The sequence below is a fragment of the Chiloscyllium punctatum genome, unplaced genomic scaffold, assembly GCF_047496795.1.
Source record: "Chiloscyllium punctatum isolate Juve2018m unplaced genomic scaffold, sChiPun1.3 scaffold_101, whole genome shotgun sequence".
Lineage (NCBI taxonomy): Eukaryota > Metazoa > Chordata > Chondrichthyes > Orectolobiformes > Hemiscylliidae > Chiloscyllium > Chiloscyllium punctatum.
Window position 1 is genome coordinate 698963 of NW_027309835.1, and position 72089 is coordinate 771051.

The 72089-nt window shown below is 44.9% G+C and overlaps 1 long non-coding RNA gene across 2 annotated transcripts; it reads right to left on the minus strand.

Moving 5' to 3' along the window:
• Positions 1 to 10713: 10713 nt before the first annotated feature.
• LOC140471537 (uncharacterized) lies at positions 10714 to 60362 on the minus strand. 2 transcript variants are annotated; one of them, XR_011957075.1, is made up of 8 exons: positions 60283 to 60362; positions 51993 to 52099; positions 49490 to 49589; positions 46511 to 46615; positions 29371 to 29943; positions 24367 to 24473; positions 18424 to 18541; positions 10714 to 11319 (listed from the first exon to the last, which is right to left on the minus strand). It is a non-coding gene; the product is annotated as an uncharacterized lncRNA (long non-coding RNA). The 2 variants fall into 2 exon arrangements; XR_011957074.1 differs by having other exon boundaries at positions 18357 to 18541.
• Between the last annotated feature and the right edge of the window lie 11727 nt (positions 60363 to 72089).

The following is a 72089-nucleotide window of genomic DNA, read 5'->3' on the forward strand; positions in this document are numbered from 1 at the left end:
AAAGTGGGAACGTACAATGACAAATGTGCAATTAATACCACCCACAACTCCTCAGTTTAAATTTAACATAGCACAATCCATTAGAGATTGGGCAACTTTAGATTTAGTCCTAGCAATGAGAAATTCTAATTGCCAGGCCCCAAGGGATCTTTCCATATCGCCACAAATTCACCTGCACTCCACACATATCATTTACTGCATCCGCTGCACCCGATGTGGCCTCCTCTATATTGGGGAGACAGGCCGCCTACTTGACGAACGTTTCAGAGAACACCTCTGGGACACCCGGATCAACCAACCCAACCACCCCGTGGCAAAACACTTCAAATACCCCGCCCCCAACTCCACCAATGACATGCAGGTCCTTGGACTCCTCCATCGCCAGACCATAGCAACATGACGGCTGGAGGAAGAGCGCCTCACCTTCCACATAGGAACCCTCCAACCACAAGGGATGAACTCAGATTTCTCCAGTTTCCTCATTTCTCCTCACCCCACCTTGTTTCAGTCCCAACCCTCGAACTCAGCACCACCTTCCTAACCTGCAATCTTCTTCCTGTCCTCTCCGCCCCCACCCCCACTCTGGCTTATCACCCTCACCTTAACCTCGTTCCACCTATCGCATTTCCAACGCCCCTCCGGCAAGTCCCTCCTTCCTACTTTTTATCTGAGCCTGCTTGGCACACTTTCCTCATTCCTGAAGAAGGGTTTATGCCCGAAACGTCGATTCTCCTGCTCCTTGGATGCTGCCTGACCTGCTGCGCTTTTTCAGCAACACATTTTCATCCTAAATTATTCACAAGGTTTATAAATAAAACATGCAGAGCTGGCAGAGCGTACGTAAAACGAAAGTTCAGCTCTGTGTTCAAAATGCTACTTCAGGCTCCCTCAGAAATGACCTTAACTCCATTACTCTGTACATTCCCCCCAAAATAAGAACAGCAAGAGATTGTCCCACTATTTCCATCGCTGTGAGCATCATGTGGTGAGGAATACAATCTCCAAGGTTACACAGCATCCTGGCTTGAATCAATATCATTGTCCCTTAAATGTCACTTGTTTAGAATTCTGTGGCTCTCTTTGAAACATATCAGTTAGTGCCCCTGCACCACGAGGATCACTGGGGTTCACCACCATATTCTGAATGGAAATTAGACATGGGCAATAAATGCTGGTCTTGCTAATGGAATTCACCTTACAAGAACAACTGACAGGAATCTGCTCAATTAACGGCATCCATTCTAACCTGTCTGATTTTTAACGCAGTTTTAATGAGGCTTTTACTTTGACCTAAGCATCTGATCTTTCTGTAACTCCATGAAACTTCCACGAGCGCTTTTGCAGTGCTGATTAAAAATCACATTTGCAAGTTGTGCTCATCATTCTGAAAGGGAGAGCCTTTTTGCACTTGAGAATGCTTTCATTATTTGTCAGTATCTAAAGGCAATAGCTACAAAGAAACTAAGATCAGGAGTAAGTGATTGGACAACTTGAACCAAGTCTGCCATGTAATAAGATCATGGATGATCTGATTGTGGCTATGCCCTATAACTTTAATTCATAATTCATAGCCGATAAACTGTCTGACTGTGTCTTAGAATATTCATTGTCTTACGTTTCATCACTCTCTGGGAGGGATGTTCCCACAGACGCAGAACCCTTTGAGATGGTTAAAACAATCACAAACTCCTTCACTGGGATATTCTCCAGTTTCCAGGAGTCCATCCATTTCTGGAAATCTCTCGCACAAATTGAAATATTGTTTCAGCATTCAACTTGAATAGACTACTCAGAATATTATGGGTTTAAAAGGGATCATGCGTCATTTGCCTATACCCTAACTGATCCAAAGCCAATCTGACAACGTTCTTTCAGAGATAAATGCTCCTCACAGGAATCAGTTGAGTGAATCTTCTCTGGACTGCTTTTCATGTCATTGGGCCCTCAGCTCTCCTAATGTGGTCTCACCGTACCCTACAAAAGTGTAGGATATCTTCCCTACTCCTGAATGTATTCTCTTTCAAAAGGTTTGAAAATTTATATCGCCTCCCTATGATGTGCACGCAACGTGTTTTTTTTTGTTATCCAGGTGTCTGATTCCTCTGTGCCTCAGCTTTGCAATCTCTCCATTGGATTAATGCACCGTTTTTCATTCAAATCACCAATCTATTCAAACACAGACACATATTTCCTGCTATGCCCCATATACCAATATATCATTCACTTGACCCACTTCGAACTCTCTATAATATAATGAAGTGGAGGTCAACATCCATCTGATAATTAAAAGCAATGCACCCAGCGAAGAGAGTGTGACAAGTGATGTAACCCACTTCCTTTTTGACAACCCAGTTTGTTATAAAGGAATGGTTCAATGAAATGGAATCCTTTCACGCATTTTGTAATTAACAAGTACTATTTGATTGTCTAAGGGTGACACCGTGGCTCAGGGGCTAGCACTGCTGCCTCATAGTGCCAAAGACCCAGGCTTGATTCCAACCTCGGGCAACTGTCTATGTGTAGTTATCACATTCTACTCGTGTCTGCGTGGGGTCAAACACGTGCTCCTGTTTCCTCTCACAATCAATGATGTGCAGGTTACTTGAATTGGGCATGCCAAATTGCCCATAGTATTCACGGATGTGGAGGTTAGGTGCGTTAGTCAGGGGTAAATATAGTCAATAGTGTAGAGGATTGCATCTGAGTGGTTTACTCTTTGGAGGGCCTGTTCGTCCGAAGGGCCTGTTTCCCTACTCTATGTATTCTATGATTCTAACTTGAACAGTGAACAAATCACTAACAAACTGAACGAGCAGTCTGTAACTAATTACGTTTTCCGGAAAAAAAAACAAGATTTTCATGATATGCAGTTTCATTAATGCGGATTCCACTCATAAATCCAGTAGTACTGAGTAAAATTAAAACTTAGTTTCTCAAAGTTCATCCAGAATGGAATCTCTTGAAATTTCTGTATCTTATTCCGTCGTCTTTCTCTGCCTGAAATGCCTTCTCAGTTGTTTTCTGGTTTCAAGAATATTTGCTCAGCGTGTTGTGTACCTTTATTGATGGATAGAGGTTTTTAGGCAGGGCATGGAGATTTTTTGTGAGACCCCAATATTTCTTTCACAGATGACACTTCCCTGTCATCGTTTTTTTCAGCTAGCAGTGGACTCCCCCCCTCTGTCCAATTGCCTCTCTGTTATATATATCTCCTTGACACAATAAATTCTTAGTATATGATTAGTTTCATATTGTTAACGCAAAAATGGTTCCTAATCTCCAAGTGCCGTTTGAAGTTAATTGGCAGCATTCGAACTGTTGCCTGGATAAAAATGCTGCTTGGGCCTGCTAACTGAACGGGTTTGATCCATTCTTTCAATTTGGGCACCTGTAAACTGCTTACCACAGACATTTGTTCTTCTGTTGAATCACCAAAAAGCACCTTACCTTGTTAAAAGTCATCATGGTATTGCCAAAAATTTTGCAAGTTCGCCGCTTTCACTAACCAATAGACTGATATGCACACTGATACCTCCACCTCTATAATAATAGCCCGATCAAAAAATCCTGATGAAGATTTTTTTTAAAACTCTTATTTCAAAACCAGGCAGCTGTCGAATCTTCTCGATATTCCTTTCTTATTATTGGGGATTCTGCTTCCCAGGTCTTTGGTTGATAAAGGTCCCTGTCAGATTAGATTAGATTACTTACAGTATGGAAACAGGCCCTTCGGCCCAACAAGTCCACACCGCCCCGCCGAAGCGAAACTCACCCATACCCCTACATTTACCCCAGCACCTAACACCTGACCTGCACATCTTTGGACTATGGGAGGAAACCCACGCAGACACGGGGAGAATATGCAAACTCCACACAGTCAGTCGCCTGAGGCGGGAATTGAACCCAGGTCTCTGGCGCTGTGAGGCAGCAGTGCTAACCACTGTGCCACCGTGCCGCCCTTGAGAGCAGATCTTTCTGCTGCCAGGCTGGACTTGTTAGCGGCTTGCTGCTCTTTGCAGCTCTGGCCAACTGTTCAAAATGTTTGATATTTATACCTTCAAAAATTGGATTGTTTTATTGGTTTTATTATTGTACAAACACTAAATACAAACTTGATTAGCATTTGGCGTCTTGGCACATTATTTAAACTGATTGGCTGAATTTAAATTTGAATTTGTTTCATAGCAACCCAGATAATGCTAGCTGTTTGACCAAATATTACATTTTTAATTTTTCCACTACTCTGGCCAGCCTTTCAAATCTCTTGAAGGTATATACACTTAAAGATTCATAACACTATCCACCCTATCTAACCCTCTGATTATCTTTTCTAGATCAATTCAGACAGCTCTCATCCTTCTTCTCTCGAATGAAAACAGCGACAACTACCTCAGACTTTCCTTATAAGACCTTCTCTCAAAAACAGGCAACATCCTTGTAAATCTCTTTTGCACCCTTTCCAAACGTTCCACGTCCTTCCTGTAATGTAGCAAGCAGAAATATACAGTACTCCAAGTGCGGCCACATCGGAGTTTTGTGCCCCTGCAGTATGATCATGTGGCTCCAAAATTCTATCCCTCTTACAATAAAAGCTAACATACTCTACGCCTTCTTAACAAGCCTATTAGACAGATTGGCAACTTTCAGTGATCTACGTACATTGACACCGAGATCTCTCTGCTCGTGGACACTGCCAAGAATCTTACCATTGGCCCAGTACTCTTTATTCATTTTGCTACTTCCAAAATGAATCACCTCACACTCTTGCACATTAACCTGAAGTTGCCACCTCTCAGCCCAGCTCTGTAGCTTATCTATGTCCCTCTGTAACCTGCAACATCGTTCAGCACTATCCACACTTCACCAACCTTAGTATCATCATTAAATTTACTACCACATCATTTTATGCCCTCATCTAGGTAATTTATTAAAATGACAAACAGCAGTAATCCCAACAAGGTCCTCTGTAGGAACTATAGTTTTTAGTGTAGTCTGTGAAAACAGAAAACATTGCTTTTGTGCCTTTGCCATTTTTGAGTTTTTCATCGTTATTTTGTCAGTTTCATCCTGCAAAGAGCCATCACTTAGTTTCACTCTGCGATTCTTTTTTATGTACTAGTGAAAGCTACAGGTATCAGTATTTATATTTCCGTTCATTTCTTGTCATAGCTTCTTTTAATGTTGTGTGTTAACCCTTTGCTGATTTTTTTTTGTTTGTTTTCATCAATTCACAGGAAGTGGGCATTGCTGCGTAGGCCAGCATTTATTGCTCATCCTTGATTTCCCAGAGGGCAGTTAGGAGTTATCTACATTGATGTGGGTCCAGAGTCACATATCGGTCAGACCAGGTAAGGATGGCAGTTTCCTTCCACATAGGACATTAGTGAAACAGGTGAGCTTCTTCTGACAATCTACTCATGTTCACCATCAGTTTGGTAAAAACAATGACTGCAGATGCTGAAAAATACATACTGGATTAGTGGTGCTGGAAGAGCCCAGCAGTTCAGGCAGCATCCAACGAGCAGGGAAATCGACGTTTCGGGCAAAAGCCCTTCATCAGGAATAAAGGCAGCGAGCCTGAAGCATGGAGAGATAAGCTAGAGGAGGGTGGGGGTGGGGAGAGAGTAGCATAGAGTATAAAGGGTGAGTGGGGGAACGAGATGAAGGTGATAGGTCAAGGAGGAGAGGGTGGAGCGGATAGGTGGAAACGAAGATAGGCAGGTCGGACTAGTCAAGGAGACAGTAAGTGAGCTGGAAGTTTGAAATTAGGATGAGGTGGGGGAAGGGGAAATGAGGAAACTGTTGAAGTCCACATTGATGCCCTGGGGTTGAAGTGTTCCGAGGTGGAAGATGAGGCGTTCTTCCTCCAGGCGTCTGGTGGTGAAGGAGGCCCAGGACCTCCATGTCCTCGGCAGTGTGGGAGGGGGAGTTGAAATGTTGGGCCACGGGGCGGTTTGGTTGATTGGTGCGGGTGTCTCGGAGATGTTCCCTAAATCGCTCTGCTAGGAGGCGCCCAGTCTCCCCAATGTAGAGGAGACCACATCGGGAGCAACGGATACAATAAATGATATTAGTGGATGTGCAGGTGAAACTTTGATGGATCTGGAAGGCTCCTTTAGGGCCTTGGATAGAGGTGAGTGAGGAGGTGTGGGTACAGGTTTTACAGTTCCTGCGGTGGCAGGGGTAAGTGCCAGAATGGGAGGGTGGGTCGTAGGGGGGTGTGGACCTGACCAGGTAGTCACGGAGTGAACGGTCTTTGTGGAAGGTGGAAAGGAGTGGGGAAGGAAACATATCCCTGGTGGTGGGGTCTTTTGGAGGTGGCGGAAATGTCGGTGGATGATTTGGTTGCTGCGAAGGTTTGTAGGGTGGAAGGTGAGCACCAGGGGCGTTCTGTCCTTGTTACGGTTGGAGGGGTGGGGTCTGAGGGCGGAGGTGCGGGATGTGGACGAGATGCGTTGGAGGGCATCTTTAACCACGTGGGAAGGGAAATTGCGGTCTCTAAAGAAGGAGGCCATCTGGTGTGTCCTATGGTGGAACTGGTCCTCCTGGGAGCAGATACGGCGGAGGCGGAGAAATTGGGAATACGGGATGGCATTTTTGCAAGAGATAGGGTGGGAGGAGGTGTAATCCAGGTAGCTATGGGAGTCAGTGGGTTTGTAAAAAATGTCAGTGTCAAGTCGGTCGTCACTAATGGAGATGGAGAGGTCCAGGAAGGGGAGCGAGGTGTCAGAGATAGTCCAGGTAAATTTAAGGTCAGGGTGGAATGTGTTGGTGAAGTTGATGAATTGCTCAACCTCCTCCCGGGAGCACGAGGTGGCGCCAATGCAGTAATCAATGTAGCGGAGGAAGAGGTGGGGAGTGGTGCCGGTGTAATTACGGAAGATCAACTGTTCTACGTAGCCAACAAAGAGACAGGCATAGCTGGGGCCTGGACTATCTCTGACACCTCGCTCCCCTTCCTGGACCTCTCCATCTCCATTAGTGACGACCGACTTGACACTGACATTTTTTACAAACCCACTGACTCCCACAGCTACCTGGATTACACCTCCTCCCACCCTATCTCTTGCAAAAATGCCATCCCGTATTCCTAATTTCTCCGCCTCCGCCGTATCTGCTCCCAGGAGGACCAGTTCCACCATAGGACACACCAGATGGCCTCCTTCTTTAGAGATCGCCATTTCCCTTCCCACGTGGTTAAAGATGCCCTCCAACGCATCTCGTCCACATCCCGCACCTCCGCCCTCAGACCCCACCCCTCCAACCGTAACAAGGACAGAACGCCCCTGGTGCTCACCTTCCACCCTACAAACCTTCGCATCAACCAAATCATCCACCGACATTTCCGCCACCTCCAAAAGACCCCACCACCAGGGATATGTTTCCCTCCCCACCCCTTTCCGCCTTCCACAAAGACCGTTCCCTCCGTGACTACCTGGTCAAGTCCACACCACCCTACGACCCACCCTCCCATTCTGGCACTTACCCCTGCCACCGCAGGAACTGTAAAACCTGTGCCCACACCTCCTCACTCACCTCTATCCAAGGCCCTAAAGGAGCCTTCCACATCCATCAAAGTTTCACCTGCACATCCACTAATATCATTTATTGTATCCGTTGCTCCCGATGTGGTCTCCTCTACATTGGGGAGACTGGGCGCCTCCTAGCAGAGCGATTTAGGGAACATCTCCGAGACACCCGCACCAATCAACCAAACCGCCCCGTGGCCCAACATTTCAACTCCCCCTCCCACTCTGCCGAGGACATGGAGGTCCTGGGCCTCCTTCACCGCCGCTCCCTCACCACCAGACGCCTGGAGGAAGAACGCCTCATCTTCCGCCTCGGAACACTTCAACCCCAGGGCATCAATGTGGACTTCAACAGTTTCCTCATTTCCCCTTCCCCCACCTCATCCTAGTTTCAAACTTCCAGCTCACTTACTGTCTCCTTGACTTGTCCGACCTGACTATCTTCTTTTCCACCTATCCGCTCCACCCTCTCCTCCTTGACCAATCACCTTCATCTCCTCCCCCACTCACCCATTGTACTCTATGCTACTCTCTCCCCACCCCACCCTCCTCTAGCTTATCTCTCCATGCTTCGGGCTCAGTGCCTTTATTCCTGATGAAGGGCTTTTGCCCGAAACGTCGATTTCGCTGCTCGTTGGATGCTGCCTGAACGGCTGTGCTCTTCCAGCATCACTAATCCAGAACTCACCATCAGTTTGTTAATCCCAAATTTGAATTCAAATTCCACCATCTGCCATGGCTGGATTCGAACCCAGCTCACCAGAACATTGTCTGGGTCTCTCGATGAGCAGTTTAGCTGTAATGCACTAGGCCACCACCTTACCCAATCTCCCGGAGCATGACTAACTTGTGCAGTATGATTTGCCCTAGTTTTTGCCCTCATGTTGTCGTTGAATTCCTTATCAAGACATGATATAAATTTTCTCTGTCATGCAATTCCTCTTCTCTCACAAATATACTTTAATTGAGAGGCATTTAGTATCCCCTTAAGTATTTGCCAAATTTCTTCATCTGTCCTGCCTTTGACTGTTCCCCCACACCCCACCAACACCTTCCTTAGGCCACTGTAAGTATCATTACCCTACACTAAGGCTCTCGTATGTGACTCTGTCCTCACTCTTTCAATCTAAATTTGAAACTACAGCATGTTGTGGTCATTCTTTTCAAGAGGATCCTTTCCTGCAAGATCGTTTTTCATTCCTTGCTTATATCAAAACTAAAGTACCCTGCTCTCTGGTTGGTTCCATGACATGTGTTCTTAGAAACTATCCTTCATATACTCTACGATTTGTTCTTGGAGCCTACCCTTTGCCAAGTTGATTAATTGATTCAATATGCACGTGTATCCCACCGTTGTTATCTTGTCACGAACCTTCATCATTTCCGACCTCAGAAGTATTTTAGGGAGACGGTGGCTGAAAATTACTCTTCCAAAGAGGTTTCTTCAGTTGCTTTTTATTTGCACCTGGACTGATTTTAATTTTGCTCCCTAGTGCCAATATCATTTCTTAATATAGCCTTGATATCATCCTTAACCAACACACCAATTCCACCTCCTTTACCTTCATGTCTATCCTTTCGGAATACGGAGTACCCATGGGCAGTTCACTGTCCAGTCCTGATCTTCCTGTAACCATGTTACAATCATCCTTACCAGGCCATACCCATTTATGTCTGTATCTACTGCCAGCTCAGAAATTTTATTCGAAATACTGTGTGCTTTTAGGCCTAAGGATTTTAAATAAGATTGTTTCAATTTATTTTTCCCCTTTAATAGTTTCTTGAGTACGAGCTCCTTGATCTCACACACCGCACTCCTTCACGAACCCCATACATTCCATCTTCATTTATTAATCGTTGACATACATCTCGATCATTTATTCCAATCTCCAACTAACATTTTGGACTGATTTGATTCCTTCTCGCAGCATCGTCATGAGACTCACCTCTACATTCTGCTCCGTTGCTGACCTGCTGCTTTGTTTCCCAGCCTCCTGGTTTATTAGTTTAGATCCACCCAATTTGCACGAGAAAACCTCCCCACTAGGATGTTGGTGCTCTTCCAGTTAAGATACAATCTCTCCATTTCTTAAAGCCCCCACCTGTCGTGGAAGAGGGCCCAATGATCCAGAAATCTGAAATCATCGCCCCTGAAGTAGCTCTTTTACCATATGTTAATCGTTACCTAATCCTTACCTCTTTTACACCAGGCATTGGGTGTAATTCAGACATTACAGAGAATTGTTTTCTCTCTCTCTCTCTCTCTCTCACACACACACACACACACACACACACACACACACCCTTCATTACTTTGAAGAAGAATACCTGGAACCTTATAAATAATCAGAATGATAAGTGGAATGAAGAAATTAGTTAAAGGTAGGATGTGAGAAATTAGAGTAATGAACTTACTCCTGATTGATCAGAACAGACTAGGATGTGAACTTATTGCAGTGATCAAAATTATGGCAAAAAAACAGGGTAAAATAAGAATACTTCATTTCTCTTAGCTGGCATTACATCATCCCAGTTTCAAGATCATCGGCACAAGACGTTGGAGTGAGATAAGTCAAAAGCTCTTTATTGAGAGAGTTGTTAGGATTTGGAATGCCCTACCTGGGAGATTTGTGAATGAAGACTCAAGAGGGAAATGGATATATAATTTAACCTTCCCAAATTAAAGGGCAACAGTGATAGAGGTGGCAAATGGGAGGATTTGGGAGACACTTCCTCAGCTGATGCATACACACTGTTCCAATAGCCTCATTGTGTACATTAAAGTTCTGTTCTCTATCAGGTACAGATGCAAGTCAAAGCCAGTATCAGATTATTTCCAGCTGTAAATGTTGGCAAATATCTGATCATTTTGCTGTAGCATAACCATTTATAATGCAAGTATTGCAAGTTCAGCTTCCTGATGAAGTCTAATTAGTACTCAGCACACGAATATTTTAAATTTTGTATCCCAACAAATAAAACAAATATTTCCTTTGCTTTGCCACAATACTCTTTCGAAAATGTCTGACTGTTTACTCACACGGATGTATGTTGTTCATTCTTTTTCACATTTCACATTAAATACCATTCATTCTGAAAATTGCAAGGTTTCAAATTGTTGTTCACTTCAATTTAATAACATAAATCATTTATTTAATCTAATATTCTCTGAATTATTGTCATTTTTCAATTGTTGGAAAATAACTGAAGCTCGCACATTTGGTGAGAAATTAAACTGATCGATTATGCATAAATATGTAAGAACGCAATTTCTATATTACTGTTCAATAGTTTTCTCACTCGAAAAATACAATCATTCAGAAGCCAACGACTTTCCAAATGTTGGAGCAACGATGTATTCATTTAAATACTGACAATGAGTGTGCAATTGCAGCGAGTTTTGAGAAGATTTTTAGCTCAGGTTGAAATTTTGGATGTAGGCTTCTTCGCTGAGCTGGGAGGTTCATTTCGAGATGTTTTACCATCTTCATCTTCAGTGGGCCTCAGGGGAACCAACGCTGAAACTTCCTGCTTTCTATTTATATGTTTGAGTTTCTTTGGGTTTGTGATGTCATTTCCTGTGGTGATGTTATTTCCTGCGGTGAAGTCACGTCCTGTTCCTTTTCTCAGGGGTGATGGCTGAGGTCTAACTCGGTGTGTTTGTTGATAGAGTTCAAGTTGAAATGCAATGCTTCTCGGAATCCTCGTGCGTGCCTCTATTTGGTTTGTCCTAGGAGGGATGTGTTGCCCCAGTTGAAGTGGTGTCCTTCCTCATCCGTATGTGAGAATACTAGTGAGAGAGGATGATGTATTTTTGTGGTTACATGATGTTCATGTATGCAAAAGCATGTAATTGTGATCACCACTATAGTCAGATAACATGTTCTTTGTTCGGTATTAAATAAAATATACAATCTTTATTTTTGTATCATAAAATGTTGGCAGGAAAGTATATTTTAGTTCCATAAATATAACATCAACCTAATTATTTTCAGAGGTGATGCAATTATTGTTTGGTTAAATAATGATATTTCACACTTTTGTGAATCACAGTTCACGATCATAGCAAATATCTGATTTTATCAGATCAGATTGCAATCATAACCTACATTGAAAAAAGACTTTAAAAGATTTGAATTCATGCACAGCTGCCTGTGATACTGGGTAAGACATTTGTCTGCTCTTAAATGAATCCAGAGAGCTTCCACCTGGGTCAGGGCAGTCATTCAAACATTATTTCACAACAAATTATTTCGACTCCATCTTCGGTCTGAGCCTTGACTGGGGGCAGATGAATGGACATGGAGTCTCAGAATCACATCGCACAAGTTACTTATGGTGATTATATCTGGCCTGCCTCCCAGACTCCAAGCATCTGCTATCTGGACCAGACACTGGGTAAAGACAAGTTGACAGTATTCTGCAGCACATTGTGTCTCGCAAAGAAAGCTCCAAACCCGTGTCCAATAAATGTCACCTTCACATTCACCAGTATACAAATAAAATTGTACATCTCTGTTGATGGACAAAAAAATAATACATGGGTCAACCAACAAAATCTATCTGAAGAAAACAGCAGCAAATGACAAGTCCAGAATCACCTTAATAACAGAACTTGACAGATTCTGTCTGGTGTAGGTCATCACACACATGTTGTACTGGTACTCAGGTGACTGTAAAAATGCACCCCAGAAGTGGACGCCTTGGCCCAAGGCCCCTACAGAGCTTCCTGATCTCACACACATCACTCCCTCACACATTCAACAATTGAAAAGAATCCACATGCTGAGTGAAACATAGAACAGTACAGTGTAGACCCTTTGGCCTTGACATCCTGCCGACTCTTTATCCTACTCTAACATCAGACTAACCTACATACCCTTCATTATACTATCATTCAATTGCCTATCCAATCGTCTCTTAATATATCCCCAATGCAGCTGACTCTACTACAGTTGCCAGCAGTACATTCCAACCATCCACCATTCTCTATGAAAGGAACCTACCTCTGACATCTCCATTCAACCTTCCTCCAGTTACCTTTAGGTTTTTCTCCCTCGTGATAGATATTTGCATCATGGGAAAAAGTATCTCGCTATCCACTCTATCTTTGCCTCTCGTCATCTTATAAACCTCTATCAAGTCATCTCTCATACTTCTTTGTATTCATCAAATGCAACTTTCCAGAACTAAGTAATGGAGAAAGTGAGAACAGCAGATCCTGATGAACTGCTGATTCCCAAAGCTTTGACTCTCCTGTTCCTCAGATGCTGCCCCAATGGCTGTGCTTTGCCAGCACCACACGTTTCGACTCTGATCCCCAGTACCTGCAGTTCTCACTTTCTCCATTACTTCGAGCTCTCCCCTCTGCACACTGAACAGGGAATTAATCAGCAGAAACCCGTTGCATGTGGAGCTGACTGTTTAGTTCTGGAAAGCTGCATTTGATGAATACATTTATTAAAAGAGAAATTACAATTCAACAAATATTCATTCATTCCCAGAGGTATAGGATTGGTTCATGAATTGGGCAGCTTGAGAACAAACAATGAATGACGAACGAACTCCGCGTTATAGAGTATTCCAGGTGTTACATTCCAGGCTGGATTTTGTTTACCTTAATGCTGGGAATGTTATCGGATAAACAGATGTGATAACGGAATGAGGTGAAATGGAGAGTTGTGACATTTTTGCCATCACAGAGATGTGTTTGAGGGAGGTCAGGGCTGACAACTCAATGTCCTGTCGTACAAGATCTCGAAGCACGACAGGAGAGGTGGTAAAAGAGGAAAGGGGGTAGCATTACTAATTGTGGAGAAAGTTACTGCAGTAAGAAGGATCTAATGAGGCTTGGTGGTTAGGGCTCAGGATCAAAACCATGAAGACACACCGCTGGGGATATATTATAGACTCCCAAACAAAACAAAGTACAGGAGCTGATATAGAACCAATTTACTGAGGTGTGCTAATACAACAATGGGGTCATTATATTCAGGCATTTCACTTCCAAACATTCATTCGGGCAGTGATAACATTTTTAAGAGGGGACAGATGCCTTGAAATTTATTCCTGGGAGCTTGTTATGTCAACGTGTAGCAGATACAACAATGGGCGGGGCTGTGCTGGGCCTCACCGTGGGGAACGACGCCAGTCAGATGTTGCAGGCAGGATTGGGGTGAGCATGAAAGGACCAGTGACCGTGTCTCCTATGTCTTGAGTTTGCTAAGGAAAAGACCCAGAAATGTTTGAAAAATAAAAGCTTCTTGGATTTTGGAGACCGATTTTATGAAAAATATATGACAGGATCTGGCCAAAGTGCAGATGCTTCTGGGTGCAACTGTAGCAGAACAGCGTGGGGCGCTAGTTAGGGGGTCACTTGAACAAAATGTAATTGATGACAGTATCGGCCCAGCATGTTACACCGAAGATAAATTTTAGGAACACAAGCCCAGAGAACCTCGGGTGTCGACACATTTCCGAACAGAATTAAAAAGGAAAAAGAAGCTTAAAGCAGTTACAAAGTGAGCAGGTCCACGGAGGTCCGAAAAGAATATAGAAAGTGTAGGGCAAAACTTAAAAAGTCAGTAGAAGAGCAGAAATGTTGGCGGGGAGTTAAAACATTCGAGGGTAGAGATGAGCAAGAATTCAAAGACATTCTTTCGAGTTATTAAGGGGAAGAGGATAACGCGGGAGAGAATGGGGAGTATTAAGGACCAAGGGGGCAGCCTGTGCACGGAGCCAGAGAATATGTTAAACACTGACTTTCTTTCGGTCTTCAGTTTGAAGAAGGAGTTCCTGGATTCAAGGAGAGTGACCGTGTGATCCTTGAGTGAATTGATACAGAAGCTGGCAATGAATTGGAAGTTTTTGTGGGATAGAGAGTAGTCAAATGCACAGACCAGAATGCGCTGTATCTTAGGCTGACGTGAGGAGAATACTGTCTCTTAACTTTTCATTTTTGTTTTGCCTCTGGCCACAGAGAAGGTGTGATAGGACAGGATAATATCTAATATTGATACAACTTTCAAACAGAGTGCTAGAAATACCGCATGGGGTTAAAGACCACCAAGTCTCACATCAGTGAGAGGGAAATCATGTTCGAAAATTCTTCGGGCTGTTGAGGCTGGCTCATTAAATATCTTTAGGATTGAGGCAGACATTCTCATACAAGGTTTATGGGGAAAATGCAGACAAGTGGAATGGGGGATTATCAAAATCGATCTCACCTAATTGAGTGGAAAAGCAGACTCAGTGAGCGGATAGACATATTGTTGGCCCTGTGTCGAATTGTATCATTTTTTCAATCGCCTTGTATTCTCTGGAACATCAACCTCTCTCGCTGTGGAGTGAGACACAGTTTGGAATGCAGTCGATAGATTCATGGAATTAATAAATGCAGTACTCTTAGACAGAAAGGACCAAGGGACTGTGACAACGCAGATTGGCTGCCGGGGTCAAGATTAGCATCAGTGCAGTTAGCACTACCAGAAGGAAAATCTCAGTAAGACATCTTCCAAGGCCAATCAGTGATCTTGGATGGAGAGCAGGTAGTTAGTGGCCAGGTGTCAAGGAGTGCTTAATGCCCAAGTGCTACATCACTGAGTGTCTCCCTCCTTCCCTAACCAAAACTAAATGTGAAGGGGTAGAGAGACATGCGGTTGGTAGCAGAGTCAGGAGTAATGTTTGGCTCAAGAGGTTTTGGACAACAGCAGCTCAGCGAAAACTACAGGCAAGCTCAAAAAAAAGTCCTTTAAACTTTAGTCTTGCAGCAATGGAGATGGCAGTTAGGACTGTTGATACGGGATGTGAGGAGCTCAGAGAAATTCCCACAGTCCTTGGTAACTACACGTGTGGAAAATGCACCCAGCTGCAACTCCTGGGAGACCGTGTTCGGGAGCTGGAACTGGATGCACTCAGGATCATCTGAGATATTGAGAACTTCATCGATAAGAGCTTTCGTGTTGTGGTCACACCCAAGACTCGCCCCAATCATATTTCTGTAATGACTATAATATCCCAGTCCCGCATTAAGATCCATGTTGTGAGTACATTAGGTTTACCTATCTGACCTGTTGCATTTAAATAAGGGCAATTTAATCCAACATGAGTCCTTGCTCCCTGTTGTGTTCAAGACAGAGAGGAAGTTGGCGACCACCTGGAATGGGGAACGGAGTAGGCAGAGAATGCAGGAATACCCTATGGCAATTCTCCACAAAAACAAGTACACCGATTTGGAACCTGTTCAGGGTAAATACAATCCAGGGGAAAGCAGCAGTCGCCAAGGTTGGTGGCATTACCATTGACTCTGGGGCACAGTGGGAAAGGGTAACAGTTAACAGGACCTTAGAGATAGTAGAGTCGATTGTTAGAGGGACAGACCGGAGATTCTGTGGCTTCAAATGGGAATCCAGAATGTTGAGTTACCGCCCAGGTGCCAGGGTCCAGGATGTCTCCGAGCGGCTGCAGAACATTCTCAAGGGGGAGGGGGAGAAGCCAGAAATCATTATGCACGTTGGCACAAATGACACGGGTCGATGTCGGAATGAGGTCGGACACAGTGATTAGTGAGAGCTGGGAGAAAAGTTAAAAACCAGGACCTTGACCATGGTCATCTCCTGATTACTTCCATTGTAATGAGCTAGTGAAAGTAGGAACAGGAGGATATGGCAGATAAATAAGTAACTAAAGAATTGGTGCAGGGGTGGGGGGCAGGGAGATTCAGATTTTTACATTGTTGTCTTTTCTGTGACAGAGTTGACCTGATCAGGAGGGACAGGTGGTGCAAGCACTGGGAATGGGACCAGGATCTTGTTGGCGAATTTTGTTCATGCTACAAGGGAGGATTTAAACTATATTGGCGAGGAGCAATATCGTCATGATCAGGGAGGCAAGAACGAGGCTGGTAGGAGATACAGTAATCAGAAACAATAAAGTGAAGAGACAGGACAGGCTGGAACATGATAAGGAGTAAGGAATGCCTGTTGGATTAAACTACTTTCATTTCTGTGCAAGAGGGTTGGCAGGTAAGACCAATAAACTAATGGCGTGGATAGGAACATGAGATTGGGATAATGTAGCCTTTATAGAAACATGGCTAAGCGAGGGTCAGGACTGGCAGCTTCACGCATCAGGTGCTGGTGCTTTAGGCGGGACACGGATGGTGGAAGGAGGGGAGGAGTTGAACTTTTGATTAAGGGGATTATCACAGCAGTAATCAGAGATAAAATAACTGACCAATCATCCAGTGAGGCTTCACGGGTGGAGCTAAGAAGTAGGAAGTGGATGATGATGTCACTGGGTTTGTACTATCGGCCTCCAAATAGTCAACGTGAATTTGAGTAACAAATATGCAGGGGGAAAGTAGACATGCAGGAGCAATATGGTTGTCAGAAGAGTGGATTTTAATTTGTAACAGACTGAGACTGCCAGAGCGTGAAGGGATTTGATGGAGTGGAATCCGATAAGTGAATTCAGGAAACTTTCCTCCAGCAGGATGGAGAGTGTCCTACTTGGGAAGGGGCAAAACTCAAACAACTCTTGGGAAACAGAGCGGGACAGGTGACTGAGGTGACAGTGGGGGAGCACTTTGGGACCAGTGACCATCGTCCTATTAATTTTCAAATAGCTATGGAGAGGGACAAAGCTGGTCCACAGGTTCAAGTTCTAAATTGGGACAAGGGGAATGTTGATGGGATTGGACAGGATCTTGCAGGGGTCGACTGGAGTAATTTTTTTGCGGGTAAATGGCTCGCTGGCTAGTGGGAATCCTTTAAACGTGAGATAGCTAGAGTTCAAAGTCTATATGTTTCTGTGAGGGTGAAGGGCAAGGTTGGCAGGAATGGGGAACCCAGGATGACAAGAGATATTTAGGCATTGACTGGAAAAAAGGGATGTGTGACTCAGGCACAGGCAACTGGGATCATGGGAGTCCCTGGCGCACAATAAGGAATATAGGAGTTAACCTTTGATGGAAATCAGGAGACAAAGTGGTTATGAAAGAACCTTGGCTGAGAAGATTAGGATGAATCCAAAGAGGCACTTTAAGAATATGTGAGAAGTCTGGTTGAATTTATAAAACAGATGTCAAGCTGGAAGATTAAGTCCAATCCCAAGATCCTGTGCTTAACCAAAGTAGACTACAACAGGATGAGACAGTAATTTTTCAAAGTGCACAACAAAATTATGTATATTTGTGAAAAGGAAGGACTGTAGGAAAAGGAGTAATCTGTCATTTGTATCTAAGGAAATTAGGGAGTCTATCAAATTGAAATAGAAGGCATACAAATTGGCAAAGACCAAGGAGAAACTAGGAGATTAGAAAAACTTTAAAGATCAACAAAAAGCTTGATGGGATTTTGACTGGGTATACAAATGAGTAGCTATCCCCAGGGCAAGAATAGCAGTTTACAATGCTCGAGGAAACCTATTGCGTGGGGAACATATGGCTTATTTAATTGTTGAAGTACTTATCTGAAGAAGTCTGTCAGCATAGAGATGAACCTGATAAAGTTAAAAATTACATCGTGCTTGGAAAGCTAGTGCTTCCTAATAAACCTGTTGGACTACAACCTAGTGTCATGTGATTTTTAACTTTGTCCACCCCATTCCAAGACCGGCTCCTCCACATGAGAATCCTGACAGACAACCCCACCGAAAATGAAGCACCTGTCAAGTACTTGACTGAGCCATGGAGGTGTTGGGGAGGGGTGTGTTGTTAAAAAAAAAAATGCTGAATTGAACTAGTATTTTTAAACTGCCGTTGCCACGGAGATAATCCTGACAACCAGCTTCCATTCAAAGCCACAAAGCACGTTAACATGGACTTGCCTGTGTCTCAGTCCGTTTTCCAGTCACACTGAGATTTGAAATATTCGCCCACGGACAGAATACACACCTTTCCTTCCAGATGAAAAGGCCAATGATATTCAGATCGGCACGGATCAAGTAACTATCAGATCAGAACATGAAGTTCAATTTGAATTTCTCATCCGCAAATCCACCCTTTCAGTACCCTACAATAGGAAAAAACAAGTCAACATTGTTAATACAGGATGGAACTTTAAAAGACAATGATAGTATTAAATTGTAGTTTCCTTGTTCCCCCAAAACTTTAAATCTCAGTCTCACGATTTCTCTCTCTTGTTAACTGAAATCCAAACCAATCTCGTCCCTCCTTTCCTCCACACCCAGTTCTCGCAATCTCTCTCCTCGTCTTGAATTCAGTTTCCGAGCTGCTGTCTGCAGACTAAGAACCAAATCAATGAGTTTGACTTGGAGCCTCCAGGGTGTTGGTGAATCCTCCCCCAATCTCCCAGAACACCCATTCTCTGATGAGAACCATTCTGCACACACTGGCCAAATCATATCTGGTTGAACTAAAATTAACCAAATTAGAACTCTAATTAGAGGCCCATCCTTGTCATTTTCCATAACAATCCTGACTATTCATAAGAGTTCTGACAACTTGCTGCAAAATGCTCCCCCAGTGATACTTTGACCAATCGTCAGGACACCAGGCAAAGGGCTATTCCCCTGGGTCGTGTCCTCAGAAGAAAGAAGGAAGGGAGCTGCTAATGACAGATTAATCCCACACATCCACAGCCTCCCTCCCTGGCACTGACCCGCCCTGCACATCTGCCAACAACTGGCCAGCACTGCGCCCGTGCACTGATCTCCCTTCCTACGGAACATGCTCTCGATCACACAGGAGCCTGGAGGATTGATATCAGCTGCTGCCCAATAGAGTGGAGGGGGCGGGGCTGGAGGACGGGAAATAATGGGATTGTAAACAATGAATGAATGTGGAGGACACTGGGGGATGGACAGGTCAGTGAGGGACAGGAGCAGTGCAGCAGCAGGAGGGGATCCTGGACAAACTGAGCAATGGGAGAGTCTGACAGGAGAGAAACGACAGGATGGTTCTGTTTGGAGCCTCAGGCAGGGACAGGTGGGAGACAGTATGGCCTGGTGGCTTGGGCATGATTTCCAATCAGCCTCTTCAAAGCCGCTGTTACCAAACTCTGAACCCGATTCTCTTGGTCCAGAGGAAAGGACACTACCACCATTTCATAGTGGGGTTGTGGAAAGAAAGGAAGATTTGCTCAACCTCACTCACATGGAAACTCCGCGAGTTCCTTGTACTTACAGTCTACCGTGGAGATGGAGGAGACAGAGCAGGTGGGAGGGGGTAGGGATATAGGGACTGCCTTTCAAAAGGAACTCACCTGTGTTGGTGTTATTAACAAGACTCAGTACACAGTCACCAACACAAAGCTGGTGTACGTGAATGTTATCCAGAATATTAACTCCTATAACTGGGTGACGCAGACCCCAATGTACAGAGTTAAGTCCTGGCTATCAATAACAGCCTTGTGCGTGGGAAATCATGACTCATGGAGTGGACTGAGTTTACTGAAGAAGTAACAAAGCGGATTGATGAGGGCAGAGCGGTGAACATGATCTTCATGGACTGCAGTAAGGCGTTCAACAAGGTTCCTCATGGGAGATTGGTTCGCAAGGTTAGATCTCATGGAATACTGGGAGAGCTAACTATTTGAATATAGAACTGGTTCAAAGGTCGAAGACAGAGAGCGGTGGTGGAGTGATGATTTTCAGGCTGGAGCCCTGTGACCAATGGAATGTCACAAAGATCGGTGCTGAATCCACTACTGTTTGCCATTTATATTAATGTGAACATAAGAGGGATTGTTAGCATGTTTGCAGATGAGACCAAAATTGGCAGTGTAGTGGACAGTGAAAAAGATTACCTCAGAGTTAAACGGGATCTGGATCAGATGGGCGAATGGGCTGAGGCGCTCAGTTTACATAAATGTGAGATGCTGCATTTTAGGAAAGCAAACATTAGCAGGATTTTTGCAGTTAATAGTAAGTTCCTGGGGAGTGTTGCGAAACAAAGAGACCTTGGAGTGCAGGTTCAGAGTTCCTCGAAAGTAGAGTCACAGGTGGATAGGATAGTGAAGAAGGCAGTTGGTATGCTTTACTTTATTGGTCAGAGACTGTAGGAAAGGTGTCGGGATGTCGTATTGTGGCTGTACAGGACATTGATTAGGCAACTTTTGAAATATTCCAGCAATTCTGGTATCCTTCCTATCGGAAGGATGTTCTCAAACTTGAAAGGGGTCAGAAAAGAATTACAAGGATGTTGCAGCGTTGGATAGGGTGTTTTCCCTACAGCGTCGGAGGCTGAGGGGTGACCTGATAGAGATTTATAAAATCAGCCGGTCATGGGTAGGGCAAATAGACAAGGTCCTTTCCCTGTGGTTGGGGTATACAGAACTAGGGGAGAGGGAGGGGAGAGTAGGCAGAGAGGGTGGGCTGAGGGTGGGGGGAAAGAGAGGATGTGGGGATTGAGAGTGGTCGCACGGGTGAGGACAGAGATGGGGGCAGGGGAGGACTGACAGAGGCAGGTGAGAATCAGAGAACGGGGAGTGGAACAGAGGGGGAGGGAAACAGAGTGGGGGGGAACAGAGTTATTTTATGGATCTACAACTCAACCCTGTTCCTGTTTTCGCCTCCTCACTTTCAACCCCCCTGAAGAGCTCAGAACTGCATAGTTCCTGGAAAGTCGAGTTTCAGGGAAACTGGGTGCTGAAGACTGCATTTGGCATGCTGACCTTTATTGGTCTGTGCACTCATCAATAAAGGGACCTGGGTTCGATTCCACTTTGTGTCGTGTTGGCACATTCTCCCTCTGTGTGTTAGCACGGGCGTCCTCTGGGCGCTCTGGTTTCCTCAAACAATCCAAAGAGGTGCAGGTTAGGTGGATTAACTGTGGGTAATGCTGGGTTACATGGTTCTGGTGGGATGGTATTCCGATGGTTGGTAAGGTCTCATGGGCTGAATGGGCTGCTTCCACACTGTATGGATTCTGTCACTGAGTATAAGAGTTAGGAGGTCACGTTGTGGCTGTACAGGGCATTGGTGAGGCCAGTTTTAGAATACTACATTCAATTCTAGTCTCCCCGATTTCAGGAAGATAGGACTCAGCGCCATAATAACAAGTTCCTGGGAAGTGTTGACAAATAAATACACTGTGCAGAGTGGTTTGATCGTTCCTTGAAAGTAGGGCTGAAGGTAGACAGGTCGGTGAAGGTGGTGTTTGGTATGCTAGCTGTTATTTGGCAGTGCATTGAGTATAGGAGTTGGGAGATCATGGTTCGGTTGTACAGTTTATTGGCTCAGCCACTTTTGGAATGCCTAGACTGCTTTACATTCTAGTATCCCTGCTATCGGAAAGATGTTGAGAAACCTGAAAAAGTCCAGAAAAGATTTATAAGGGTGCTGCCAGTATTGAAACATGTGACCCATAAGGAGGGGCTGAGGACATTTTGCCTGGAGTAGTGGACGTTGTGGGATGGCATTATACAACGTCTTCAAGGCTGCAATGTTTCCTGCAACTATCACCATTTCAGATGCTGCCAGACCTGCTGAGGAGCTCCAGTAATTTTTTTTTTTAAATTTCAGATTTCCACGATTTTGCTGAGGCACTTAGAGTCATAGACATTTAAAAGGCTTCATATTTTGTTGACTCTCACCCCTGGGATGGCAGGACTGATGGATGAAGAGGACTCAAACCTCGTTTAATTCTCCTTTCCTTTGTCTTTCTGAGCTGTTGCCTGCATCACGAATACTCTATCTCCCATTCCCTGACCTGAATCTGGCCCATCTAAGCCACTCTTTAGCTCCTAACCCCCTGCCAGACTAGTTACAGTCTCATCAATGGAACTGGCAATCACCCCACCAGGAGATTTCTCCCAGCCCTGCCCAGGGGTAACCAGTCAGGCTGGTACAAGTCTCACCTAGCCCAGAAACGGTCGCAGTGCCTGGAAAATCTAAACGCTTCTCTGGTACACCATTTCTCCAGCCACACATCCAGCTGATCTATCCTCTTGTTCCTGGTCTCACTAGCACATGGCACTGGGTGTAAATCTGACATTATTTCTTTTCATTTTAATATATCTCTGATTTTCCTTTATACATATTTCAGGCCCTCATCCCTTTGTTTCGCGATGTTGTTGGTATCTGTGTGTTCCACAACCATTAGTTATTAACCCTCCAGCTGCAGAACTCACTGTAGCCACTCCATGCTATGACGAATCCTAGCACCAGGGAGGTAACATGCCATCCTTGATTCATGTCTGTGGCCACAGAAGTACCTGCCCTTACTCTGACGACTGATCCCATGTCACGATAGCCCTGCAACTGTCTTTCCTCCTGTTCTGTGCAGCAGAGTTATCTGTGGTGTCATGACCCTGGCTGTTGCTGATTTCCCCGAGAGACCACCCCACCCATTCACCCCCAACAGAATTCCAACCAGTATACAATATCTGTTTGAGAAGGGGATGATGAATGGGGACTCCTGCACTCCCTTGCTGAGCCTTTAACTTGATGTGATGGTCACCTATTTGTGCCTGTGTAACCCTCACCTGCAGTGTGACGAACTCACTAAACGTGCTGTCCATAATATTCTCAGTATCGTAGATGGTCCACTCACAGCTCCAGGTCTGAAAAGCAGTTTCCCAGTAGCGCAGATGGACACACTTCCTACACACATAGCCGTCAGGGACACTGGAAGCGTCCCTTATTTCCCACATTGTACAAGAGGAGCCCGCCACGGGTCTGAAGATTCCTGTCTCAATGTCTCTCTAGATTCAGCTAGTTGCTCTCATTAAGAGAATTTAAAAGAGCTTTCAACCTTACTTCACTTCAAACATGTCCATTATAATCAATAGCCCTAATCTTTACTTAAGCTGATATATTATACTTTAAAAACTGTTAACAAATACTCCACAGTGTCGCTTACAAATTGGCTGTTCCCACTGGGACCATGCGAAATTCTGAATAGCCTGAACTAAAACTGAGTTTCAGCATCACCTTCTCCCTGTCTCATCCCCCTCTGTTTTCACCCAACTCCAAAACATTCTCATTGAGCCAAGCAGCACTCAGCGTCAACATGGCCTTCAGCAATTTCTGGATGAACAGATAATTGTCAGAATCTGTAAAATTCCACCTGAAAAGTTACTGGAATTTGAGTCCATAAGAAATTGTAATGGGAAATTTACATGGAATTGAAAGTAAGGAGTTCACAGGTGAAAGTCATAGAGTGGTTGACTGGGTCTAAACATAACAGTTCCTGCAAAGAGTCGAGGTGTAGTTTGGATAAATCTATGTTCCCTCTCAGACCAATATCTCCTTCCCGGGCTGCACGGCCCAGAACAGAGCACGTACCCCAAGGGTGAACCAACCATGAATTTGTACATCTTTCTGCTATTTGCTTGACAAAAATATGAGAGTCTGGAATAGGGTGGTTCTGGAAAAGCACAGCAGTTCAGGCAGCATCTGAGGAGCAGTAAAATCGACGTTTCGGGCAAAAGACCTTCATCAGGAATAGAGACAGGGTGCCTGCAGGGTGCAGAGATAAATGAGAGGAAGAAAACGTAGGAAAGAGTACAATAGGTGAGTGGGGTGATGATGAAGGTCAGAGAGGAGGGTGGAGTGGATAGGTGGAAAGGAAGATAGGCAGGTAGGACAAGTCATGGGACAGTGCTGAGCTGGAAGTTTGGAACTGGGGTGAGGTGGGGGAAGGGGGAATGAGGAAACTGGTGAAGTCTACATTGATGCCCTGGGGTTGAAGTGTTGAAAGGCGGAAGATGAGGCGTTCTTCCTCCAGGCGTCGGGTGGTGAGGGAGCAGCGGTGAAGGAGGCCAAGGACCTCCATGTCCTCGGCTGAGTGGGAGGGGAGTTTAAGTGTTGGGCCACAGGACATTGTTTTTACCTAAAAATATGAGCTACTTTTCGACAGACAGAACAGACAAACCTTTCTCGTTCCACAGTGAAATGCCAATGATATCCAGATCCTGATGACTCCACTGACTGTAGAAACCTGCTTTTGAGATCCCGGTCTCAATTATTCTCAATTAATATCTGATAAAAAAAATCACAAGACAAAGGTCACAGTCAGTGCAAGATGAATATCAAAGACAAATATTTCCCTGGTATGTGTCTGATGTGTAAATGCTCCTCTTCAAATCGCCCCGCCCCCACCTAGGAAGAGGACATGTCCATGCGCCTCGCTGTACCTTGCCCCCAATAAAGATGGTGGCCATAACCCAGGACCGATCATTGCCGGAGGGCCACAGACATTTTCCCATTTGCTGCAAACGTGGGAGCAGGAGTTTCTAATTCAGGACTAGCGACCTGTACAGAGTGTAATTAAACCTCTCCCAGTCTAAACTGATACATTTCATTCGATTTCCGCCGACACTTCCCCTTTCCCGTTTCCACCTCCTTCACACACCAAGGGTCATTCTGGTACCTGTGACCCGTCCTTAGATCCGATTGTAGGAATTCTGAATTTTCCCAGCTCCCGTGTGGAAACAGGGCCATCAGCCCAACAAGCTCACACCCACCCTCCGATGATTATCCCACCCAAACCCATTCCACGACCCTATTACTCTACATTTCCCCTGACTAATGCACTTAAACTATGCATCCCAGAACACTCCGGGAAATGTAGCTGGGCCAATTTACCGAACCTGCATATCTTTGGACTGCAGGAGATAGGGGATAAAGAGTAAATAATAGGTTGAGATGGAGTGCAAAGAGAGACAGGAACATGTGGACAGACAAAAGAGTGGATAATGATCTTGCTGGAAGGGTGCACAGCTGTTAATGGAGGGGACAGGAACCTGTGTCTGGCAGCATCTCAGTGGAGGTGGTGGAAATGGTGGCTGATGATCTACGTTCTGCTGCAAAAACAGACCCTGAGCTTCCAGTTGCCTGCCACTTTAACACACGAGCCTGTTCCCTGGCCAACATCTCTATCTCAAGCTTACTGCAGTGTTCCAGTGAAACTTGATGCAAGCTGGCAGAACCCTCCAAAAACATACCAAATTGCCTCCTCTTTCAAGGATTCACAATTTCCCCTCCCATGTGGTCAACAATGCTCTCCAGTGTAGTTCCTCCACTTCCTGCACCTCTACTCTTGAACCCCACACCTCCAACGCAACAAGGATAGAACCCCCCAGTCCTCACCTTCCACCCAGATACAACACATCATCCTCTGACAGTTCCACCACCTTCGATCAGACCGCACCAGAGATATATTTCTCTTCCCACTCCTTTCAGCATTCCACAAAGGCCATTTCCTCTGCGACTCCCTCATTAGATCCATGCTCCCCACCAACCCACCCTCCACCCTCCACTCCCAGCACCTTTGCTTGCCAGTTCAAGAGGTGTAAAACCTGTGCCCACACCTTCACCTCAACGTCAATCCACGGCTCCAAAGGATTCTCCCACATCCAGCAGAGATTTCCCTGCACGTCCAGATACCTCACCTATTTTATCCTTTGCTCTCAATGTGGTCTCCTCTACATTGGGGAATCAGAACGCCAACTTGATTCAGAGAACATTTCTGGAACACATGCACCAAACAACTCCACCACCCTGTGGCCGACCACTTCAACGCCCTCTCCCACTCCACCAAGGACATGCAGGTTCTGGACTGCCTCCATCGCCAAATCCCAGCCACCCGACGTCTGGAGGAATAACACCTGATCTTCCACCTTGGGATCCTTCAACCACACGGCATCAAGGTTTGCTCACCTCCCCTCCCCCCACCTTATCTCCGATCCAACCCTCCAACTCGACACTGGCCTCTTGAACTGTCCCACCTGTCCATCTTCCTTCCCAATTATCCACTCCAACCTCTCATCATTACCTCCCATCTACATCGACCTATTGCCTTCCGAGTTCCCATCCCACCAACCCCACACACCCCTCTTATTTACCTCTCAGCCCTCTTACTTTTGGAGAGCTGATGAGTGAAGCAGCCTCCTTTCAGCATTTACAATTCTGTGAACATTTCATTCTGAGCCCTCGAAGGAAAATCAGGGCAGGGTTTGTAAAGAGGTCAGATTGAATGAGGGTCTCAGTGAACAAAAGTGAGACACAAATACAGAGAGGTTTTGGGATGGATTGAATCAAATGTTATCAATTTGCACGGCTGCCAACATTACAGAAGTTACAAATGGGACTGATCAAGAGAGTGGAATTAGAGCAGCAAATAAATCTTAAACATTTATGCAGCTAAAGGGGATACTGGGTAAAGATACCACAGTTAGTGCTGATTTCATTCCAGACACACCGGCCAGGGCACACTTCCGTGCTGTGTCTACCATATTGATCTCTTTAAGATTTTTGTTCATTTGAAGTGTTTCATGTTTAGATAGTCCAGAGAAGACAGCTTCATTCTCCTCAATGTCTTCTGCCAAGGCAATGCTGCTGTTAGAATTCAAGTCGCTATGGTGTGTTACTGGCTGCTTCAAGGACTGGAACTGGCAATTGAGACTGAAAGGTTACTGTATAAAATATCTTCAATTGTATTGCCAGCTTGCCAGACACATGAGGGGCTTTAGAAAAAGAACTTAAATGATGGGCACTGAGTGTCAGAGTGCCTACTGTTGTGGGGACATTCTGTTTGGATACAATCTATTGGTAATTGTTAGAATTGACTTATCCTGGCTCCAGAGAAGTGGTCAGAGCATTATAACGGTCATCAAAGATGGTAACAAATTTCCCAGAGGTTACAAATCGTAAATGACAGAGTAGGCATGAGTTCTGCTGGTAAAAGTGTATAAATTTATTCAAAATGGCTCCAATTTACTTTCAGAAACAAGTGAGAGAAAAGCACATTACTGAGGCCTTTACATTAGTTAAAATTTAGACATTCAGGAGAGCTGAAGGGAGAGCTGGTGTTGGCAGTTGTAGTAATGATAGGGAAAAACTTGTTTCACAGACAGAGAGAGTTCACAGATGGAAAACTCAGCTTTAACATCACATCAACTGCAGAGTCGTCCAATTCTGCAGGTCCTGGTCCTTATCAGTAATATAAAAGGGAAAGCAGCATTCCTAGCTCAGAGAAATCATTCCCATGTTAGGCAGCTGGTCGAATATTTAACTGGTCATGTGATCTGGGAAGACACCAATGTAACGGGACCAGGGCGAAGCTGTGTAAATGTGGGGACTGTGGGAAGAAATTTACTTACCCTTCCCAGTGGGACACTCACTGACACAGTCACACTGGGGAGAGGCTGTTCACCTGCCTCACGTATGGGAAGGGATTTACTCGATCTTACAATCTGCTGAGGCACCAGAGCGGGCACAATGGATTTAGATCCTTCACCTGCTCCATGTGTGGGAAAGGATTCACTCAGTCCTCTGATCTGCTGAAACACCAGCGAGCTCAATCTGGAGAATGACCATTCACTTGCTCCCAATGTGGGGAGAGATTCACTCAAATGGACCACTTGCTGAGACCCCAGTGAGCCCACACAGGGGGAGAGGCCATTCAGATGGTCAGTGTGTGAGACGGGATTCTGTGATTCATCCTGACTCCCTGAGACACCAGCAGGTTCACACTGGGTAGGAGCTGTTTCCCTCTCTGTGTGACAAGGGATTTGCTGAGACTCAACACGACTGAGGGCCCAGTGAGTGCTCACAGGGAAGTGGTCATCCCCCTGCTCCGTGTGGACTGCAGGACTCTGATTCTGATGTTACTGTCCATCAGAGTCAGGAGTGGACCTTGTACATGATGACACTGCTGGAGTATTGATGTTGTTGTTAACCACATTAACTGGGCTGGAGTTGACTGAATTTATATTGCCACTTTCTGAACCTCTGGGTGTCTCTCTGGGCAGTAGGTCACCACAAACAGCAATGTGACAAGGAGCAGGGTTCATCTGTATTGATTTAAATTGTGATCATAGCACTGCTGTCTCACAGCACCAGGTAAAAGGTTAGAGTCCAGCCTTGGTCAACGGCCTATGTGGGGTATCCACATTCTCCCCATAATAGTGTGGGTCCCCTCCATGTGCGCTGGTTTTCTCCCACAATTCAAAGATATGCAGGTTAGGTGGATCGGTCGTCATAAATTGTCCACAGTGTTCAGAATTTGCAGACTAAGTGGATCAGCCATGGGAAATACACTGTTACAGGGATGGAGTGCTCTGGGCGGGATGTTCTTCGAATGGTCGGTGGGGTTTGATGGGCCAATGCTCTCCTTCCACACTGTAGGGATTATATTCTATGATTGAGGATAAAGAATATTCTCAGGGTCTCCTTGGAGGAGGAGCATGTGGAGTGTATCAATGCTCTCTATGCCATTAGATAGAGGTGGGCACCGCAGGGGATACAGTGCATTATCTCCACCGCCACCGCCACCCCCTCACCCCCAACTCTACATTGATTTAGTCCCTTCCCACTCTGTCACTTGTAATGGTTTGCTTTGCCCATAATGGGTTTTGTTTGTAAATATTCAACTGACGACACTGGTGTGCTACTGATGGTGATTATATGTTAACAAAAAGCAAAATAATGGAATAATGATGTTGATGGTGGGAAAGTTGCTCAGCTGTGTGAGATAACACTTCTGGGTAAGAGAAATGGGAGAAAAATGCTTTACAGCTCACAGAACAAGAACTGAAAGTAGTTAAATCAAACCAGAGAGGAAGGAATATTTCCCTGGAGTTTGAGTAACTGAAAAGTGATGGGGTCCGGGAGTAGGCAGGATTTTGTTTAAAGGGCATTTGAAATTTTAAAAACTGTTATATGCAGATAGTTTCGATTCTTTAAGTTTTATTTATTATGGAATAAACTTGTACTTTTAAAAAAAAACAAATTCACAAACCTGGCGTTAAAGACAAATGTTAAATAAAATCCATCAAACTATCCCTCACTGAAAACAGATGTGGAAGTGCAATCTCCTGCAGAATCCCTGCCCTGACTACTTCTTCCTACCTGGGGCCATTGGCTATATGCGTACCTGGGAGATAGCAGCAGGAGAAGGCCATTCGACCTTTGAATCTGGCTCCACCATTCAATGGGAAACAGCTGACCATCCAGATCAGTCTCCTGTTCCTGCTCTGTTCCAATCCCCTTTCATGACTTTACCACGAAGAACTATATTTCAGTCCTCCTTGGGCTTCACTGCCTTATATACCAGTGATGTTGCTGTGTTATTGCTGGGTGTAGGCAGGGGTAATGTGATGGTGCTGCTTCCTGGAGGACACACTCAGCGTCCCTCATCATCCTGCAGTAACATCAACTGGGTTTCAGCAATTAGAGATAGAACCCATTTCCAGGATATGGTCATCACTTGCTCAGCCAGCATTTATTCCCCATCTCTAGGTACCATTGAGAAGATGGTCGTGAGCTGCTGTCTTGAACCATTCACGGTCCATTTGGCGCAGATAGACCGACAATGCTGGGAGGGAGAGTGTTGCAGGATATTGGTCCAGTGATTCTCCATCTTTGGTTCTTCAAATACTGGTCAACTTAATCACAATCTGCACATGATTTTGAGATTTCAGTCTGCAAATCTTCACCGTCTCGCACCCTGTGTAAAGGAATATGCACAGATTAGAAATTCAGAACAGACTATTCTAGTTTCTCTGGAATATCTTTTTCCCCTTTCTTCCCCCGAAGCTGTAACCCTCCAGTCCACTTACTCTCTCCTACCATTCTGACTCTGCTGCCCCTAATGAACACCCTCCCCATTCTCATGGAGTTACTGATAAACAGATCCATGCCATCACTTCCTGTCCCTGGTTAGACTCTGCACCCTTTCTGGGTTCACTTCCTTTCCCTTCAGTTGTTGCAAGACAATAATATAAGAACAGAATGAAACAGACAGAAACAGAAAGGGAGGTGGCACATCCTGGACAGAAGAGGAACCTTAAGTCTGGGAGAATGAGTCAGATTCTTCCTTGTTTCCCATTAGTTTATTCCCAGCATTACAATGAACTGGGGATGGAGAGTGGTCCCACGAGGGTGTAGTGACACTCTGACCCCCCAACTGATCAATACTACAAGCAGATACGTTCCTCCTCTAGCCAATCACAGTGTGAAATACTTTCCCCTAATTACCCCAAAACACGTGCTCCAAAACCTGCCAACATTCTGCACATGTACAGTGCCGGGTTTCCCCACACATGTATTGTCCCTGCCTCAGGGATTGTGGGAGTTTCAGTCCCCATGAAGTCACTGGAGGCCTGTCTCTGGAAAGTGAATGAAATGTGTGGGGTGGAAGGGTGTTATGTATAGGATCCCCATTCAGACAGACAAGGACATATGGCTTGTCACTGGGTTTTACTGAGACATCTGGTTAGACATCCCAATTTCTGACGTAAGGAATATAGATTCAGTCAATTGCAGGGTGGAGGGGTCAATACGGGGAAGCAGTTTTAGGCAGAGGTGGCTCAGTGACTCGCACCTCAGCCTCACAGCTTCAGAGATCCTGGTTTGATTCAACCCTTAGGTGACTGTGTAGAGTTTACACGTTCTCCCAGTGGCTGCATGGTTTTGTTCGGTGTTCCAGTTTCTTCCCAAAGTCCAAAGATGTGCAGGTTAGGTGGATTTGCCATGCTAAACCACAGTGTCCATGCATGTGCAGGTTAAGCCATTAACCATGGGAAATACTGGGAATGGGTGACTCTGAATGGGATGCTCATTATAGGATTGGTGTGGACTCGATGGATGAATACCCTGCTTCTGCACTGTAGGGATTCTATTCTATTCTCATGAAGAAGAATGTACCTATCTCGATGTGTTGTGAATCTGTGGAATTCCCTATTCAATACGCAGTGGATGCCAAGACAATGAGCAAATTTAATGGACAGTTACAGATTTTTAATTTGCAATGAGCTGAAGGGTGAGAGAGACAGAGAGAAGGCGGGAAAATCCAGCTGAGACCGAGGTGAGCTCAATCATCATGGTATTAAATGGTGGAGTTGATTCGAAGGGCTGCATTGCCTCTCCTGTGCCCAGGGCTTATCTTCTTACGGTAATAACTGGAAAGCGGAATCAAAACTCACCAACTTCACCAAAGGAGATTTTCGGAAAATGTCGGATAGTCAAGTGGAATAGTATTCAAAACTGAGATAGTGAGGAAGTGTGTAGAAGATAATGATTTTGCAATTTTAAACTGAGGGGTAACAGTGATTTATGGTTATAGACTGTGTGGTACATTCACACTGTCCAGAATACTGTTTTGTGAATATCTATTCTGCAATTTATTACAAAGCCAAGGTCACTGATAATGAAAACCAAAACACCCAGGAAACATCGCCTCACCTCGTAATCTAACAAAAGACGCGTGATATATCTGGTTGAATTTAGAACACAGATGGAAAGCGGGTAGATTAAATCCAGTACTAAGATCCTGTGCTTAAACAAAGAAGACTACAATAGGACGAGGCAGGAGTTGGTAATGTAGACTGGGAGCAAAGACTTTACGGTGAGATAGTTTACAGATAGTGGAGGAATATCAAAGTAATTTTTCGAAGTGCTCAGCAAAAGTATATATCAGTGAAAAGGAAGGACTGTCGGAAAAGGAGTAATCTGCCGGGGGTGTCTAAGGAAATAAGGGAGTCTATCAAATTGAAATAGAAGGCATACAAATTGGCAAAACCAAGGAGAAATTAGGAGATTAGAAAAACTTCAAAGGTCAACTGAAAGCTTAATGGGATTGGGTATAAATAGTGATGAGTAGCTATGCCCAGGGCCAGAATAGCAGTTTACACTGTTAGAGGGAAACCTATTGTTTGGGGAACATATGGCCTCTGTAATTGTTGAAGCATTTAACAGTTACCAGAGAGATAATCCTGATCAAATTAAAAATCACAGCACACCCCAAAAACTTGTACTTCCAAATAAACCTGTCGGACTATAACCTGGTGTTGTGTGGTTTTTAACTTTGCCCACCCCACCCCAACTCCGGCTCCTCCACATCAGAATCCTGACAGACAGCCCCACTGAAACTGAAGCGCCTGTCAGGTACTTGAGGGAGCCACGGGGGGTGTGGGGGGATGGGGTGGAGTGGTGTGTGGTTTAACCACAGAGTTGAACTGAACTAGAATTTTTAACTGTTGTTGCCATGGAGATAATCCTGAGAGACAGTCTCTATGTAAAGTCACAAATCACAAAGGAAGAAGAATGGGAGCCGTACATCGGACCTGATGCTGCCTAAAGGCGTTTTGCACGTAAAATACCCAGGTAACGACCACGTCTCATCAATAAATACTCAAAGAAGACCTCTCAGAGTTCTGTGCCTTGTAATTCCTATCCAGCAGGGTTCAGGAAGATGAGTACACAGCAGTCAGTCTTCACAATGGAGGATACGAAGAACATGCCAGTAATTGATAAGGAAACTGAGGAAGGTGAGGACCTAGATAATAACCATTATCGTGAAAGAGTTAGAGCTGGGCAAGCTAATGGAGTTAAAGGTACACAAGTCTCATTGCCCTGATGGAATACATCCCAGGATACCAACAGAGTTAGGGGGACAAATAGCAAATGCACTTACTTACTGCATCCTACAGCAGAGACAGGCCCTTTGGCCCAAAATGGCCCATGCCGATCAGAATGCCCATCCATGCTAACCCCATTTCCCTGCACTTGGCCCACCTTCCTCTGAAACTTTGCTATCCATGTATTTGTCCATGTTTTTACATGTTGTTAGTGTACCCGCCTCAACCACTTCCACTGGCAGCTCATTCCATATGCGTACCACCCTCTGTATAAAACAGTTGCCCCTTAGCTTCCCTTTTATTCTTTCTCCTCTAACCTTAAACTGATGCCCTCCAGTCCTTGGTTCCTTGGGAAAAAGACTGAGTGCATTCACCTTACCCACGCCTCGCATGATCTTATACACTTCTATAAAATATTCCCCCTTGGTTTCCTCTGCTCTAAACAAAAAAGCCCTCACTTGTCCAACCTCTCCCTGTAACTCAGATCCCTGAGCCCTGGCATCACCCTTGTAAATTTCTTCTGCACCTTTTTCAGTTTAATAACTGAATAATAATAGTTTAATAACATTGCGTTCATCACTTTTCCAGTGTTTCCCCATGGCGCTGGAACAGACATGACAACGCCAATGGATTACAATCAATGATCAATAACTTACCCCGTTACAACAATCCCATTTTCATAGCTTTTTCCATGATGCAGGTATTCTTTTGTCTTTCTGGTTTCATGGTTAATTGCCCTCATACAAAACCAATCTATGGCTTACCTCTTCCAGGGAAATGTGCCATGATTTTTTAGACTTTCAAGAACCAATGAAATCTCTCTCCACAATCCCCACGCTAACATAGACTTCACTGTCTCAGTACTTTTTTCCCCAATCACACTGAGATTTGAAATATTCGCCCACGGACAGAATGCACCACCTTTCCATCCAGATGAAAAGGCCAATGATATTCAGATCAGCACGGATCAAGTAACTATCAAAACTGAACATGAAGTTCAATTTGAATTTCTCAACTGCAAATCCCCCCTTTCAGTACTCTACAGCAGTGAAAACAGAAAGTGCTGGAAATCCTTAGCAGGTCTGGCAGCATCTGAAACGCTGACAGATGCAGGAAACATTGCAGCCTTGAAGAAGTGGTTAGATTATCACACCAGGCATGTGCGCTTGGTGGCCAGTATGTAGAAGATGGGGACATTGTGTTCAACAGTTTTATACCAGAGACTCTGACCTCATTTGATTCCATGTTTCTCTGCGATTCCCTCTTTTTCGGAAGTAGGCAGGAGTGGGAAGCAGTGGAGAATGTAAATGATGGGTGACCTTCCCAGTGAGAGGATTCGTGTACAGGAGCAGGGATCCCTTTCTGGAAGGGCCTTGGTGAGACCACACCTGAAGTACAGTGTATACCTTTGTTCCCCTTTCGCAAGGAAGGCTCTCCTGGTTATTGAGACAGTAAAGTAGGGTCACCAGCCTGAGTCCTGGGATGTGGAGATAGTTATGGGCTGCAGATGCTGGAAGTCAGAGTTTATACAATGTGGATCTGGGGAAGTGCAGCAGGTCAGGCTGCATCACAGGAGCAGGATGGTTGATGTTTTGGGTCGGAACCCTTTGTCAGCCCTGATGAATAGTCTTGACCTGAAACGTCACCTTTCCAGCCCCATCTTATTCATGCTGGTCATCAAGCACCTATTAATTCTCGTCCCACGTTCTGGCACTCAGCGTGTAACCGATATTGTAGTGCCTGGTGTGATCATCTCAACACTTCTTCAAGGCTGCAATGTTTCCTGCATCTGTCACCATTTCGGATGCTGCCCGACCTGCTGAGGATCTCCAGCACTTTTTATTTTTATTGTGGATTTCCCCCATTTTGCTCAAGCACTTCGAGTCAGAGAGCTGTACAGCTCCATATTTTGCTGACTATAATTCCTGGGATGTCAGGACTGATGGATGAAGAGGGACTCAATCTTCATTTCATCCTCCTTTCCTTTGGCTTTCTGAGCTGCTGACTACATCACTAATCTTCTACCTCCCATTCCCTGTCCTGAATCTGACCCATCTAAGCCTACACTTTAGTTCCCATCCCCCTGTTAGACTCGTTAAAACGACACCAATGGGACTGGCAAAACACTCCACCAGGAGATTTCTCCGAGCTTGCCCAGGGGTAACCGGTCAGGCTGGTACAGGACCCACCCAGAAACGGTCCCAGTGCCGGAAGAATCTAAACCCTTCTCTGGTCCAACATTTCGCCAGTCACACGTCCAACTGATCTGTCCTCTTATTCCTGCTCTCACGAGCACATGGCACTGTGAGTAAGTCTGACATTATTTTATTTCAGGAGCTACATTTTACTGTATCCCTGATCTCCCTATATCCAGCTTTCAGGATCTCATCCCTTTGTTAAGTGATGTCATTGGTATCGGTGTGTTCCACAACCACTGACTTTACCCTCCAGCTGCTCCATGATAATCGCGGATCCTGGCACCAGGGAGGTAACATACCATCCTGGATTCATGTCTGTGGCCACAGAAGTGCCAGCCTGTACCCCTGACCATTGAATCCCCTGTCACTATAGCCCTGCCACTGTCTTTCCTCCGGTTCTGTACAGCAGAGCTATCTGTGGTATCATGAACCTGGCTGTTGCTGATTTCCCGAGAAGCCACTCCACGCATTCACCCCCAACAGAATCCCAAGCAGGATTCAGTATCTTTTTGAGAAGTGGATGATCACTGGGGATTCCTGCACTGCCTTCCTGAGCCTTTTATTTGGTTTGATGGTCACCCATTCTCTTTCTGCCTGTGTAACCCTCACCTACAGTGTGACAAACTCACTAAACGTGCTGTCCATAATATTCTCAGATGACTCCACAATGAGTCCACTCATAACTCCAGGTCTGAAAAGCAGTTTCCCAGCAGCTGTAGGTGGGCCCACTTCCTGCACACATAGCCATCAGGGACACTGAAAGTATCCCTTATTTCCCACATTGTACAAGAGGAGCACACCACAGGTCTGAGGGCTCCTGTCACAACGTCTCTCTAGATTCAGCTAATTACTCCCATTAAGAGAATTTAAAAGAACTTTCAACCTTCCTTCACTTCAAACATTTCCATTATACATCAAAAGCCCCGATCTTTATTTAAGCTCATACATCATATTTCAAAAACTTAACAAATACTCTGCAGATATCACTTACAAATTGGCTGTTCCCATTGGGACCATGTGAATTTCTCAATGGCCTGAACTAAACCAGAGTTTCAGCTTCAACTTCTCCCTGTCTCACCTCCCTCTGTTTACACCCAACTCCAAAACGCACTCATTAAGTCAAGCAACACTCAGTGCAGCCCTGTCATTTTCATTGTCTGCTCACACCTACACTGCCCTCAGCATCCTGTCCTGTCCCTATGCATCGCAATGGGAGCTCAGGAACTGCATCTCATCTTTCAGCTCAGCCCTTTGTAACCCCAGCGTCAACATGGACCTCAGCAATTTCTGGATGAACAGACAGTTGTCAGAACCTGGAACATTCCACCTGAAAATGTGCTGGAATTTGAGTTCACAAAGAATTTTAATGAGAATTTTGCAGGGAGTTGAAAATTAGGAGTTTACAGGTTAACATCATGAAGTGAGTGATTGGGACTAAATCTGACAGTTCCTGCAAAGAGACTAGGTATAATTTAGATAATTCTGTGCTCCCACTCAGGCCAAATCGCCCATGGGGGATTCAACCACAAATGTGAACATCTTTCTGCATTTTGCTTTACAAAAGTATTGAAGATATTTTACCAGAGACAGAACAGACAACCCTTTCTCCTTCCACAGTAAAATGCTCATGATATTCAGAGCCTGATGACTCCGCTGAGTGCAGAAATCTGCTTTTTTGAAATCCCGTCCTCAATTATTCTCATTTAATATCCCATAAAGAGAATTCACAAAACAAATCTCAGCCAGTGCAGGATGAATTGGAAAGACAAATATTTCTCCGGTATGTGTCTGATGTGTAAATGCTCCTCTTTCAAATCACCCCTCCCCCACCCAGGAAGAGGACATGTCCATGCACCTTGCTGTACCGTGCCCCCAGTAAAAATGGCGGCCATAACCCAGGACCTATCACTGACTGAGGCCCACAACCGTTTTCCCATTTGCTGTAAACATGGGACCAAGAGTTTCTAATTCAGGACTAACATCCTGTACAGACGTGTAAATAAAACCTCCCAGTCTAAACTGAATCATTTTCTCCCGGTTTCCGCTGCCAATCCCCCTTCCCAGTTTCCGGCTCCTGCACACAACAAGGGCCATTCCGGGTCCAGTAACCCTTCCTCAGAACCGATGGCAGCTGGGAAAATTAGACTCCCTACAGTGTGGAAACAGGCCATTCGGTCCAACAAATCCACACTGACACTCCGAAGAGTATCCCACCCAGACCCATTCCGCTACTCTGTTACTCTAAATTTCTCCTGAACAACGCACCTCACCTACACATCCCTGAACACGACGGGAAATTTAGCTTGGTCAATTCACCTAACCTACACGTCTTTGGACTGCAGGAGATAGGGGTAAAAGAGTAAATAATAGGTGGGATGGAGCGACCCTTCAACAACTTGTCAACATTTACTCATCTCCTCTCCCCGACCTTATCTCAGATCCAACCCTCCAACTTTTCACCGCCCTCAAACTGTCCCATCTGTCCATCTTCCTTCCCAAATATCCACTCCACCCTCTCACCATTACCTCCACCTGCATTTCCCTATTGCCTTCCCAACGACCTTCCCACCAGCCCTACACACCCATCCTATTATCTGTCCTCTTCCCCACCCTCACATTCCTGAAGAAGTGCTTAGGCCCAATATGTCAACTCGCCTGCTCCTTGCATACTACCTGACCTGCTGTGCACATCCAGCGCCACACTTTAACACAAGCTGGAAGAACATCACCTCATCTTGTACCTGGGGACCCTTCAGCCCTCTGGCCTCAATATTGGATTCCATAATTTTAAGTCCTAAGCCTCCTACGTACTAGTGTCCTAGCCCCCATCCCATAGACCAGGCCCTGTTATTACATCGCCTGCAATTACACACTACCTATGGTTAGTCACTAACAGTCTCCATAAACAGCTATTCACCCTCCCCCAGCCAGATCGTTATGCACTCATTTGTCCAACTGCTCCCATCACGTTCTTTGGAATCTATCACCACCTATCATTTACACCTTAAACCCTACCTTCTGCATATAAACCAACATTGTTTCTCAGGAACATCAGTTCTGACAAAGGGTCATTGGATCAGAAATGTTAACTTTGACTTCTCTTCACAGATGCTGCCAGACCTGCTAAGCATTTTCAGGATCTTCTGGTTGTTGTTTCTGATTCACAGCATCCGCAATTCCTTTGGTTTTCATTTACTGGGAGTTTATAATTCAGGTCTAGCAGCCTGCATCGTGGGTTTATCAACCCACCTAGTACACAAACTCAATTTCTCTCCCAGTCTCTGCTGTCTCTCCCACTCTCTTCACACTCACTGGGTCCCCCCTCACAGTGACATTGCACCTGCACAGCTCATGGTCACGTGTTGGCCTGCTGGCCACACCCCTCATTCACTCCCATTGGCGGGAGGATTACACCAACTCCCCTATTGGTCTGAAGCTGCCATCAATCAGCCGGGTCCCTTTGTGACTTGAGTGGTAGGAGGCTGAGGGGTGACCTCAGAGGTTTATAAAATCATGAGGGGCCTGGATGGGATACAGAGACAAGGCCTTTTCCCTGGGGTTAGGAAGTCCAGAACGAGGGGGCATAGGTTTAAGGTGAGAGGAGAATGATATAAAAGAGACCCAAGGGGCAACTTTTTTCATGTGCGTGTATGGAATCTACTGTCAGGGAAGTGGTGACAGCTGGTATAGTTCCACCATTTGAAAGGCAGCTGGATGGGTATATGAATGGGAAGGGCGTAGAGTGATATGGGCTAACTGCTGTCACATAGGACTAGATTAGATTGGGATATCTGGTCGGTGTGGACAGGTTTGACTAAAGGGGCTGTTTCCTTGCTGTACATGACTGTGGCTCTGCCCTGGGATGAGCTTCATCATTCAGTGAATGGGGCAGTATCACAGAGCCCAGGGCCTGGGGGTTATTCAGCCCATTGGGGCTGTACTCTCTCCATCTGGAGATGCTGCCAATCTGCCCTTTCTCCACTCCCATTTACCAGTAGCCCTCCACATTTATCCTCAAATAGTTAAATTCCAAATCTTTTTTGAAAATAACAAAAGCTGCATCTAGCTGTGGTTCAAGCTTTTCCAGATGCTCAGAACCTACTGAGTAAAATAACCTTCACATTTTTAACCTGCATTATTTGCCAATTACCTGAAAGTAGTTACTAAAAATTGTGACAATAAATTCTCTCAGTGTTTCTGTAAATTAAATATCCTGGAAACAAATCTGTTTCTGGTTGAAATGACTGATTAAGCTTCTCAGCTCCAAGGAGAATTGTCAGGTCTTTTGCTAGCTCTCCATAAAAGAGAAATCTATCTTAATTTGAATTTATTAGTGTCATAGAGATGCACAGCACAGAAACAGACACTTGGGTCCAACTAGTCAATGCCGCCCAGATATCCTAAATTAATCTCGTCCCATTTGCCAACACTCGGCCTATATCCTTCTAAACGTTTCCTAAACACGTACCCAATCAGATGCCTTTTAAATGTAATCCTACCAGCCTCCACACTTCCTCTGGCAGCTCATTCCATACACGTACCATATTCAGCTTGAAAACATTGCTCTTTAGATCGCATTTAAATCTTTTCCCTCACACCTCACGTCTGTGCTCTCTGGTTTTGGACTCCCCTAACCTGGGAATAAGACCCTGGCCGTTCACCCTAACCATGTCCTTCACGATTTATCAACCTCGAAGGTCACCTCTCAGCATCCGATGCTCCAGTGAAAACAGCCCGAGCCTATTCAGCCTCTCTGTATGGGTCAAACCCTCAACCCTAGAAACATCTTTGCACACCTTTTCTGAATCCTTTCATGTTTTATTATATCATTCCGATAGCAGGGAGCCTAGGACTAAAATCAGAATTCCAGAAATGGCTGAATCAATGTCCTGTACAGCTGCAAAATAATGTCGCAACTCCTATACATAATGCACAGACCAATAAATGCAAGTTAACCAAATGCCTTCTTCACCACCCTGCCTATTGTACTTTCAAAGAACTATGAACCTGCACTTCAACATCTCTTTGTTCAGCAACACTCCCCAGGCCCTTCCCTGATTTGTTTTTCCAAAATGCAGCACCTCACATTTATCTGAATTCCACTCCATCTGCCACTCCTCAGCCCAGTTGTTTGAAGTCTCATTGTTCTCTGAGGTTACTTTCTTCCCTGTCCACTGCATCTCCAATTTTGGTGTCTCTGTAAAGTCACTAATCATAGCTCCTATATTCACATAGAAATCATTTATATAAATGATGAAAAGCAGTGGACCCAACACCAATCCTTACACCATATTGCTCATCACAGATCTCCAGTCCGAAAAGCAACCCTTCACCACTATCCTCTGTCTCCAATTTTCCAGCCAATTTTGTATAATTTGTTAACCAGTCTGTTATGTTGAACCTTGTTGAACGTCTTTCTGAAGACCAAGTTAGTGATTTCCATGCACAAAGCCATGCTGACTATCCGTAATTATTTCTTGCCTTTCCAATTACATCCAAATCCTGTCCCTGAGAACCCTTCCAGCAACTTGCCTGACTTCAGGCTCATCGGTGTATTGTTCCCTGGACTTTCCTCATCACCTTTCTCAAATAATGGCACCCGTCTTACAGCACATCACCTGTGGTTATTGGTGATACAAATATCTCAGCGAGGGGCCCGGCAATCACTTCCCTATCTTCCCACAAAGTTCTGGGACACACCTGATCAGGTCCCAGGGATTTATTCAGCTTTATGTATTATAAGATATCCAGTACCTCATTCTCTGTAATATGGACACTTGTCAAGTTATCACTATTTATTTTTCCAAACTGTCTCACTTCCACATCCTCTAAGTAAAAGCTGACATGAAATCCTGCCACCTCCGATGGTTCCACAGACAGCCTTGCTGATCTTTGAGGGTCCCTAATCTCTGCCTGGTTACTCTTTTGTCCTAGGTGTATTTGTCGAATCTCTTTGGGTTCTCCCTTAAACCTATTTCCCAAAGCTATCTCATGTCCCCTTTTAGCCCTCATGGTTTCCCCCGACTATACTCCTACTGCCCTTTTACTCCTGGAGGGATTCACGCAAACCCTGTAACTGCCATATCCCTCCTTCATTTTCTTGACCAGGCCCTCAATTTCTCTCGACAGGCAGCATTCCTTACACCTCCCAGCCTTGGCCTTAACAGGAACATACTGTCTGTGTACTCTCGTTGTTGCAGGCCTATGGATGCAATGGCAGATGAGGACATAGAAGCATTCTCAGTAAAGAGGTAGTGTTGGGAAAGATAACAGCCGAAAGGTAGATGGGTCGTCTGGCCGTGATGGAGTGCATCCCAGGAGACTATAACAGATGGCAGAGGCTAAATAGCAAACGCACTCGTGATAATTCACTAAAATGTGCTGGACTCTGGGACGGTTCTGACAGATTAGATAGCTGCAGATGTGATGCCAATATTTTTAAATGGACCTGTTAGCATAACATCTGTAGTGGGGGAAATGCTCGATCTCTCAAGGAAGAAATAGTGAGCTATCTGGATAGAAATTGTCTCAGAGCAGACACAGCATCGATTCATGAAAGGTAGACAACACTAAGCTGAGTGGTAGAGCAATGTGTGCAGAGGCCACTGTAAGTCTGCAGAGGGATACGGATAGGTTAAGTGAGTGGGTAAGGGTCGAACAGATGGAGGACAATGTTGGGAAATGTGAGGTCCTCCATTTTGGTCGGACTAACAGCTAACTGATGAAATGGTGAAAACTTGCAGCAGGCTGCTGTACAGAGGGAGCTGGGTTTTCTTGTGCATGATTCACAGGAAGTTGGTTTGCAGGTGCAGCAGGTAAATAAGACAGTGAAGGGAATATTGTCCTTCATTGCTAGAGGGATGGTTATGCTGCAGCTGTACAGGGTGCTGGAGAGGCCACACCTGGAGTACTGTGTACAGGTTTGGTCTCCTTACTTCAGGAAGGATGTACTGGCACTGGAGAGGGTGCAGTGGAGGATCACTAGTTTGAGTCAGGATTTCAGAGGGTTGGCGTATGCAGAGAGATTGAGAAAACTAGTTCTATACTCATTGGAATTTCGAAGTATCGGGGGGTTGGATAGGAAAAAAATTGAAATTATTAAGGGAGTAGATAAACTTGAAGCAGGGAGGTGATTTCCACTGGGGACAGAGCAAACTAGGGAGCAGAGAGTCAAAATAAGGGGATATCAGATTTAGGACTGAGATCAGGATGGACTTCTTCAGATAAATCTGTGAATCTGTTGAATTTGCTGCTGAGTGCAGCAGTTGACGTTATCAACTTGACTATCGTTAGGTCAAAAGGTAGATTTGTGAACAGGAAAGGAATTAAGGGTGATGGTGAGAGAACAGGACAGTGGAGCTGAGGCCATGAAAAGATCAGCCCTGACCTTATTGAATGGTAGAGCAGGCCCGAGGGGCCAGGGAGCCTACTCCTGCTCCTCTTCCTTCTGTTCTTTTGTTCCCACTTTCCAGCCATCCCTTTACCTGGGAATAGCAAAGAAATATTGAAGGTTCTCGCCTTGTACCGTCAAAATTCGCCTTTGTCCAATTTAGAACACCGTTTAGATCTGGTTTATTATTTTCTGTAACTATTTTAAAACTAGTAGAATTATCAGAGAATCCTGACAGTGTGGAAGCAGGCCATTCGGCCCATCACATCCACACTGACCCTCAAAGCCTCCTACCTTAAACCTGTAACGCTGCATTTCCCACGGCTAATCCACCTAGCCTGCACATCCCTGAACAATATGGCCAATTCAGCCTGGAATATCCACCCAACCTGTATATCTTTAGATAGTGGGAGGAAACCACAGCAAACAGACGAAACCCACGCAGGTAATAACAACAAGGTGATCATCCCTTTCTTATTTCCCAGGTCAACCTAAGTAACTTCGCTGGACGTAATCTCAGAATATCCTCCCTCAGCACAACTGTAATGCTATCCCTAATCAAAAAGGCCACTCCGCCCCCTCTCATGTCCCCCTTTCTATCCTTCCTCTTGCATCGATACCCCGGAACATTACGCTGCCAGTCCTACCCATCTCTGAGCAACGTTTCTGTAATACCCATGATATCCCAGTGCCACATTCAAAACCATACCCTGAGCCCATCTGCCTTCCCTGTCAGGCCTCTTGCATTGAAGTAAATGCAGTGAAACTTGTCAGTTCTACCTGGTTCTGTGCCTTGCCCTTGCCTGCCTTGACCGCCTGACTTCTGAACTGTACCAGCCTCAGACTTACCTCTTTTCTCACTATCTCTTTGAGTTTACCCACACTCCCTCACTGGTTTAATGACTCCTGAGTAGCACGAGCAAATCTCCCTGCTTGGATATCAGACACCTTCCAATTCAGGTACAATCCATCCTTCTTATGCACATCAACTCTACTCAAGAGGAGATTACAATGATCAAAACATGTGAATCCTTCTGCCCTATACCAGCTCCTTAGCCAATCATTCATCTCCTCCATCCTGCTATTCCTAGTCTCACGAGCATGGAGCACCTGGAGTAATCCACATATTATGACCGAGGACCTGGTTTATTATACTCCAGGCTAATTTGCTATATTCTCTCATCAGGCCATTTATCTTTTCCCCTTCCTTTTTCATTGGTACCAATGTACAATGACCTCCCACTGGTCATTCTTTCCTTTGAGAATATTCTGCTACCTGTCCGAAACATCCTTGACCCTGGCACCAGGGAGGTATCACCCCATTCTGATGTCTCACTGTTAGCTGCAGAAACAGCAGTCTGTGCCCGACTAGAAAGTCCCTTATCATCCTTGAGCGTTTGGAATCTGATAGACCTCTCATTATAGTGGAGCCAATCTCAGTAACAGTAACTTGGCTGTCAGTGCAACATTCCCTGGAAGTCTATGACAACCTACATTATCCAAAACAGTAAACATGTTTGAGATGGGGATAGCCACAGGAGACTCATGGCTGAAAAAATGTGTTGTTGGAAAAGCGCAGCAGGTCAGGCTGCATTAAAGGAGCAGGAGAATTGACGTTTCTGGCACAAGCCCTTCTTATGCTCGAAACGTCGATTCTCCTGCTCCTTGGATGCTGCCTGACCTGCTGCGCTTTTCCAGCAAAACATTTTTCAGCTCTGTTCTCCAGCATCTGCAGTCCTCACTTTCTCCACAGGAGACTCCTGCTCTACCTACCTCCCTCTCCTACCTTTCCGAGAGGTAACCCATCTACCTGACTGTATCGGCAGTTTTCCGGCCTGAAACTGCCACCTATCACACATCCTGACTCTTGTAAATTCTTCATTACCATTAAGTACTGCTCCATCTGATCCATGTGATCCAAGAGGACTTGCATCACTTCCTGCAGGCTATCATCAGGATCATTCAAACTCCCCCTACTCTCCTCCAGGAAGTGCACATCACTGTACGAATGGCCATCTCTGCACCTTAATCTGTAGATCCAGAAAAAGGCAGAGTCTTACAGCTTTACAAAAGACTACTCTCGAATACATTGGTACCTGTATTTTATATTTAAAACATTCAACCAAAAGATCATAACAGAGGCATTTAAACTAGTAAACACTCACCCTACTGAATGTTTTACTTTTTACAATCCGCAACAGAGTAAGATTTACCTTTTAAGAGACTGAAACCCACTGAGCTGATCCCCGGCTGCGAGTCACAGACATACAGCACGGAAACAGACCCTTCAATCAAACTCGTCCATACCGACCAGATATCCGAACCTAATCTCGTCCTATTTGCCAGCACTTGGTCGATATCCCTCTAAACCCTTCCTATTCATATACCCATTCAGAAGCCTAATAAATGATGCAATTGTACCAGCCTTCACAACTCCCTCTGGCAGCTCATTCCATAAACGCACCACTGTCGCATGAAAAAGTTGCCCCTTAGGTCCCTTTTATATCTTTCCCCTCTCGCGCTAAATCTATGCCCCCTCGTTCTGGACTCCCCCACTCCAGTGAAAATACCTTGTCTATCTATCCGATCCATGCTCATGATTTTATAAATCTCGGAGATCACGCCTCAGCCTCTGACACTCCAGGGAAAACAGCCCCAGCCTGTACAGCCTCTCCCTATATCTCAAACCCTCCAACCCTGGCAATATCCTTATAAATCTTCTGTGAACCTTTCTAGTTACACAACATCCTTCTGACAGGTGGAGAACAGAATTGCGCAGAATATTGCAAGAGTGGCCAAACCAATGTCCTGAACAGCCGCAACATGACCTCCCAACTCTCTTACTCAATACTCTGGCCAATAAAAGAAATCATACCAAACACCTTCACGATCCTATCTACCTGCGCCTCTACTTTCAAGGAGCTATGAACCTGCACAACAAGGTCTCTTTGTTCAGCAACACTCCCCAGGACCTGACCATGATGTGTATCAGTCCTGCTAAGCTTTGCTTTTCCAAAATAGAGCACCTCGCACTTATCTGAATTGAACTCCATCTGCCACTTCTCAGCCCATTTGCCCATCTGATCAAAATCCCATTGAAATCTGAGGTAACCTTCTTCACTGTCCACTACACCTCCAATTTTGATGCCATCTACAAACTTACTAACAATACCTCCTGTGTTCACATCCAAATCATTTATATAAATGATGAGAGGTAGTGGACCCAGCACCGATCCTTGTGGCACTCCACTAGTCACAGGCCTCCAATCTGAAAAATAATCATCCATCACCACCACCCTATGTCTTCTGCCTTTGAGCCAGATCTATATCCAAATGGCTACTTCCATGAGATCTAACCTTGCTAACCAGTCTCCCATGGGGAACCTTGTCGAATGCCTTACTGAAGTCCATATAGATCACATCTACTACTCTTCTCTCATCAATCCTCTTTGTTACTTCTTAAAAACCAGATCAAGTATGTGACACATGATTTCCCATGCAGAAAGTTATGCTGACTATCCCTAATCAGTCCGTGCTTTTCCAAATACACGCAAATCCTATCGCTCAGGGCTCCCTCCAACACCTAGTCTAGCACAGCGTCTGTAGTTCCCTGGCTTGTCCAAACCACCTTCGTTAAATAGTAGCACCATATTAACCAACCCGCAGTCTTCTGACACCTCAGCTGTGACTATCAATAATACAAAAATCTCAGCAAGAGGCCCAGAAATCACTTCCATCGCTTCCTACAGAATTTTTTGGATACACCTGATCAAAGCCTGGGGATAGATCCACCTTTATGCATTTCCAGACATCCAGAACTCTGCAGTATGGACATTTTTCAAGATGTAACCATTTATTTCCCCACATTTTACATCTCCCGTGTCCTTCTCCACAGTAAATACTGATGCAAAATATTGCATCTTGATAAAACAAACAAGGGCAGGACTTACACTAATTAAAAGTAAGGCTTTGAGTAGTGATATGGAACAAAGAGACCGAGGGGTTCAGGTTTTCTTAGTCTGTGTCACATGCAGACAGGGTGGTTAAGAAGGTGGTTAGCACACTTACCTTCATTGCTCAGACCTCTGAGTACCGGAGTTGGGAATTTAGGTTGAGGCTGTACAGGATGTTGGGGAGGCCTCTTCTGGAATACTGCGTCCAGTTCTGGTTGTGCTGTTATAGGAAGGATATTATTAAATCGGAGCGGATTCGGAAGAGACTAACCGGGATGTTGCTGTGAATGGAGGGATTGTGTCACAAGGAGAAGCTGGATAGGCTGGGATGCTTTTTCACTCAAGCGTAAGAGGTGGTGGGGGGGGGGGGGGTGGAATTCAAGACCTGGGTGCATACAATTTGAAAATAGATGAGAAAGGTTTGAAAAACTAATTGGGGATTTGTTTTTACTTTTACATGTGTGAAGTGAACTCCCAGAAAAAGAGGCAGCTGTGAATACAATTACAATGTTTAAAAGACATTTAGACAAGTCCATAAATAGGAAATGTTTGGATGAATGTGGACCAAGCGGAGGCAGGTGCGATTAGATTAGTTGGGAATTATGGTCGACACGGACTGGTTTAACCACAGGGTCTGTTACTATGCTGTATCACTTTATGACTAATTCTCGCTATCTCTGTGAATTCCTCCATCCTCACAACTCCCCAGATCTCTGTCACCTCATCCAGACTTAACTCTTCCTTATCTCTAGAAGTCCTCTCTAGCCTCAGAACCATCACTATCTCTGGTATCACAAACATGTCAATCTCTATAACATCCTCCAATCTCCTCCTGTCTCATCACCCTCACGATCTCTAATCTTGACAACCTCCACAAATCTGTCCTTCTCCACAGTAAACACTGATGCCACTCGTTTAGTATCCCCCCAACAACCCCATCTCCTGCGTCTTCACACATAGGCTGCCTTGCTGATCTTTGAGGTGGCCTATTCTCTCTCTAGTGACCCATTTGCTCTTAATGTATTTGTAAAAACCCTTTCCCTATTCGCCAAAGCGGTCTCCTGTCCCCTTTTAGCCTTACTGATTTTACCCTTAAGTATACTCCTCTTGCCTTTATACTCGAAGGATGTTTGTGATTTGTTGGATTGGAATAAATGCAAAATATTACATCTTGGTAAAACAAACGAAGGCAGGACTTACACTGATTAAAAGTTGGGCCTCGGATAGTGATATGGAACAAAGAGACCGAGGGGTTCAGGTCTTTGAAGTATGTGTCACATGCAGACGGGGTGGTTCAGAAGGGCTTTAGCACATTTGCCTTCATTGCTCAGATCTTTGAATATAGGAGTTGGGACGTTATGTTGAGGTATTACAGGATGTTGGGGAGGCCTCTTCTGGAATACTGTGCCCAGTTCTGGTTGTGCTGTTATAGGAAGGATATTATTAAATTGGAGCAGGTTCAGAAGAGATTTACCAGAATGGTGATGGGAACAGAGGGATTGAATTATAAACAGAGTCCTGATAGGCTGGGTCCCTTTTCACTGGAGCACACAGGAGGCTGAGGGGTGACCTGATTAGAGGTTTATAAAATCCTGAAGAGTTTCGGTGATGTGAACAGCAGGTGCCCTTTCCAGGAGGGGACGCAATTCAAGACTGGGGACATACTTTTTAACGTGAGAAAAGGAAGGGTTTAAAAAGAAGTTCCGGATTTATATTTTGTTTTTGCACAGAGAGTGGTTCACATGTGGAACAAACTTGCAGAGGACGTGATAGATGTGAATACAATTACAATTTCAGGGTGGCACTGTGGCTCAATGGTTCGTGCTGCTACCTCTCAGCGCCAGGGACACAGGCTCAATTCCTGTATTGGGTGACTGTCCATGTGGAGTTTGCATATTCCTCCCCATGACAGCATGGGTTCCTCCAGGTGCTCCCGTTTCCTCCCACAATCCACAGATGTACAGGGTAGGTGAACTGGCCGTGCTCAATTGCCCATAGTGTTCAGGAATGATTGGGTTGAGTGAATTAGTCAGGGGTAAATGTAGAGCAAGAGGGTAGGGGAATGGGATTCTAATAGGAAAAAAAACATTTGGACCCGTATATCAATAGGGAGTGCTCGGATGGACTTGGACCAAGTGGAGGCAGGTGCGATTAGTTCAGTTCGAATTTATGGTCGACACGGACTGGTTAGACCACAGGGTCTGTGTCGATGCTGTGTAACTTTATGACTCGTTATCTCTGTAAATTCCTCTATGTTTGGAACTCTCCCTATCAGTGCCACCTCATCCAGCCTTACAAATCCTCCACATCTCTATAATTCCACTCCAGCCTCAAAATCCAAAAACCTCTATCACAAATATTTCTATCTCTGTAATATCCCCCATCCTCACAATCCTTTCCAACTTGCATCTCCTCCAGCTTCATTATCATCCCCATGTCTAATCCCCTCCAGTCTCTCAAAGCTCTGCTATATCTGCCTTTCGTTATTTCCAGCTTTCAGGATGCCCAATGTTTATTTCTCACTTGATGATGGCCCTTTCCAATTCCTGCGCTGAGCTTCTGAATTTCCTCTTAAAACTCTGCATCTCACGTTTCTCCCAAAAACATTGACCAATCACGTGCCATCTATTCTAGTATCACCTTTTCTGACCTGATGTCCAATGGAGCCTGTCATATTCCTATAATAAACATCTCAGCGGTCTACAAGACAGAAAAACGCTCTAGTGGTACATTGGGTCTGTGAGAAAGAAAACTTTCTTTCATACTGTTGAGGGCTGCACTGATGCAGGCAAGTGGAGAATGTTCCAACACGATCCTGATGCGTGCCTTATAGAGAGCAAACAGACACTGGGGAATCAGGGGTTTGGGAAAACTGAGATTGTTCTCCTTGTAGCAAAGGAAATTGAGGGGAGCTGAGAGACAAGTGCTTACAAAACATATACATCAGGATGTTAAACCTTACACTCATCAATTCATCATAAATGGATTACTGGACACATATTGAAGATTTCGGGGAGATCGATTGACAGGACGGTTTGATTCAAAGGAGAATTTTTATGCAGAAAATGGAATTGAGCTGGAACAAAATACTCACACACAGTGCAAATATCCAGGTCCTGATGAATGGAGTAATTCAATCAGAGTTTGGCGTTACAATTACTGAGATTGACATCTGAATATCCACCTGTAGTATCCTGTAATACAAGTTTATAAAATCTGTCACTGTCAGGTCAGGTTAGAAACTCACACCATCCCCTCCTCCTGGTCCAGGATGACTGTACACATCACCCCTTGTGGAGACCAGTAGTCAGCTCAGGGGGAAATCTGTGTGGGTTTCTATGAGTTTCCACCTTGGGACTTCATGTGACTGAACAGGGCAGATCTTTGACACATGGGAGAGAATGTTCCAAGAGTCAGTGAGATGCGGACAGCAGGATTTTCTTCCTTTTCTTTCCTTCCGTGCTGCCGCTGTGCCTCATCAATAAGACATGGAGGGTGAAAGTCTCATGCAGCTTGATGGGCAAGTTCTGACCAATGGGCAGCAAGATATTCCCAATCCTTCCAAAGAGTCTCTCTGAAAAGACAGCAACTCAGCATGCTTCACACTGCCCGGTGCTCCCTGGAAAGGTTGAGAAGAATGAGGGGGGAATCTCCGAGAAAATGCAGACCAGTATACTTCCAAAAGGATTATAAACTGTTTACAGAGAGGGATTCGTTGGAGAAGTGGACACCAAGTTGGCAAATGGCGCATAACTTGGGATAATGTGAAGTTGTTCATTTTGGAGGAGTTAATAAAAGAACAGAGGACTATTTAAATGGTAGAAATGTAGAAACCTGCAACACAAAAGAGACCAGGAGGTAATTGTGCAGGAAACACAGAAAGCCAGCACACAGTTACAACAGGTCATCAGGAAGGGAGATGAAACGTTGTTCCTTGTTTGAAGGGATTTGCAGTATAAGAGTTTGGAGTATATACCTGAGAGCAACTTTATAAAGTGCGAGTGAGACTACATATGGAGTAATGAGAGACATTTTGGACCCTTTATATAAGGAAAGACATCACTTCATCGGAGGCATTTAGAGAAGATTGACTGGGATGATCCCTGGTTTGCAGGGACTCCCTTTTAAGAAAAGGCTGAAGAAGTTGGGACTCGACTCACTGGATTTGGGGGAGAATGAGAGGGGATCTTATTGAAACACATTGGCTTATTAAGGGGTATAAAAGGGTAAATACTGAGAGGATGTGTCCCATCATGAGGGAACCTGGAACCAGACTCTGGGGCAGTTGCAGAATCAAGGGTTCTGTTTTAGATTTGTCAACTTTAATGCAACACAGACATGGGTAAGGGGTTTCAGTAGCAATGGAGCTGGGGTGAGGTGGAGAAAAATAACATTTTAGAGATTGGAGTTCCTGGTGTTTGCGATTGTGTAGATGTCTGATCAGAAGGTCACCTTGGGGTCAGAATATGAGAGCAATATTGTGAAGTCCTGCCTCAGGCATTTCCCAGTAAGAGGGATGGGCTCAGCAATAAGGGAAAGGAATTTGTAATAGCAACTGAAGGCAATGGGTTTAACCATTGCAGTGTTTCATTGGAGGAAATTGCAGCCAATCGAGTGGTAAGCAGTTTGATGAATGAGTAACAGTGGAGCAATGGAGAGGGATGATAGGGAGAGAGAGCTGGGCATTGTCAGTCTACATGGGAAACCAATACGATGTCACCTCCTGGCAGTATGTAGGTGAGATACAGGAGGGCACAAAGATAGATCCTGGATGGACACCACATATGAGGAATCCAGAAAGGAAAGGGAGAGTGGAGATGGAGCAGGACCTTGACGTCAAACATTAGTTCTTAGCAGAATTGGAGAGAAGGACATAACCAGAAAAGACAGACAGAACAACGAACAATATTTGTGAATGGGTGAGGGGGAGTGATGAGGAGGGGCCCGACTCAAAACTGCTATTCCTACATCAGTGACATCACCCAACTCCACCCTAGTCTCAGCTCATTTACTGAAATACTCGTGCATCCTTGTGTTATCTCCAGACTTCGTTCTCCAAACACACTCCTGGCCAGCCTCCCACATTCAAATTACATATAATCTCAAGAGTATCGAAAACCCTACTGCCCAAGTGCTCACTTGTACCAAAACTTGTTGATTCATCAAAAGGCTTCTATTTACAAGCAACAATTTAAAATTCTCTCACTTGATGTAATTCCTGGCTGTGAACATCCCTGTCTCCCTGCACCACACAACCTGTGAGACCTCGACAACTCATTTTCTTTCAGACTCCCAAAGATGCATTTATTCATTGCTTCACCGGTCTGGCTGTTTCGACAGTTGTCAAGGCAACACGGTCTGGAATTCACTTCCTGACCCTCTCAGACCTGCTTTTATTCTTTAAGGTATTCCTGAAAACCTGCTTATTTGGCAATACTTTTGATAACCTACCTAATATCCCCATCTGTGGCCTTATGTCAGAAATTCTCAATGTCTGTGAAATTATAAAAATGATAAAAATACAAACTGCTGTTGGTTTGCACACACATTGTCAACTCTTCACTGTCGCTGAATGAATAACCTATAACATCTCTTACCCAAGAACATTGTGGGAGCACCTTCACCACACGAACTGCAGCTGTACAAGGAAGTCAAACATCATCCTCTCCACAGGCAATGGGGCTTTGGCATTAATCACTGGTGTCTGTGGAGAGAGAAGCATTGTTGATATTTCAGGGAGGGCTAAATGCATTACAGGAAATGAGAATGTTGCAGAATATGATGGTCAGAAATGGAAGGAAAATGCACTCTTTTGTTGAAAAAAAAAGAATTATTCACTGTCAAAGATACTGTGGAAAATTTAGTCCGTTTAGAGAGGAGCACATTGTCAGGGGTTGGGCAGCAGAGGAAAATTAACTAACAAAAGGTCTGTGAAAGTAACAGGAAAACACTAAACAAGTCAAACAGCCTGTGCCCAAAGACTTTAACTCCCCTTCCCGCTGCACCAAAGATATGCAGGTCCTGGGCCATCTCCACCGCCAAATCCCAGGCATCTGATGCCTGGACGAAGAACGCCTCATCTTCTGTGTTCAGATCCTCCAATCACATGGGATCAATGTGGATTTTACCAGTTTCCTCATTTCCACTCCACCCACCTTATCCCAGATCCAGCCTTCCAACTCGGCACTGCCCTTTTGACCTGTCCTACGTTTCCAACTTCCTTCCCACCAATCGGCTGCTGCCTGACCTGCTGTGCTTTTCTAGCATCACACTCTTTGACATTGAAAACATCCTGACTCTGACACTGTGTAAATCCTGCCCTATCACTCCCTGCCAAGGAAGGCTGCGCATGCGTCCCCCTACAGCTTGCCCCTCTCAAAGTTGGCAGCCACACACACGTGTCCCGTGGATCACTGCCCCCAATAAAGATGGCGGCGATCACTCACACCTTTCACCATTTGAAGCATTTTCCCGTTTGCCACAAACACGGGCCTGGGATTTTCAAATTTGTGTTTTCCCATGTGCACTAAGTTCTGTAAAACGTCTCAGCCCGTTCCATTAAAATTTCCTTCTCTTCCTGGTCAATATGTCTTTCCTTAACCATGTACTGCACCTTCACACATTTCCAATGCCTTGGTCACAACATCACAGTGCTGCCAGTGAAGGTTATCACGTGGTATCACTTCATTCCTGATGAAGGGCTTTTGCCCGAAACGTCGATTTCGCTGCTCCTTGGATGCTGCCGGAACTGCTGTGCTCTTTCAGCACCACTAATCCAGAAGCTTATCACATGGTTGAGTGTCGCCACGCCCCTCATTCACTCAGACCAACCGGCATTACCTTGTCTTCCAGCCCTGTCCCCATCCTCTTATTGGTCCTGCACTGAGATCAATCACCAGAGGCCCTTTGTGGCTGGAGCATGCTCAGTGCTTCCTGCTTTTGCTGCTGTTCATCAGGTACAAGAGAGAGTGTTCATTCCTGTTTCTCCTAATGTCAGACATTAACAACAACGAACTGCATTGTATGGAGCCTTTCACACTGACAAGTCTCCTGAAGTGCTTCACGAATGCTGGAAACATTGATTAAAGAGAACAACTTTAAGATACATCTTTGAGGAGTACTGAGGGGGTTGGGAAGGATATTGAAGAGGTTTTTAGATCAGACAAACCATCTAAAGAGCAACCCACCCAGACCCATTCCCCTACATCTAACACTACGGGCAATTTAGCGTGGCCATTTCACCTAACCTGTACATTTTTGGACTGTGGGAGGAAAGCGGAGCAGCCAGAGGAAACCCACGCAGACACTGGGAGAATGTGCAAACTCCACACAGACAGTTGCCGGAGGTGGGAATAGAACGCGGGTCTCTGGCACTGTGAGGCAGCAGTGTTAACCACTGTGCCACCGTGCCGCCAATCTGCAACTTTGTCCTCTGCAGCTCCAATCATGGAGTGATGTCTGTGGAGAACAGCTTACGACGGAGACAGTTAGTGGCTAACCGTAGTTTAGCAACCCCATGTCCTAGCCCCCCTACCCCACACACCAGTCCTTGTTCTCACAGCCTGTCATTACACACTACCTATGGTTAGCCACTAACAGTCTCCACTAACAGCGAGTCGCCCTCCCCAGCCAGATCGTTATCACTCCTTTATCCAACCCTTCTTCTCACTCTATTCCCACCTATCCTTTACTCCTTACATCCTCCCCTAAACCCTACCTGCTCATATAAACCAACATTTTTTCTCTCAGTATCAGTTCTGAGGAAGGGACACTGGGTCTGAAACTTTATCTGATTTCTCTTCACAGATGCTGCCAGACCTGCTGAGCTTTTCCAGAACCTCCTGGTTGTTGTTTCTGATTTACATCTTCCGCAGTTCTTTTGGTTTTAATTTCCCGGGAGTTTGTAATTCAGGTCCCACAGCCTCTGTCCCAGTCTCTGCTGTCTCTCCCAACCCCAAACAGTGACACTGCACCTGCACAGCTCATGGACCTGTGTCATCTTGCTGGCCACACCCCTCATTCACTCCCATTGGCTGCAGGACCACACAGATTCTCCTCCCATTAGTCTGGAGCTGCTGTCAATCAGCCGGGCCCCATTTTGATGAGAGTGGAGGGCTAATCCCTCTCTCTGCCCTGGGATGAGCTTCATCATTCACAGTGAATGGGGCAGTATCACAGAGCACAGGGCCTGGGGGCTATTCAGCCCATCGGGGCTGTACTCACTCCCTCTGGAGATGCTGCAAATCTGTCCCAATTCCCCTCCTATTTGCCCACAGCCCCCCAAATCTTTCCTGAAAAATTAAAATTTCAAGTCTGTTTCAGAATACCTGCTAAATCTGTGTCGTTCAGACTGTTCCAGAGGCTCAGAACTTACTGAGTACAATAATGTTCACATTTTCACTTTATATTATTTGCCAATTACTTGAAAGTAGCTACTAAACGTTGTGACAGTGTTAATAATTCGTCTCTCTCTCTGCAAATTCAAGACCTTGGAACCAAATCTGCACCAGGTCAAAATCACTGCTTCACCTTCTCACCTCCAAGGACACCTATCTGTGCTTCAGCTTGCTCTCCACAAAAGAGGAACGGATCTTAGTTTATTAACGTCATAGACATGTCCAGCACAGAAACAGGACTTCGGTCCAATTCATCCATGCCAACGAGGAATCCTAAACTACTGGAGTCCCATTTGCCAGCTCTTGGTCTGTATCCATCAAAACCCTTCCTGTTCACCTACCCAATCGGATGCCTTTTAAATGTTGTGATTTTATCAGCCTCCACTACTTTACCTGGCAGCTCATTCCATACACACACCACACTCAGCTTGAAAACATTGCCCCTTAGATTCCTTTTAAATCTTTGCCCTCTCAACCATGTGCTCTAGTTTTGGACCCACCTAAGCTCAAGAAAAAGAACCCCGGCTGCACACCTTATCCATGATTTTATAAATCTCCATGAAGTCACCTCTCAATCTTTGAATCTCCAGGGAAATTAACCCCAGCCTATTCAGCCTCTCCCTGTAGCCCAAACCCTTCAATCCTGGCAACATTTTTGTAACTCTTGCCCGAACCTTTTCACGTTTCACAACATCCTTCCCAGAACAGGGAAAATCAAACTGAAAACAGAATACGAGAAATGGCTTCATCAATGTCTTTTAAATGTTGTAATTGTACTAGCGTCCACCCCTTCCCTTGGCAGCTCACTCCAAACATGCACTGCCCTCAAACTGTCCAACTCTGGCAAAGTCCTTGCAAACATTTTCTGAAATGTTTCAAGTTTCACAATATCATTCCTGGAACAGGGAGATTGGAACTGAAAACAGAATTCCAGAAGAGCCTTAATCAATGTCCTGTACAGCAACAACATGACGGAGAGCATAACAAACGCTGCATTCACTCCCTTACCTACCTGTGACTCTACTTTCAAGGAACTATGAACCTGCACTCCAAGGTCTCTTTGTTCAGCAACACTCCCCAGGACCTTACCAGTAAGTGTATAAGTCCTGCCCCGATTTGCCTTTCCAAAATCCAACAGCTAACAGTTATCTAAATTGAACTCTATCTGTCATTCCTTGCTCCACTGCCATTCTGATCAATATCCTGTTGTATTCTGAACTAACCCTCTTCGCTGTCCATAACAACTCCAAGTTTTGATGTCTTGTGTAAAGCTACTAATAATACCTCATATATTCACATTCAAGTCATTTATTTAAGGACCCAATAATCGATCCTTGTAGCACACTGCTGCTCACAATCCTCCAGTCCACAAAACAAACCTCCATCATCACCCTCTGTCGCTTACCATCAAGCCAGTTTTGTACCCAGATGGCTTGTTCTCCCTTCATTCCATGTTATGTAACCCTGCTAACCAGTCTGCTTTGTGGAACCTTGTCGAATGTCCATATAAACAAAGTTCACAGCCTGGTTTAATCAATTTTCTTTGTCACTTCAAAACATTCAGTCAAGTTAGTGAGACACGATTGTGCACGTACCAAGCCACATTGACAATAGTCAATGATTATTCCTTACTTTTCCAAATAGATGGATATCCTGTCCCTCAGAATCCCTTCCAACAACTTGCCTGCCACTGACTTCAGGCTCACTGTTCTCTTGTTCCATGGCCTCTCCTTACCACCTTTTAAAATAATGGCACCTCATCTGTCGCTATCAATGATACAAATACCTCAGAAGAGGCCCAACAATCACTTCCCTAGATTTCCAGAAAGTTCTGGGATACATCTGATCAGGTCCCAGGGCTTTATCCACCTTGATGCGATTCAAGACATCCAGTAACACCTCCACTATAACATGGATACTTTCATGTTCTCTCTGTTTATTTCTCCAAACTCTCGAGCTTCCATATCTTTCTCCAGTAAAAAGGACGTGAAATATTTGCATATCTTCCCCACACCCCGGTGGTTCCATAGACAGCCTCGTTAATCTTTAAGGGGTCCTATTCCCTGGTCCAGTTCATCTTTTGTCTGTGATATATTTGTTTAATCTCTTTGGGTTCTACTTAAACCATTTCCTGAAGCTATTTCATGTCAAACAGCATCAGCAGCAACAGAGCTAAACAATCCCACAACCAATGGAATAGATCGGAGCTCTGCAGTTCAGCCACACCCAGTTGTGAACGGTGATGGACAATTAAACAACTCACTGCAGGAAGCATCACAGATATCCCCACCCTTACTGATGGAGGAGCCTCACACCCTGCAACAGATAAGATGACAGCATTTGCAGCAATCTGCAGCCAGAAGTGCAAAGTGGGATGATCCATCTCAGCCTTCTCCAGTGGTTTCTAACATCACAGATGTGAGTTTTAAGCCAGTTTGATTCAGTTTGAATAACATCAAGAAATGGTTAAGTAGTGCAAACGCTATGGGCCCTGCAAAATTCTGGCAATAATACTGATGGTTTGAGCTCCACAACTTGCCACCCACCAAGCCAAGTACCGCTCCAGCACTGGCATCTACCGACAATGTGGAACATTGCCCAGGAATGTTCAACACAAAAACACAGGGCAATCCAACCCAGCCAATTTCCCTCTATCAGTCCACACTCGATCAGCAGTAAAGTGATGGAAGATGTCATCAACAGGACTACCAAGCAGCAGCTGCTCAGCAACAGTAAGCTGAGTGACACTCATTTTAGGCTCCACCAGGGCCACTCAGCTCCCGATTGTGTTACCGCCCTGATTCACAACCTGACAACCAGCTGAATCCCAGAGGTGAGGTGAGGGTGACAGCCCAGTCCCACTCCAAGATCACTATTTCTAGCCGATTCTACCCTTGTCTCAGCTCATATACTCTCATCCACCTTGTGTTATCTCCAGACTTCAGTATCCAAACACACTCCTGGCCAGCTTCCCACAGTAAATCTCCCTGTAATCTTCAGAAAAACTAAATCTCTGCTGCCCAAGTGCTCCCTCCTACCAAAACTTGTTGATCCATCAAAAGGCTCCTATTCATAATCAACAACATAAAGCCACAGAGATGTACAGCATGGAAACAGACCCTTCAATCCAACCCATCCATGCTGACCAGATATTCCAACCCAATCTCGTATCACCTGCCAGCATCCGGCCCACATCCATCAATTTAAAATTCTCACCCTTGATTTAATTCCTGGTTGTGATCATCCCTAGCTCGCCGCATCACACATCATTGAAGACCTCGACAACCCATTCTGTTCGAGACTCCCAATGATCTGTTAATTCATTACTTCACCTGTATGGCTGCTTTTACAGTTGGCAAAGCAATATTTTCTGAAATTCGCAGCCAAAACCTCACAGCTCTGCTTTCCTCCTTTAAGACATTCCTCAAAACTTGCTAATTTGGCAATGCTTTTGGTCACCTGACCTAATATCATCCTTCTCTGGCCTTATGTCTAAAGTTCCCAATAATATTTTTGTGAAATTATAAGCACGATGATAAAACTACAAACTGTTCTTGATTTGGACATTACCTTCAAATCATCACTGTTGCTGAATGAATACTCTGTAATGTCTCTTAACCAACCACATTGTGGGAGTACCTCCACCACACAAACTGCATCTGTACAAGAAAGTCAAACATCACCCTCTCCACAGGCAACAGGGCTTTGGCATTAATCACTGGTTTCTGTGGAAGGAGAAACACAGTTGATGTTTCAGGGAGTGCAAAACAGATTACAGGGAATGAAAATGGTGCAGAATTTGATAGTCAGAAATGGAAGGAAAATACACTTGCTTATTGGAAAAAAGAATTCTTGACTGTCAAATATTTTCCAGAAAAAAAATTAATAAGCGGCACATGGTCAGGGGCTGGGCAGCAGTGAAAAATTAATTTACAAAAATGTCTGTAAAAGTAATCATAAAATACTAAACCGACCAAAAATACACCATTGTTCGATACTGAGCAAGCTAGATATTGACAAAGTGCTCATAAGGGATCCCAGAGATGAAGCACAGCTGTATAAGCTATTATGATCCCACAGTCATAGAGACGTATAGCACCGACACAGACCCTTCGGTTGAACTCATCCTTGCCAACCAGGTATCCGAACCTAATCTATTCCCATTTGCCAGCACTTGGCCCATATCCCTGTAAACACTTCCTAATCGTATCATGTGTCTAGTTAGATGCCTTCAACAAGTTTTAATTGGACTAGCCTCCACCACTTCCTCTGGCAGCTCATTCCACCCACTGCATGAAAGAGTTGTCCTTTAGGCCCCTTTGAATTTTTGCCCCGTTCAACCTAAAGCAATGTCCTCTACTTTTGGACACCACTGCTCGAGGGAAAACATCTTGTTCATTTACTCTGTTCATGCTCTTCATGATTGTATAAACCTCCATAACATCACTGCTCAGCCTATGGCACTCCAGGGAAAACAGCCCCAGCCTTTTATGCCTCATCCTGTCGCTCAAATCCTCCAAACCTCACAACATCCTTATAAGTCTTTTTTGAAACCTTTCAAGTTTCACAGCACCCTTCTGATAGGAGGCAGGCCAGAATTGCACACAATATTCCAAAAGTGGCCTACGAATGTCCTGTACAGCAAAATGACCTCCCACATCCTATACTCAATGCTCTAACCAATAAAGGAAAATACACTGAACACCTTCTTCATCATCCTATCCACCTGCAACTTGACTCGCAAGGTCTATGAATCTGCAGTCCAAGGTCTCTTTGTTCCGCAAGCGTCTCCAGGGCCTTGCCATTCAGTGTATAAGTCCTGGGCTGAAAAAGCACAGCAGGTCAGGCAGTATCAAAGGTCAGGAGAATCGACGTTTCGGACATGAGCCCTTGATGCAGCTTGACCTGCTGTGATTTTCCAGCAACACATTTTCAGCTCTGATCTCCAGCATCTGCAGTCTTCACTTTCCCCTAGTGTATAAGTCCTGCCCTGACTTGCTTTTCCAAAATGCAGCACCTCACATTAATCTAAATTAATCCGTATCTGATCGATATCTCAATGTAACCGGAGGTAAACTTCTTCACTATGCACAATACCTCCAATTTTGAATGACCTGCAAACTCAGTTACAACAGCAAGTCATTTAAATGAATGACAAAACAAATCCAGAAATAAACATTCATTTGAATGTGCTCTGTGCAAATCCTGCCCAATGACTCTGTACCAGAGAAAGGCTGCACATGCGCCTGGCTGCACCTTGCCCCCTACAAAGATGGCGGCCGCGCACGTGTCCAGTGAATCGTTGCCCCGAATAAAGATGGCGGCGCTCACTCAGGCCTGCAGCCGCGCTGAGGCAATTCCTCGTTTACTCCAAACACGGGACTGGGACGTTCAAATTTGTGTTTTCCGACGTGCACAACTTATTTGTAAAAACTCTCCGCTCATAACAACACAGTTTTTCTCCCGTTTCCCTGTTTATTTATTTCCTTACCGTATCCTTTCGCTCCATAACTTCCTGAGCATCCATTACAGCGACTCTCCTCCGCGTGCGAGGGTGATCACGTGGTTTAGTCTAGTTCTGCCCCTAGTTCACTTTGATTGGTTGGAGGATCTCCAGTTCCGCCCACCGTCCTTTCATTGGTCCGGAGCTGACATCAATCACCCGGGGGTCCCTTTGTTGGCTAGAGCATGCGTAGTGCGTGCTGCTTTTGCTGATATATTGGGTAATGTGATGGGAGAGTTCACTGAGGGGAAGGATCCCTTTGTGTGAGCTCTGCAGTAGATTTCCTTTATTCATGGAGGGAATTGCCTTCCTACTCATGACTGTATAGCTGTGATTGATGAACCAATGCCATCTGAACCAGTACATAAACACACCATTTTCACAATATCTGAGATCTTCAGCACATTGTATCACACTCTTCTTTGGAGATAAAAAAAGCATGAAATGGAGCCTCAAGGAATCAGAACAGGAGTAGGGCATTCATCTCCTCCAGCTTGTTCCCCCATTCTATCAGATCATGGCTGGGCCAACCCAGACCTCAACACCTCTTTTATGCTTGATCCGCATAGCCCTCAACTGCTCAATATTTCAAAAATCTATTTGCCCTCTTTTAGAATAATTTGAGATAGAATCATAAATTCCCTACTGAGTGGAAACATGCCCTTCGGCCCAACAAGCCACACTGACCCTCTGAAGAGTAACCCAACCAGATCCATTCCCCTACCACATTTAACTTTCACAATTGTTTGGGCTAGAAAATTCTAGCCATTCACTGAGATAAAAAAATTCTTTACATTTTTTACAAAATGAATGTTCCCTTATGTAATGTTTGGTTTGAGACTTCATTGGTGCTAGAAGATCTAGTCAACATCTACCCTGTCAAGGTCCTCAGAATCTTGTTTCCATAAGATGACCCTTATATTAAGTGGGTGTCACAGTGGTTAGCACTGATGTCTCACAGCGCCAGAGACCTGGGTTTAATTCCTGCCTCAGGTGACTCTCTGTGTGGAGTTTGCATGTTGTCTGCGTGGGTTTCCTCCGGGTGCTCTGGTATCCTCCCACAATCCAAAAAAAATGCAAGTTAGGTGAATTGGCAATGCTAAATTGCCTGTAGTGTTAGGTGAAGGGGTAAATGCAGGGGAATGGGTCTGGGTGGGTTGTGCTTCGGCGGATCGGTGTGGACCTGTTGGGCCAAAGGGCCTGTTTACACACTGTAAGTAATCTGGCTGTCGAGATTCTATTGAATAATGACCTAACCTGTTTAGCTATTCTTGATAGAACCTTTTCGTTCTCAAAGCAGCTAGTTGAATCTTTTTTTGAATGGTCTCCAATACTGGTTTATCCCTTATTAAATATGGGAGCTAACATTGTATACAGTACTCCAAGTGAGGTCTCGGCAACAGCCAGTATGGTTAACCAATCCTCACTCCATGCAAATACCTTACCCCTGACACAGTGAGCTCCTGTATTATGCAATTAACTTTTCTGTAGCACCTTATCATTTGCATTTTTAAAATCCAAATACAGAACATCATTGGATTGCCCTTTATCAGCCCTGCTTGTTATCTCCTCAATGAACTATCGTAAATTTGTCATAGTGTCTCTTTCACAAAACCCAGTCTACCATGTTAACTGATGAGCTTTTCTAAATGTCCTGCTACTTATTACTTTAATATTCGACTCTGCCGTATTACAAAATCAGATATTAAACTAACTAGTCTATAGTTTCCTGATTTCTGTCTCCCTTCCCTTCATGAACAGGTACATCAATCCACTGGATTTTTCCTGTATCCCCTGATTCTGGAATGTTCCAATCGATGCCTTGAATATCTTTGCAGTCAGTTGCCCTAAAAGTGTTTGATCCAGGCCATTAGGTCCTGTCTGCCATTAGTCCTATTAGTTGGTCAATACTTTGTCCCTTGTGACAAAGACTGTTTTAACAATTTTCTACTCATGATTAACTTGCTTATTTGCTACCTTTAGGATGATAACGGTATCCTCCTTCATGAAGATCAATGTAAAATATCGGTTTAAATTATCTGCTGTTTCCTTGTACCCATTATCAATTCCACAGTCAGAACCTCCAAGGGTTCGATGCTGACGTTAGATACTCAATTTTTATATACCTGTACAACTCTTGCCATTCATTTTTGTTTCTTGTCAATTTAATTACATGATCAGTTTTCTCCCTTTTTAGTCATCCGCGGCTATGTCATTCTTTTCCTTGTGGGTACTACTCTTGACTGTCTTTATTACCCATGGGCAGTTCACCTTTCTCTCCGAGTTCTCCTTTTTGCTTCAAATTAACTTTTGCTTAGAATTATGTTAAACAAAACTCATCATATTACAGTGACTGAGAATGTGATTTTTTTAAACACTGGTTGCCTTCATGTTCTCATTGGGTTTTGCTGTTTCAAAGAAGAGCTGAGATCATCTGCAAAGGAGGTGGCAGCTGATTCACTGTTAATTTCCAAAATTAATTTGAATACTTGCAAAAAGAAATTATTTGCTTTACTGTGAGAGCAGGGATCTAGCCAAATAGCTATTTTAAAAAGGTGGCACTGTTGTGATGGGTTGAATAGGGGCCTCTGATTTCAAAAGCACAATGTGATCCAAGTTGTCTTCTTATCTGTGCTGTACTAATTCTTTCTGATAGAGATGACTGGGTTGGCATGTGCGCAGGTTGTAGCAGGATCTCTGACTGCCACAAACCGATCTGGGGGAACAGCTCCTGTGTCAGTGACAGTGCTGTTGGACTAATAGAGGCAACAACATTCAGACTTCACGAAGCAACTGCGAACCAGGGCTGCAAACCCACAATTCAAAGAACTGCAGGTTAGGTGAATTGGTTATGCTAAATTGCCATAGTGTCCAGCGATGCACAGTTTCAGCGCATTAATCAGGGGTAAACATTGAGGAATAGGTTTGGTTGGGATACTCTTTGCAGGGTTGGTGTGGATTTGTTGGGCTGAAGGGCGTGTTTCCACAACGTAGGGATTCCTTGCTATGAGTAATTTTGGGGATCTAACAGAATCCTGGAATTCAGAGGGTTCACTGTTAGTTAAAATAGTATTGTGCACTCTGCTTATGCTACCTTCTGAAGCAGTTTGAGGTAGACTGCTCTGTGCAATTTTACAGAACAGATGCTCTGGAACCAATCATGGAACAGCTATTTTAGACCTGATAATATGATTGATTAATGAGCTCAATGTAAAAGACTGTTTTGGTAAATGCAATGCAGCATGATAGAATCGAGCTTTAGGGTGAGGAATTTGACTCTTCAACTAGTATCTAAACTTAAAGGCAGTGACAAGGGGATAAGGTAGTAGTTCGCTAAACTGGAATGGGACTCTAGTTAGAATGTCAAAGCAGAAGAATATATTCAGTTATTTTATTATTCTCAACAATATATATTAACTTGTAAAAGAAATGCACGATGAACAGCGGTGCATAGCTGAGGGAATTATGAGTGACATCAAATTGAAAGAAAAGATGTACAAAACTGCAAAGATGATGGTAGACAAGAAAGTTTAAAAATTTCAAACTATCGAAGGATGAACAAAACAACAGATGGAAGATATCTTGTCCCTTGTCAGAGAGACTGTTGTAACATCTTTGCTCCCATTTAATACCTTGCTTATTTCCCAGCATTAGGATGGTAACAGTATCTTCCAGATTAGTAAGATAATTGGGCAAATTAACCCACCATTTACTCAGCCTAAAACACAGTGCTCTTGTGTCTCCAACTTTGAGCCAGAAGGCCTGGAACTGTCCCACCTGCTCCAGAGGTGTCACAATGCATTGAAATAGGTTGATTGGGAAAGCAATACTGAGACAAACTTCAGTAATTGAATGGACAACCTTGATGGTCTCTGGAAGTTCCAAACTTGACTATTTGTATCCTCACCTGAGGCCTGATCTCAATTAATCTGCCTCATTTAAATGGAATTGCCTTTTCTTGTGTTGAATATAAGTGAAGTTTGCCCTGTCTGCATGCCCCCTTGTGCAAAACATGTTGCAATCTGTCAAAGAATAAGATTGAAAACTCAGATCAGCTGATAGCCGGTTCAAGGGCTTAAACCAGTGGCCTTTTCCACTGGGACAGTAGGCGCTACAGAATTGATCCCATTTCCCATTAAACTGAGACAGGTGGTGGTGAGCTTGCTGAAATGTCTTTCACTGAAACATTTTTGAAATAAAATAAATTACTTTGGTTGCGGTGCAATTGAATTTAGAGATTTGGTGGGGAGTATCGACTGTTATCTCTTTGTTTGTTTCATCGCAGATTTAATGAGACCAGCCCAACGCCAGCCGAAACTGCGGAGAAACTGCCAGATATTAAAATGCGTAACTCTGCTTCATTAGCCAATCTGACTGAGTCATCCAGACTCAAACATCATAACCGGAGATGGGCTTTTTGTGTTCACTGTGGATGCTTTTACAGAGTTCAAAATTAATGCATAACATATTTCTTGAGAACTGAAAACAACAAATACTGAAGATCACAGGAGGGAGCTGATGGCTGAATGGTATTACTGCTAGACTGTTTATCCAAAGATCCAGGTTGCATTCTAGAGAACCAGGTTCGAATTGTGTCACGGGAAATGGTGGAATTTGAATTCCGTGAATATCTGGAATTAAGAATCTCATGACCATGAATCCTTTGTTGGGTTACGGAAAACCCATCTGGTTCACTAACATGCTTGAAGTAAGAAGCTACCATCCTTACCTAGTTTGTCCTACATGTGACTCCAGACACACAGCAATGAGCTTGACTTTTTACTGCCCCTTGGGCAATTAGGGATGAACAATAAATGCTGCTGAGCCAATGACACCCTCATCCCATGAACTTCTTTTCAAAAAAAATTGATGGAGAGACCAAGCTAACATTTTGAGTCCAGATGATTCTACATCAGATCTCTGATCGAGTCATGGAGACACATCGTTAGCTTGCTTGGTCTCCATGGATGCTTTCTGACCTGCTGTCAGCTCCAGCATTTGCTGTTTTCAGTACAGGTTCCACCATCTGTAGTAATTTCCTTCTATACTTCTTCATTATGTTGTTTATTAAATGTCCACTAAATTGCAGCTACTACTCAACACCTTACCTACAGAGTACTGTGGCCCTGATGTCAAAAGCCTCCATTAACTTGTTCAATTACACCATAGTTTAGGACAATTGCAAAATGCCACTGTGGCTGAAAAGAATAGAATCATAGTCACCAACATGGAAATGAACCCTTCGGTCCAACTCATCCATGTCAACCAAATTTCCCAAACTATGCCAGTGCAGTTTGTCAGCATTTGGCTCATATTCCTCAACCTTTCCTATTCATGTGCCTCTCCAAATGTCTTTTAAATGGTGTAACTGTACTTGCATCTACCACTTCCACTGGCCGTTCATCCCGTGTCCCAACCAATCTCTTTGTGAAAACGTTGACAACTGATAGTTTCACTGTTGACTACGGTGTGTGAATCACTGGGGATGATTGTTCGTTCAGGACCACCCCTGTCTGAGCACGGCTTGAATGTAGCTTGGGCCTCCTTGTGGGTTACCACATGCTGCTCAAGGCTTTGTGTTTGTGCAGCGCAGCTGTCTATGGGTGGGGGTGTTGTGGAAGGAAGGAAGAGGCATGAAGGAATTAATGAATTTATGGAATATGGGTGTCACTGGCTCTGCGAACATTTATTCCCTCATTCTAATGCCCTTGAGAAGGTGGTTGTGAGCTCCCTTTTTGAATCACTGCAGACGGTGTGGTTTATAGACCTATTGGTAGTGCTGTTGGGAGGGAATTCCAGAATTTTGGCTCAATGACACTTCAGGACTGCCGAAGGATTTTCAACTCCAGATGGTAGTGGCTTGGAAGGGAACCTGCAGGAGGTGATGTTCCCATGAAACTGCTTCCCTTTTCCTTTTATTTGGTATTGGTCATAGGTTTGGAAGATGCTATTGAAGTGTTATGAATTGATGTAATGTATCTTGGAGATAGTACATAGTGCTGCTCTGGGCATCAGTGGAGGAGGGAGTGAATGTGGTGCCAATCAAGCAGTCTGCTTTTTCCTGACACTGTCAAGCTTCTTGAGTGTTCTTGGAGCTGCACCCAAACCTAGCCAAGTAGTGAATATCCTATTGCACTCCTGAGTTGATTCTTGTAGATGGTGGACAGGCTTCAGAGTTTGGAGGGTGTTTTCCTTCCCGTAGTTATAGGGAAAGTCCACTTCAATTTCTAGTCAATAGTAAACCCCCAGAATGTTGATGGTGGGGGATTCGGTGATGGTGGGTTTGGAGAAAGAGGCTGCAAGGTTTTTGGTGAAGGAGCTTCAGGCTGAAAGCTAGGGAGGGGGGAATAAGGTAGAGGCTAGAAACGTATAGGTGGGGAAAGATGCTGCAAAGAAAACATCACGGTCTTTTCTCTGTGCTGGGCCCAGCTGGTCTGCTGACACTACTGTAGAGATATTGTGCCACACTTCACCAAATCAAACAGCCTCTCACCATAGTCTTTCCAATACCAGGCCCATTAAACACCTTGTATTAGTCCATTCCTCTTACTTCCTCCTTTTGAAATAAAAACATAAGAGCATCAGAATTAGGAGCAGGATTATTAATCCAGCCCCTTGTACCTGCTCTGCCATTTGATACAGACATGGTGAATCTCATCTTGGCCTGAACACCAATTTCCTGCCAGCTCTCCTTAACTCTTCAACCCATTATTAATTAAAAACCTGTGTGTCTCTTATATAAATTTACTTCATGTCCCAGAATCCACATTGTTCGGAGGTAGTGAATTCCCAATATTCACAATCCTCTGAGAGAAGTATTTCCTCCAACTTTCCTTTTATTGTAAACTTACGACAACTCATTGTAGATTGAATCATCTTCTCTGCATCTACTTGGTCAATCCCTTGACCATTTTATAGACCCTCAATGATACCACCTCTCATTCTTGGGCTGCAATGAATATGAATGCAAATAGTGGTTGGAGTTCAGCTTGTGACATTTTAATAATTGTGGCAGAGGATGTTGGTTCAAAACTGAGCTGGACAGTTAGCGCTTTTCAAATAAGAAATAGTTGATGAGATTAAGTATATTAATATATTGAAGTTTTGTTTTGAGGAAGATTTACTGTTGGGAAGATTTGGTTAAGGGAATATTGCAGTCAAAGCTGTGGAAGATTAAACTCCACCCATGTATGAGGTCGTACACTGTGGTCAAAAGACTAAAGAGACCACTTTCTCTTTGAAAATATGTCCTTAAATAGGGCAGAGGGATCTGGAGATAGGAATGAGTCACTGGCAGCAAATGGCACCGGTTTGTGAGATTAGATCGAGAAGTAGGCCATGGGTTTATTTCTGGGGCGACAGAATGGAAATGTGTTAGATATGTGTAGGACCATGGACAGATCACCCTTGGAGCACTGCAAACAGTTCTAATCTGGGAAGATAAAGAATAGTTACTGGAATTATATCCAAACTGAGTTTGAATTCATCAAGTAAGATTGGGCAGTCTTGTCTCATTGAAAAAGAGTGACATGGTCCAGTAACGTTTGATCGAGTAGACATGGAAAAGATGTTTCTGCTTGCGAATGACAGAATCCACTGGATCTGGGGATATAATTGTAATCACTATTAAATCTAATGGGGAATTTGCAGAGGGCGACAACGTCTTTACCAAAAAGGGGTTTGAATGTAGAACTTACTTCATCAGGAATAATTGAAGCAAATAACAGATGAATTCAAGGAGGAGCTTGGAAGACAAGAAATCGAAGAAAACTATGTTGATGTGTTTACGTTGAGAAGGAGGCCTGTGTAAATCATAAATACTGAGAACCTGTTTTTGTGTCCTGAAACTATACATCTGTGTTGTTCTGTGTCATTTCTATAGGAGCAGCAGCGGCAGCAGTAAACAAGGCAGCTCACCCTTACCATTCTTGGAGAAAAGCAGAACCTCTGGCCACACAAAAGGGAAATAGCTCTATTGAGGAGGTGGTTCAAACAGTGGTCTACGTCTCGATCCGCAGAGACAGTGTGCCTTCAGTACCAGGTGAGAAAGGTGAATTCTTTAACCAGAAATGATGTTTTGTCCTTCCACTGATCTCATGACTGAAGCGGGGAAATGTGTCTCTTCAGTTAGATGATTTGAATCAATCAAATCTTTTGCTACGTTAGCACTCCTTCCCTACGCAAAGGATATGTGGGTCAAATAGGCACATGTCCTGCACTGATTTATTTCAAGATTCCTTTATTCAGTCATGTGCTTAAGCTATTCAATCCAACTTTCTTGTGTTTCCCTTGGATCTGTGGTTGTGCATAAGGAAACTTAAACAATGTGTGATTCAATATCAAAGTTGTGTTGAATCAATAATTGTAACCCAACTCTGCTCTTTGAGCAGATAATTAATTCAAAGATTCTAGCTCAGCCCCTAACTTCAAGTTCAAGTTCTAAACCTTTCACTGAGCAATGGAAAATAACAAAGAACAATGTCAATCATTTATTGTCTCTCCAGACTCTGCTTCTGTTGCCACTGAGTACTCCCATGAGTTCGACAAGTCAATGACGAAAGATGAGATTGAAGAGAAAACCGTCCATTCCCTTCTGCCATCAGAGAGCCATCACCGCTTTAATCAGGGGAAGAAACGCAGCCAGCAGGATGATTCAGATGAGGACATAGTGCGGGACCAATCGGCTTCTCCTATGGATTAGGGTGAGTGGTGGTACCAATTACTGGGATCTCAGTGCTTGGAATAGTTGCTCCTCTCCATGTTCGAGGTACTTTGCCATGAGATTCAGATGGAGAGGACGAGGACCACATTGTGTAACGGGTGTAAGCCAACAGTTGGGCGGGGCCTGTGTTTTTGAAAAAGAAAGCGAGTACCACTCGGTAACAATGTGCCCAGAGTTTATCAATCGTGAAGGAGAATACATATTTAACATTATTAATCTTTGTGATTGAGTTACCATGTCATGAAGATAAAGATTAATATTTAATGGGATTCATTGCTCCCCCAATCAGATAAACACAAGGCAAATTTGACTGTGAAGAATGTCCCTAAATTTACACCTTTCTACTCTCCATTAAAGGTAATAAGATGCAAAAGATGACCTTTCAGAGGAACTTGATTTGAACAAGACACATTTGTGCAGATAATAAGAGATATTCTCGTTGGAAGGATATGTTTAGTGATATCCTGCACGGATCAATGTTGGAGCCCTAATTATTCACTATTTATAATGAAAGGAAAGGCACATTCAAAATTTGGGACCACTCTGCAGATTACTGCGATTCCAAGTGTAGGTAAATGGAAGCATAGCATTAGAAAGCAATCTTGATAGATTCAGTAAATGAAAACAAAACGACAGATGAGTTTGTGTCGGCAAGTGAGAGGTTGGATCAAAATAGGATATTTCTTGATTGTGAAAATAGAGAGAGAGTGGACTCCAAAGAAACTTGGTGGGATTGATCCAGCTGTATAGTTCATGAAAATGTCACCAACAGGTTCAGAAAAGTGACCAAGGGACCGGTAGAATGTTGATTTTGATCTCGACAGAAGACGAGATACCAAAGGATTAGAAGTCATGCTTCAGCAAATCTGAACCTAGTTAGACCAAGCTGTGAGGGCTGGGCACCATGGCTTAAGGAGAGTATCACTCTGACTGGAAGTGCAGTGTAGATTTACTGATGTGATACTTGGATTCCAAGGCTTAATTTAAGAAGAAAGATTAAACAGATAAACTGTTAGAGTCAGAACATTGAGGTGTGATATCGGGGAACACTTTTATACACAGAAATGGATAAAGTTTGATAAAGTTCCACAAACAGCGATTGATTTGAAATCATTTGCAAATTTTAAATCTGAGATTGGTAGATTTTGAATGAAAATGCTGAAGGATTATGAGACAAAGACAGAGATTTGTCATGATGATGAAGATTACCATGATTTGGGTGAATGGTGGAATAGGCTCACGGAACTAAATAGCCTCCTCATGCTCTGATGTTGATGCAACCATGGCTCCCTTATTCTCTGCAAGTGCAACTCCTGTTGTGTCTTTGGTTACTATCAGAACCTGGCAGCAAGTTAGTGACTGGAGTCCTGAACAGAAAATCATCAGTATGAGGGCCTTCGCCGGACTTAAAGTATTTCACAGATGGTGAAATGACGTAGCCAGCACTCTCCTTCCCTCTCTCCCCCCTCTCCCCTCACTCCTCCCCTCCCATCCCTCTCCCCCACCCTCTCACGCGCCCCCAGCAAACCCCTCTTAACCACCCCCACCTCGCACCCCCCGCAACCTCCCTCATCCCCCCTCTCGCACCCCCGGGCCACCCTTCCCCTCCATTCACCCCCTCTCACTCCCCCCCGGCCCCTCCCGGGCCACCGTTCCCTCCCTCCCTCCCTCTCTCACACCCCTCTGTCTCTCATCCCTCTGTCTCTCACTTGACCCCTCTTTCTCTTGCCCTCTCGCTCTCCTCATCTCTCTCTCTCTCACTCCTTCTCTCTCTCGCTCTCCTTCCCCCCTCACACCCCCTTTCTCTCCTCTCTCATCCCATCACTGTCACCCTCTCTCTCCCTCGCCCCTCTCCCTCTCTCTCTCTCGGACCCTCCCTCTCTCTCGCCCACCCTCCCTATCTCTCTCGCTCCCCCTCTCTCTCTCATCCCACTCCCTCTCGCTCTCTCGCAACACCTCCCTCTCCCTCTCGCCCGCCTCCCTCCCTCTCTCTCGCCACCTCCTCTCTCTCTCGCCCCCTCACTTTCTCTCTCTCTCTCGCCCCTCTGTCTCTCACTCGCCCCTCCCTCTCTCTCTCTCGCCCCCCTCCCTCTCTCTCTCTCCCACCTCCCTCCCTCTCTCTCGCCACCTCCCTCTCTCTCTCCCCCCTCTCTCTTGCCCCCCGTCTCTCTCTCGCCCCCCCTCTGTCGCCCCCCTCTCTCACCCACCTCTCTCTCACTCTCGCCCTCTCCCTCTCTCCCTCTCACCCCACTCCTCTCTCTCTTGCCCCCCTCCCGCTCTGTCTCTCACCCCCTCCCTCTCTCTCTCGCCCCCCTCCCTCTCTCACCCCATCCCTCTCTCTCTTGCCCCTCCTTTTCTCTCTCGCCCACACCCTCTCTCTCTCACCACATTCCTCTCTCTCTCTCTTGCCCCCCTCCACTCTCACTCTCGGCCCCCTCCCCTCTTTCTCTCGTCCCCCCTCCCAATCTCTCTCCCCCCCTCTCTCTCGCCCCCTCCCTTCCTCTCTCTCGCCACCTCCCTCTCTCTTTCTCTCGCCCCCTCCCTCTCTCTCTTGCCCCGTCACTCTCTCTCTCGCCCCCTCCCCCTCTCTCTCACCACCTCCCCTCTCTCTCGCCCACCCTCTCTCTCGCCCCCCTCTCGCTCCCCTCCCTCCCTCTCGCCACATCCCAATTTCTCAGTCCCCTCCCTTCCTCTCTCGCCCCTCCGCCCCCCTCTCTCATGCTCCCTCCCCCTCTCTCTCGCCCCCTGTCTCTCTCGTGCCCCTCTCTCGCCCCCTGCCTCTCTCTCTCGCCCCCCTCTCTCTCTCGCCCCCTCCCTCTCTCTCATCCCCTCACTCTCCCTCTCGCCCCGTCCCTCTCGCTCTCGCCCCAATCCCTCTCTCTCTCGCTCCCTCTCTCTCACTCTCACCCCCTCCCTCTCACTGTCACCCCACTCCCTCCCTCTCTCACCCCATTCCTCTCTCTCTCTCGCCCCCTCACTCCCTCTCTCTCAATGCCTCCCTCTCTCTCCCACCCCCTCCCTCTCTCTTGTCCCCCCTCTCTCTCTCGCATCCCCTCCCACTCTCTCTCGCACC